Below are 72,089 nucleotides of genomic sequence, written 5' to 3'. Positions count from 1 at the left end.
ATCTATGGTCAGCAGTCCCCTAGAACTTAGAACTACTTAAACCTAACTAACCTAAGGACATCACACAACACCCAGTCATCACGAGGCAGAGAAAATCCGTGACCCCGATGGGAATCGAACCCGGGAACCCGGGCGTGGGAAGCGAGAACGCTACCCCACGACCACGAGCTGCGAACATATCATGCTTTATTTGCGAATATGTTTCACCTTGTCTTTAATCGCCAAGGTATTGGAAACTTTTTGTTTTGTTTTTCTGCTTTGCTTTGGAGCCTCTAGAAATGTGAAAACTGAAGAAGAAATCGGTCAAAGCGTTAGACTACCATCCCGCTGGTTTGTTTCCGAAAAAAAAGAAAGAAACCACCTTAATGGTGAACACACTTGGCTGCCACGCCGGTGGCCTGGGTTCGATTCTCGGTACTGGCAAAGATTTTTCCTTGACGGGATGACTGGTAAGGGGTGCACTCAACCTTGTTACTTAACTGAGAAGCAACGGTTCCAAGGTCTGTAACGGCGGTAAAACTGCCAGATCAGTGTGCTGGCCACATGGCCCTCCGTAACGCATCCGCATGTCGCCGAATGGCTGAGACTGACACAGCGGCCGGCCGGCATCCTCTGTGTCTTCAGAACCTGTGCATCGAGCTCGTATACACAGGGTGTTTGTTTTAACATGAGACAACTAAATAGCTAGAAAGCGAGGCTTCCTACGGCAGAGAATATTCTAGGTGAAAAGTTAATAGTAATACAGGGGACATCTGCCTGTGCTACAAGCGGCCATCTCCTAAGCGGCCATCTCTGCGTAGGCGGGCTCAGCTATGTATTTTCTGTTGTGGGTTGGCAGGAGAGCCAACACCGGGTTATTAGATGAAGCCGAAAGGCACGCGTTTTACCTCACGCAGGCTGGTGTGAGGTCTGGAACAGGACAAGGAAATTAGACTTTAGAAAAAACGGACGTAGGTGGTGGAATACTTAACTTTAATCCATAATTGGTGAACATTGCTTTTGACGGTACATGTTTTACAGCATCAATAGTAACTGGTAATGGCGCCTTGCTAGGTCGTAGCAAATGACGTAGCTGAAGACTATGCTAACTATCGTCTCGGCAAATGAGAGCGTATTTTGTCAGTGAACCATCGCTAGCAAAGTCGGTTGTACAACTGGGGCGAGTGCTAGGAAGTCTCTCTAGACCTGCCGTGTGGCGGCGCTCGGTCTGCAATCACTGATAGTGGCGACACGCGGGTCCGACGTATACTACCGGACCGCGGCCGATTTAAAGGCTACCACCTAGCAAGTGTGGTGTCTGGCGGTGACACTACATTTTCAACTGTGTGTTTTTTACTGCATATTCGGATTCTACGCCAGAAAATATGAATGGTTTATTCAAATCATAGTTTCCCATCCGTGATAGATGGCACTTTTAGCGACAAATATCAAGTGTGCCTATTTTCGCAATTAAGAACTGACGCATTTGATTTTGCATTTCATTCACGATATAGATGTGTTCTGACTGTTGATAATGATGAAATATTAATTGAGTTTTGCAAATGTGATTGCACAGTATAGATAATATGGCTGGAGAACTGACGTTTCTGGCAAATAAGCTACTTGCTTGGTAAGGCCGTTGTCTGTTCCCTGCGAGGTTGAATGTGATGAGTCCCCAAACTACCGAAAAGCTTGATTTCGACGGCCGCCCTCAAACTGCGCCATCAGGTTGACTGATTTCTGTGTGTGTTTTTATCCAACCGTTGTAAATCTCGCGCTGGAGGCTATCGGCAGAAAATAAACCAGAACCATTGGTCTAAGGTAAAATATCCATGAAATGAGAGTGATAGGCGCACTTGCCATGGATACTCACTGAAATAAAGCCCCACAATTGTGAGAGGCTAGGGGACTCACCAAAATCAGCCATCTCGATAGAAGAAGAAAACTATTACATCATGTCATTGTTCTTGGATCACGCTAAACGAAGATTCTAACCAGACATACATAACCATATTGTACTGTACAATCAATTTTGCAACATGAAGTAAATTTCTAACATAAATATCAATCATTAGAACAGAAAGGTTTACATTTATATCGTTAATTAAATATGGATTCGAATTCGTCGTTTCTGATTTGCTAAAACAGGCTTATTTGATATCATCGATGACAACGCCACCTACCACAAATGCAAAGCAATGGTATGAATAAACCGTACATATTTTTTGTTGTAGAATCTGAATATGCAATAAAAAAGGGGACTGGCGGGGTATCTCATTTGAAAATACAACGTTGAGTCGACCAGCATACGAAATGTGGTTAGGAAGTGGTCAGTTGTAGCACAGGCAGATGCCCCCCCACTGATATCAACGTTTCACATAGAACATTTATGGGTCCTTTTCCGAGATATTTCAGTTGGCTCGAGTTGAGACAACCACCCTTTGCATAGCCCAAACGGGTAGCATCCGTACCCTTACATGATACAAGTTTTTGTAGTTGTATGTCGTTCAGACGATCATATTTATCGAGACATCTTCGCGGGTACCGTGCGCGGTTGGGCCACCCTCTCCCCAAGGGGAGTGGCGGGATCAGCGGCGTTCGCGGCGCACGAGGCGGAGGGTAAAAGTGGAGGCTGGCCGTGTGGCATCGCCCGCTCGGCCTGTGAGTGAACATGTGGCCGCTCCTTCAGCAAGGTCTGAGCAGGCACACGGGGGGAGGGGTTTATTAGTTATTGGGAGCTCCAACGTTAGGCGGGTGATGGAGCCCCTTAGGGAAATAGCGGAAAGGTCGGAGAAGAAGGCCAGTGTTCACTCTGTCTGCTTGCCGGGGTCCGCAGCTCGTGGTCGTGCGGTAGCGTTCTCGCTTCCCACGCCCGGGTTCCCGGGTTCGATTCCCGGCGGGGTCAGGGATTTTCTCTGCCTCGTGATGACTGGGTGTTGTGTGATGTCCATAGGTTAGTTGGGTTTAAGTAGTTCTAAGCTATAGGGGACTGATGACAATAGATGTTAAGTCCCATAGTGCTCAGAGCCATTTTTTTGCTTGCCGGGGGGTCTTATCTGAGATGTGGAGGAGGCCCTGCCGGCGGCAATAGAGAGCACTGGGTGCACCCGACTGCAAATTGTTGCTCATGTCGGCACCAATGACTCCTGCCGTCTGGGTTCAGAGGTCATCCTCAGTTCGTACAGGCGGTTGGCGGAATTGGTGAAGGCGGAAAGCCTCGCTCGCGGGGTGGAATCAGAGCTAACTATTTGTAGTATCGTTCCCAGAACCGATCGCGGTCCTCTGGTTTGGAGCCGAGTGGAAGGCTTAAACCAGAGGCACAGACGATTCTTTGGAGATCTGGGGTGCAAATTTCTCGACCTCCGCCATCGGGTGGAGAAATGTAGGGTCCCCCTGAATAGGTCAGGCGTGCACTACACGCCGGAAGCGGCTACAAGGGTAGCGGAGTACGTGTGGAGTGCACATGCGAGTTTTTTGGGTTAGAGAATTCCCTCCCTAGGCCCGACAAGACGCCTCCTGGACGCGGCAAGGTAGGAGTAGGCAAAATGCAACAGGGAATAACAATATTAATGTGCTAATAGTAAACTGCAGGAGCGTCTATAGAAAGGTCCCGGAACTGCTCTCATTAATAAACGGTCACAACGCCCATATAGTACTAGGGACAGAAAGTTGGCTGAAACCAGACATAAACAGTAATGAAATCCTAAACTCAGATTGGAATGTATACCGCAGAGACAGGTTAGACAGTGAAGGGGGAGGCATGTTCATAGCGATAAGAAGTGCAATAGTATCGAAGGAAATTGACGGAGATCCTAAATGTGAAATAATTTGGGTGAAGGTCACTGTTAAAGTAGGCTCAGACATGGTAATTGGATGTCTCTATAGGCCCCCTGGCTCAGCAGCTGTTGTGGCTAAACACCTGAAGGATAATTTGGGAAATATTTCGAGTAGATTTCCCCACCATGTTATAGTTCTGGGTGGAGATTTTAATTTGCCGGATATAGACTGGGAGACTCAAACGTTCATAACGGGTGGCAGGGACAAAGAATCCAGTGATTTTCTTTTTTAAGTGCTTTATCTGAAAACTACCCTGAGCAGTTAAACAGAGCAACGACTCGTGGCGATAACGTATTAGACCTTCTGGTAAAAAACAGCCCCGAACTATTTGAAACAGTTAACGCAGAACAGGGAATCAGCGATTATAAAGCGGTTACTGCATCGATGATTTCAGCCGTAAATAGAAATATTAAAAAAGGTAGGAAGATTTTTCTGTTCAGCAAAAGTGACAAAAAGCAGATTACAAAGTACCTGACGGCTCAACACAAAAGTTTTGTCTCAAGTACAGATAGTGTTGAGGATCAGTGCACAAAGTTCAAAACCATCGTACAATATCCGTTAGATGAGTATGTTCTAAGCAAGATCGTAAGAGATGGAAAAGAGCCACCGCGGTACAACAACCGAGTTAGAAAACTGCTGCGGAAGCAAAGGGAACTTCACAGCAAACATAAACATAGCTAAAGCCTTGCAGACAAACAAAAATTACGCGAAGCGAAATGTATTGTGAGGAGGGCTATGCGAGAGGCGTTCAATTAATTCGAAAGTAAAGTTCTATGTACTGACATGGCAGAAAATACTAGGAAATTTTAGTGTTATGTCAAAGCGGTAGGTGGATCAAAACAAAATGTCCAGACACTCTGTGACCGAAATGGTACTGAAACAGAGGATGACAGACTAAAGGCCGATATACTAAATGTTTTTTTCCAAAGCTGTTTCACAGAGGAAGACTGCACTGTAGTCCCTTCTCTAGATTGTCGCACAGATGCCAAAATGGTAGATATCGAAATAGACGACAGAGGGATAGAGAAACAATTAAAATCGCTCAAAAGAGGAAAGGCCGCTGGACCTGATGGGATACCAGTTCGATTTTACACAGAGTACGCGAAGGAACTTGCCCCCCTTCTTGCAGCGGTGTACCGTAGGTCTCTAGAAGAGCGTAGCGTTCCAAAGGATTGGAAAAGGGCACAGGTCATCCCCGTTTTCAAGAAGGGACGTCGAACAGATGTGCAGAACTATAGACCTATATCTCTAACGTCGATCAGTTGTAGAATTTTGGAATACGTATTATGTTTCTGGAAGCTAGAAATCTACTCTGTAGGAATCAGCGTGGGTATCGAAAAAGACGGTCGTGTGAAACCTAGATCGCGCTATTCGTCCACGAGACTCAGAGGGCCATAGACACGGGTTCACAGGTAGCTGCCGTGTTTCTTGACTTCCGCAAGGCGTTCGATACAGTTCCCCACAGTCGTCTAATGAACAAAGTAAGAGCACATGGACTATCAGACCAAATGTGTGATTGGATTGAAGAGTTCCTAGATAACAGAACGCAGCATGTCATTCTCAATGGAGAGAAGTCTTCCGAAGTAAGAGCGATTTCAGGTGTGCCTCAGGGGAGTGTCATAGGACCGTTGCTATTCACAATATACATAAATGACCTTGTGGATGACATCGGAAGTTCACTGAGGCCTTTTTCAGACGATGCTGTGGTGTATCGAGAGGTTGTAACAATGGAAAATTGTACTGAAATGAAGCAGCATCTGCAGCGAATTGACGCATGGTGCAGGAAATAGCAATTCAATCTCAATGTAGAAAAGTGTAATGTGCTGCAAATACAAAGAAAGATAGATCCCTTATCATTTAGCTACAAAATAGCAGGTCAGCAACTGGAAGCAGTTAATTCCATAAATTACCTGAGAGTACGCATTAGGAGTGATTCAAATGGAATGATCATATAAAGTTGATCGTCGGTAAATCAGATGCCAGACTGAGATTCACTGGAAGAATCCTAAGGAAATGCAATTCGAAAACAAAGGAAGTAGGTTACAGTACACTTGTTCGCCCACTGCTTGAATACTGATCAGCAGTGTGGGATCCGTACCAGATAGGGTTGATAGAAGAGATAGAGAAGATCCAACGGAGAGCAGCGCGCTTCGTTACAGGGTCATTTAGTAATCGCGAAAGCGTTACGGAGATGATAGATAAACTCCAGTGGAAGAATCTGCAGGAGAGACGCTCAGTAGCTCGGTACGGGCTTTTGTTGAAGTTTCGAGAACATACCTTCACCGAAGAGTCAAGCAGTATATTGCTCCCTCCTACGTATATCTCGGGAAGAGACCATGAGGATAAAATCAGAGAGATTAGAGCCCACACAGAAGCATACCGACAATCCTTCTTTCCACGAACAATACGAGACTGGAATAGAAGGAAGAACCGATAGAGGTACTTAGGGTACCCTCCGCCACACACCGTCAGGTGGATTGCAGAGTATGGATGTAGATGTAGATGTAGATATTTTCATCTCAAGATAGACTTGAAGTCAATATGTGGCAACATACTGTATTTAGAATGACCTCTTGTAACCATTATCTCCATTACACTAACAAGGGGAGGCCGCCAATTGTGAAATTCAGATTCGATTCATACTGCGCATAATAAAAGCTCATGGCCAGAAGTGTAATGTGGCAAAGCGCCAAGACGCACTTCTCAGCCGTTGTCGAGAAAATCGACAGTTAAAAGAAACCGTTGCGGTGAAATATTCTCTACGATTTGTAGTTTTCTACAGCGTCGTGGCGCAGCGGTAAGCGCTCGGGTTCGTAATCCGAAAGTCGCCGGATCGAATCTCGCGTCATGCAATTTTTTATTATCAGTTTTTTCTAATTCAAATATATATATATATATATATATATATATATATATATATATATATATATATATTATTAATGAATTGCTTATGCATGTTGGTGAAGGCGGATCGCTCTCCAATTGTACCCCCTCCATTTTTCCGTTTTTTTAACAGGGTGTACCAAAACTCTCCCGTCGGCACTGATTTTCGACGATGTTATAAGTTGCGCTAGGGACCGCATCTACCTTCTTTCGAAGTTAGCAGGCAACTACGCTGTTATGCGGCGGCTCGTTTCGGCCCATTCAACATCTGTCCTTCAAGTGTAACGAGCGAGTAACGGAGTTTATATTTCATACCTGCCACAGCGAATTTGTGTTCGTGGGGTCTCATTTCTAATTCGAACGTTTGACTTACGTTATACGTATTCGTTTCGGAATATCGTTTCTACGTCTTCCGTTAACTATACGTGGTTAACATTATGAAGACAATTAATAACATTTGTGAAATACAACTTTCTTTGCGGAACACATAATGATGTTAGAAGTCGCCAGTTTTTCCACGACAAACGACTTTCAACAACTTATTATATGCACAATTGTTGCAACTGATTGCCGGGAAATATATATGAATTACAAAAAACAAATACTAAAAAAAAAAGTTGCATGGTGCGAGATTCTATCTGGCGACCTTCTGATTTCAAACCCTAGCGCTTACCGCTGCGCCACGACGCTGTGGAAAATTATTAACCGTATAGAGTATTTCACCGCAACGGTTTCTTTTAACTGTCGATTTTCTCGACAACGGCTGAGAAGTGCATCTTGGTGCTTTGCCACATTACACCTCTTGCCATGAGCTTTTATTATGCGCAGTATGAATCGAATCTGAATTTCACAATTGGCGGCCTCCCCTTGTAAGTACGATTTCACTTTGTGTCACGCCGTAATCTCCTTTAGATAAAGTAATTCAGTAGTAAAGATGTAAGTATACCTCCTCGTCTTGCACTTACAACTCCTGCCGTGACACAAATTGTTTTGGTCAATAATCGTGTTTAATGATCTCCGTTGTAACCGGAAAATGAGGAGGTCTAGTTGATGAACCGTAATTTTAGCTCAAAGACTGTTCAATAATGCAGAACACGGTTCCAGTTAACACATGCGTAAAAATACATCCTGACTGGCATTGCATGACAAAATGACATTTTGAAATTCTTAAAATAAGACACTACATTCACGTCCTAACTAGGCCGCGGCCCACACAGAAGTGTAACATTTGGCCTCTTTGTCTACTGTGCTTTCTGAAAAGCATAGTTGACGTCAGCGATAAACTTTATATTATAGAATATGTTGCATTCATGTCGTGTTCAATATCGTTATTTGTAACGGTAATGTACCCTTTCAAGACTTTCATTTATGTGGTCATAAGGTATGTTCACTTTTTGAGTATCAGTACCAAGTAACTATGTCTTCGGATCTATATACGCTGGGAACGTGACATTTTCTCAGCTCGAGTAACTTCGCAATAAATAACGAATCCTGTACCATTTGTTGATTTGGAACCACCCGGAATAATATTGAGGGGGTTGGTCACGTGGACGCTATCTGTATTCAGTTCTATATAAGTAGAGTGATTCCTTGATGTTGTTACAAACTGTCAGAGACATCAGGACGATTTTCACTAATAAATTTCGACTCGGTCATTTTCAGACCATGGTTCCTTACTTCAAATTGATACATTCGCTCTTTTCGATCATCCGTGAAATTTTTAGCTTCATCACTGAATCACCCTGTACACTTCGCAAGCTATCATTCGCTGGATAGCGAAGGGTACCTTTTGCCACTACTAGTCATTCTCTTTCTTGATCCAGTCGAAAACAAGGCGATGAGAAGTGAATCCCTGTATGCATCCGTAAGGGCTCTAATATCTCGTCCTCGTGGTCCTGACACCAGTTGCAATATAATCGATATTCAGTCAACCGGAAAATCCGCTTCTCTAAGCTTTCCCAATAGAAAATGTCGCCTTCCCTCCAGGATTTCTATTTGAGTCCACAAAGTATTTCCATAATAGTCGAGTTATGTCGAAGCTGCCGGTAACAAATATAGCAGAACGCCTCTGAATTGCATCGGTGTCTTCCTTTTTAATCCGCCCTAATGCGGATCTCAAAAACTCCAGCAGCACCGTACTCGATAAAATGCAACCTTTATATGGCTCTTTGTCGCCGCATCGACGTCAGCCACGCTAAATCCGTCGGTTCACATTTAAAATAAAACTACACCTGATATTGTCAAAGTCTAAAAATTAAAAGGCATAGATGTCAGCGAATTTAACTGTACGTTTGTGTCGTCAGAGGTATAAAAATAGCTTCAACAAAAGAAATGAACATTTGATCAAAGATTTTACTGCATATGCCTAAACTAAAAGTCATCCAAAAATCTCCTAAATTAAATTTGTCTGTATCGGATAAATGTGGAGCTTCTAACATTTTGAGGTAGGGTGGGGGGTGTAAAGGCTTTTCATTACATGTATGATGAATCAAACAGCCGACTAAAAAAGAACAATAACAAAGATTTGTCCCAGTCGCAAAACTGCTACAACACGCATATGAAACTAAGGACTGTGTTCTCAAAGTCTTCTGCTGCTCGGCGAGCGATTGCGTGCAGTACTCCGATGCACAGTGAGACGATTTCAAATAGTCGCTGCGTGTTGTCCTGCAAAATTGGATCTTTCAAAACAGTAGTACAGATAACAAACAAAATATTAAAACGGATAAAGATATGGACACAATACGACGAAACAAAACTGCAAGTAACAGGGAAACATACACCATCCGCGGCACGATGGTCCATATAACTGGCAACAATTATTTGGTAAGCCACTTATGGCAGGAATGTCAATTATAAAAAGTTATATCTTTTACAGGTAGGAAGCTCCATTCCAAGCACAAGTCAAAACAGCATAAAATTAGAACTGTTATGTAGAAAGTTGTATAGAAATTGTCTAAAACGAAGAAATTTGCAGCTGCTGTGTATCAATTTATACAGAAGCCTATTCATCTGCATTGGCTTACATTTTTCTACGTTTAGAGAAAACTGTCATTCATCATGCGAAATAGAATTTTAGTCTAAATTGTCTTTTACCTTCCTGCAGCTACGTAACGACGACACGTGCCTGTATACTACAGCGTCATTACAAATAGTCGTAGATTGTTTATGTGGATAGTGAGAAGAACGGTCCTGTCAAACTCCCTTAGGACACTATTGACGACACACTTGTAGTTGATTAACACTCGCCATCGAGGAAATCGTACTTTGTTCTCTTACTCACAAAGTCTTCGAGTAACTCAAGCATCTGAGAACCTACGCCATATGCTTAGATGTTAGTTGACAGTCTGAAGTGGGACACTGTTCCAAACGATTTCCGGAAATCTAGAAATATGGAAAATTCCTGTTGCCTCTCATCCCTGGTTCACAGGATATCGGGCGATGAAAAGGCAAACTGAGTTTCACAAGAACGATGTTTGTTAAAGTCGTACTAATTAGTGGATAGAAAACTTTCTTCCTCCAAATAGTTTATTTTATTGGATCTTAGAATATTCTCAAGAATTATGCACGAAACCAACGTTAAGCTTATTGGTCTGTAATTTTGCGGGTCCTGTTCTGAACATTCTTATGAGTCACCTGAGCATTTTAGCAGTCGCTTTGGACTTTGTTATAGGCGAGAGATTCCCGGTACGTCTAATAAGAGGCCAACGCCCAAGACCGTTCTCTGTATAACTGGGTTTCTATCCGTATCTGACGACTTATTTTATTTTACTTTTGTGTGTGTGTGTGTGTGTGTGTGTGTGTGTGTGTGTACTCTTTCAGTTGCTTCTCAACGCCAAGGCTGCCTATCTACGTGTGTTCAACGGTCAAACGATGGTATGACTATACGATCTTTCTGCGTGAATGACTTTTTAAACGCGGAATTTAAAACTTAAGCTTTCCTTTTGCTGTTTTCTGTTGGCACACCGGTGTGGTCGACGAGTTACTGGGTGGAAAGCATCGACCTGTTTAGCTCTTTTACGTAAACCCAGAATTTTCTTGGGCTTTCGACAAGATCTTTCGCTGGGATATGTAGGTAGAAGTTGTAGTATGCTTCACGCGTTGATCTTTTTACAGACTCTCAAACTGCTAAACACTTTTGTGTGTCTGGTGGCCGCGGTGGCTTCGCAGTCAGAGCGCTAGACTCTGGCCTTGGAGGTCGCGAGTCCACTTCCGGGAATGGGAGGGCACTGTTCCTCATTGTGATCCCTCCAGGATGGCCCCACGTCCACTCATACTGCTCTCAAATGAAAACCTGGGATATTTCCCTTGGTTAAAAGCGGCGCATGCCACTCACCCCTCTTAGTCTATTCTTTCATTTCTTTCTTTTTTTTTTTTTTTTTTTTAACCGAGAGTAAGAAATCTCTACTTTCTACTTTCACAGTATTTTTTGAATTCCTCATTAAACGAACTGTGAAATGAGATATGACAAAATTACTGTCTGAAAACTTTCTGAAGTATCCCGTCATCTTGGCTGATACTAATTACTCTGATATTAAGTTGAGAGCCTGATAGTTAAACGCGTAAGTTAGTAATTCGTTCACTGTGCCTCAGTCCTGTATCATAGAAGACAGACACTCCATATTATGAGGGTTAACTTTATTCCTAGGAACACTTTTTAAAGCATTACTGCCTCTCAACAAGTTCGTTGCTCTTGTGGTTGAGGAAGTGTTCTGTAACTGAAATTTGCTACGTACGCTGACCACTCACGTTTATGTGACCACATGTCAGTAGTATGAATAACCACTTTTTGCTGCGTGGACAGCTGCAAGACTTGCAGGAAGAGAGTCGGTGAGGTTCTGGCAGATGTCGACAGTGCTGTGGAGCTATGCCGACTAATGTGCCGTCGCCAGCTGCACTAGGTTTCTCAGCTAAGGAACAATGGCGCGAACAGCCCGACCGACATTGTCTCACAAAATATGTATTGGGGTTATATCCGGGGACTCTGGTGGCCAGGCGAGTACAGTGAACTCATCCTGGAGCTCTTCGAACCACTCACGTGCACTGCGAGCAGTGTGACACATTGCATTTTGCTACTAATAGATGTCATCTTGGCAAGGAAAAACAAAATCTATCTAGAGGTGGATATGGTCCATTGCTCCATCCAGAAGGACGAGATCACTGAGATAACGCCAAGAAAACTTTTCACAGACCATAACTCACCTCCTTCGACATTGACCCTAACGACAGTTGTTGCAGGGTATTTGCTTTCAGACGTTACACGCCGTAAAAATCAATGGCCATCTGTCTGATGGAACACTAAATGTGATTCATCTGAAAAGGACACTTATCGACACTCAGTGGACGTCAAGTTGCTGTGTTGGCACGTAAATTCCAGTCTTTGTGGCCGTGCAGTCAGCACAGGCACATGAACCAGGTGTCTTCTGCAGAGGCCCATACGCAGCGATGTTCGCTGAACAGTTTTTATTTTATTTTATTTTTAATTTACATGTCTAGTTCCGTAGGACCAAGTTGAGGAGCAAATCTCCAAGATCATAGAATTTGTCAGTACACGAGATTACAACATAAAAGTAATAACAGATAAGATAAAATATTTATGAACCCATAAATAGACAAGCCGTAAGTTTATGTAAACGCGATGAACAATATAATACAGGAATCAGCTTAATTTTTCAAGGAATTCCTCGACAGAATAGGAGGAGTCACCCATGACGAAACTCTTCAGACTCGATTACAAAGCACGTGGATTGTTACCAAGATTTTTGAATTCTTGTGGTAGCTTACAGAAAATTGGTGCAGCAGTATACTGTATACCTTTCTGCACAAGAGTCAAGGAAGTGCCATCCAAATGCAGACTGGATTTCAGCCTAGTATTAACTGAGTGAAAGCTGACACAAAATACTCAGTTATCCTTACATGCGTAGCCTTTTCAATGACTTAGCAAACACTGATGGCATAGAAATAGGTCTAAAATTGTTTTCATTATCCCTTTCTCCCTTTTTCCAAAGCGCTTTTACTACTGAGTATTTCAGTCGTTCAGGAAACTGACCATTCTTGAAGGAAAAACTACAAATATGTCTAAGTACAAAGCTAACATATGCAGCACGGAACTTTAATATTCGTCTAGGTACTCCATCATATCCATGAAAGTCCTTAGTGTTCATTGATTTAATTATTGACTCAATTTCCTCGTTGTCATTATCACAGAGTAGTATTTCAGACATCAGTCTGGGAAAGGCATTTTCGAAGAGAGTTATATGATCCACTGTAGAAACTAAGTTTTCATATAATTCACCAAAAATTCTCAGAAAGTGGCTGTTAAATACAATACATTTATCTGATTAATTAGTAACAGAAATACTTTTACTGCGAACTGACTTTATATCGTCGATTCTGTGCTGCTGACCAGGCACGTCCTTCACGACTGACCATATCCTGTGGATTGGGTATTCCATTTGGGTGCCACATACTGTTTGCGTTCTTAATAACATTTTTAAGCACCGTACAACACTGTTTGTAGCTGCTGTAGCTTGATCTTGACTGCTTGTAACATTTTGATATAATTCCCACTTTGTTCTACACAATATCCTTATCCCACTTGTCAGCCACCCAGACTACCTTCTACTCCTAGTACCCTGTTTAGAATGTTCTAATGGAAAGCAACTTTCAAACAGCATAAGAAACGTGTTAGGGAAAGCATTACATTCGTCATCTATATTTTTGGCACTGTAAACATCCTGCCACTCTTGTTCCTTAATGAGGTTTAAAAAACTCTCTATTGACGTTTGATTCGCATTGGTAAATAGTTTTTAATTATATATAACAGTTGTTCAAGTAAAAAAACTTTTAATATCAAAATTTTTGCATCATAGCCTGAAAGGCCATTCTCCCTTTTAATAACAAATTACCCGTCTAGTAATGAAGAATGAATAAAAATATTTTCTATGGCTGTGCTGCTCTCTCCCTGAACCCTGGTTGAAAAAGAGAGAACAAAAAATAGTATGCATCAGATTACATGAATCTAGGAGATCTTCCAACATCCTTTTTCTTGCACGATCTCATACTGTATCTCTGATACAGTTCCCCACAGTCGTTTCATGAACCACGTAAGAGCATATGGACTAACAGACTAATTGTGTGATTGGATTGAAGAGTTCCTAGGTAACACAACGCAGCATGTCATTCTCAATGGAGAGAAGTCTTCCGAAGTAAGAGTGATTTCAGGTGTGCCACAGGGGAGTGTCGTAGGACCGTTGCTATTCACAATATATACAAATGACCTTGTGGATAACACCGGAAGTTCACTCACGCTTTTTGCGGATGATACTGTAGTATATCGAGAGGTTGTAACAATGGAAAATTGTACTGAAATGCAGGAAGATCTGCAACGAATTGACAAATGGTGCAGGGAATGGCAATTGAGTTTCAATGTAGACAAGTGTAATGTGCTGCGAATGCATAGAAAGAAAGATCCTTTATCATTTAGCTACAATATAGCAGGTCAGCAACTGGAAGCAGTTAATTCCATAAATTATCTTGGAGTAGGCATTAGGAGTGATCTGAAATGGAATGACCATATAAAATTAATCGTCGGTAAAGCAGATGCCAGACTGAGGTTCATTGGAAGAATCCTAAGGATATAGAATCCGAAAACAAAGGAAGTAGGTTACAATACACTTGTTCGCCCATTGCTTGAAAACTGCTCACCGGTGTGGGATGCGTACCAGATAGGGTTGATAGAAGAGATAGAGAAGACCCAACAGAGAGCAGCACGCTTCGTTACAGGATCATTTAGTAATCGAGAAAGCGTTACGGAGATGATAGATAAACTCCAGCGCAAGACTCTGCAGTAGAGACGCTCAGTAGCTCGGTATGGGCTTTTGTTGATGTTTCGAGAACATACCTTCACCGATGAGTCAAACAGTATATTGCTCCCTTCTACGTATATCTCGCGAAGAGTCCATGAGCATAAAATCAGAGAGAGTAGAGCCCACACGGAGGCATACCAACAATCTTTCTTTCCACGAACAATACGAGACTGGAATAGAAGGGATAACCGATAGAGGTACTCAAGGTACTATCTGCGGAGTATGGATGTAGATGTAGAATATTAATATTGGAGTCGCCACATAAAAGTAGTTTTTGGTACTTACTATAAAGTGAACCAAAAAAGTGTCTCTAGCTTGAGCAGAAATCTTATGAAGTTAGCGGAAGGAGGTCTTTAAAGAACAACAATTAGAAGTTTAGTTTCACTAAATTCAAATACCCCTGCACAACATTGAAATGCCTGTTCAGTGCAATACCGAAATACGTCTACGGACTCAAATGGAATACTGTTTTTTACGCACATGGCCACTCACCCACTCCGCAAAGAACTCCTTAAAAACAGCCAATTAATCTGTATCCTGGTAAAGAAAATCTCTCAGTTGTCAAACTATTTAAGTGGTGCTCCGATATACCAATAATGCCAGAGTCAACATATACAAGAAGTTCACTAACTTCATCTTTAATACCGCTCATATTTTGATGAAATATGCTAAATCCTTCGCTACTTGGATATCTGGCCTCATTTGAAAGTAATTTCTCTCATAGAGGGTCTCCCCTTAAGCAGCGATAGCTATTAGCTGACTACAGTCCAAAAAAAGGGGCAGTTCTTAGTCGTTGAGGAGACATTGTTGGTAGCACTTTGATTCATCTGGGCGGTCAGATGCTCAACAGTTGCTCGCCTATTCGCCCGTACACATCTCCGCAGCTGTATTTCATCCCATCCCTGTCATCCTTTGGCCCTTTGAGCACCGCAGATGCCTTGGCGCCGGTTTAGGATAGCACATTTTGCCACGCACAGCAAACTGTAAGCACGACGGCACGCTAAAAGTTTAAAAATTTAGGTGTTTCAGAAATGCTTCCACCCTTGAGAAAAAAAGCCAATAATCATGTCATTTTGGATGTCAGACAAATCGTTCCGTTTCCGCATTACAACGATTGCACCGTGGCGCGCGTTCCCCCGCCTCTCCCCCACCATCCGCGTCTAAACGCCTAAACCATTATTTACCTCTTGACGAGGAGTGGCAGCCGGCCAGTGTGGCCGAGCGGTTCTAGGCGCTACAATGTCGAACCGCGCGACCGCTACGGTCGCAGGTTCGAATCCTGCATAATGCATAGATGTGTGTGATGTCCTTAGGTTAGTTAGGTTTAAGTAGTTCGAAGTTCTAGGGGACTGATGACCTCGGATGTTGGTTGCCATAGTGTTCAGAGCCATTTCAACCATTTTTGAAGAATGAGTGGTATGTCTTTTTGGCTCAAATGGTTCAGATGGCTCTGAGCACTATGGGACTTAACATCTGTGGTCATCAGTCCCCTAGAACTTAGAACGACTTAAACCTAACTAACCTAAGGACAGCACACAACACCCAGTCATCACGAGGCAAAGAAAATCCCTGACACCGCCGGGAATCGAACCAGGGAACCCGGGCGTGGGAAGAGAGAACGCCACCGCACGACCACGAGCTGCGGACGTGTCTTTTTCTCCACGAAGAGTGCACTGGAAGGATTTAATATCCAGGAGCCTAAACGATAGTCACACATGTAAATGCCGTGTGGCTAGGGCCTTCTGTCGGGTAGACCGCTCGCCTGGTGTAAGTCTTTCGAGTTGACGCCACTTCGGCAACTTGTGTTTCGATGGGGATGAAATGATGATGATAAGGTCAACACAACACCCAGTTCCTGAGCGGAGAAAATCTTCGACCCAGCCGGGAATCGAAACCGGGTCGTTAGGTATCACATTCCATCGCTCTGACCACTCAACTACTAGGGGCGGACAACGATAGTGATGGCTGTGTACTTTGTTCAATAAACTGGCGAAAAATGTTTTGCACCACCAGCATATCAGCGAATGTGTCTGGGCTCTGATTCGAGGGTAGCAGGTGCTGAAAGAGCAACCCTTACGAAAATGGAAATGGAAATGACTTCCCATGGTTCTTGACAGAGTGTAGGTGAACGATGCAGGAGACCCGCACCGCCGTACTAGGCAAGGTCCTAATGGAGGTGGTTTGCCGTTGCCTTCCTCCGACCGTAATGGGAATGAAGGATGATGATGAAGAGGACACAACACCACCCAGTCATCTCGGGGCAGGTGAAAATCCCTGTCCCCACCGAGAATCGAACCAGAGACCCCGTGCTTGAGAAGCGAGAACGCTATGGCGAGACCACAAGCGGCGGACCCTAACGAAATTAGAAAATATAAATTTAACTGTAGAATAAAAATAAAACAAGTCAAAATATAGACAATCTGTTCGAAAGTACACGTTTGTGATAAGATCTGCTAAGTAATCAACGCCTTTTTAATTCACTCGAAGCCTTTAACATGAATGTGTGCTCCATGGAATCCTGTCCACACGATGCTAGAGAGGTTACTGCTCAAGTCTGTCCCCTTCTTTCACGCTGGAACTCCCGAGTTCACCTAACGGGTGAAAAGGGTTTCGGCGATGAACATAGGTAGTTTCAATTGATCTGAAGAGTACTCAGGCAGGTTCGTGGCAGTAGATACAACTGATATTTGTATTCTGTGCTTCCTATTTTCTTGAAGAAAGTGTTCATGAGTCAAGCGTGTTGTGCATTGTCGCCTACATAGATGAACCCGTCACCGAAGTGTTGACTGTGAGACAAGATAATCTGTTAGTGGATCATGTGACGGTAGTGCACAGTTCTTAGCCGGCCGTTGTGACTGAGCGGTTCTAGGCGCGTCAGTTCGGAACCGCGCTGCTGCTACGGCCGCAGGTTCAAATCCTGCCTCGGGCATCGATGTGTGTGCTGTCCTTAGGTTAGTTAGGTTTAAGTAGTTCTAAGTCTAGGGGACTGATGACCTGAGATGTGAAGTCCCACAGTGCTCAGAGCTATTTTTTTTTTTTTTTTTTTTTGCACAGTTCTCGTCTTACCCTCGATAATGATCACAGGCGTTCGACATCCGTACATGACAACTGCCGAGAACCTGACTGTCACACCTCCAAGCTGAAACCCACGGACTGCATTCCGAGATCTTCGGTACTACCTAGCCGTCTCCGATCTCATCTACAACGAACACCGTACGTCAGTCAAATCATTATGTCGTTAGAGAAGGGAAACAAACGGCAACGATCCATGTTCTATTCCATCTGTTCACTTGGCCATCTTCGTCACATACAACGGTATGGGGGGGGGGGGATGTATTGTTGTTTAAAATGTTCAAATGTGTGTGAATTCCTAAGGGACCAAACTGCTGAGGTCATGGGTCCATAGACTTACACACTACTTAAACTAACGTATGCTAAGAACAACACACAGACACATGCCCGAGAAAGGATCGAACCTCCAGCGGGAGGGGCCGCGCAATCCGTGACAAGGCACCTCAAACCACGCGGCCACTCTGCGCGACTGTTGTTGCTCCTAATTGATATCTAGAGAAGATTTCGTAGTGTGAAGAAGGATGCGTACTGCCTGGATCGATATAGCCCTACCAGTTGCTTGCAAAAGGGCTGTGTATTCTACATCTACATCCGTACTCCGCGAGCCACCTGACGGTGTGTGGCGGAGGGTACCTTGAGTACCAGTATCGGTTCTCCCTTCTATTCCAGTCTCGAATTGTTCGTGGAAAGAAGGATTGTCGGTATGCTTCTGTGTGGGCTCTAATCTCTCTGATTTTATCCTCATGGTCTTGTTTTGTAGCATTCTCCTTGGAGTATCTGTGAGACATAACTGGAAAATAACACTCATTACCTGGTGTTTTTGACTACCATGAGAAAGCTCTTCAGTGTTTGGTTTCTCGAGATAGCAGTTAAACGTCCGGAATGCATCGCCTGATGGATGAGACACTGCTGTTACCACGAATCGCAACTCCTTCTGCCAGCAGGTGTTTCACGGGTTAGTCTACGGACCAGGCGGAGCGAGTCCGCTGGAAAATTTCCGCGGCCTACGCAGAGGCCGCTAGCAGTGCGAGAAATGTTTCACGTCATGCACGACAAGGAACAAATAGAAGTAAACTCCGTTTCACTCCTTAATCAGCAGAGTTCCTGCAGGATTCTAGTAAGATCCGCTGGAAGCTCCAGTCCGAATGGCAGTCGCATTTGCAGCTGCAGTTAATCGCAGCTCACCTGTCTGATGAAGAATCCGCCGCTCATCGACACCAAATTATACCTCCACGACCGTTTCTGCGCGAGAAAGAAGACAACGGTGTTCCCAGATTGGACTCACAGCATGACTGGCACTGGCTAGAGCTATTGTACAACTATCTCTTGAATCTGAGTATTTGTTTAATTGAATAAATTTATGTTTTGCTATTAGTTCTTGTAGTCATTTCAGTAGTTGTCTTTTATTCATGCGTACCTGATACTACTGGCTGGAAGTAGCGTCCCAGGTCACACTGACATGTCAGCAGCACCTCGTGGTCTTGTGTCGGTATACAACTGAAGTTACAATACCCACTTTTTGCTGACAAGTATTTACGGGCAAGTGCGACATCCTCGTTACTGACGACGAGGATATACGGAATATACAACGAACTTAGAGCAGTTAGAACAGTCTGTGAAAAGCATATAATGATTCAGTGGTTTAGAACGCCACAGTATGCAGAAAGTGTAGCATAGTTTAAAGTTCAAATAGTTTGTACGTAATTTACAAAATTAAGTGCCAACCCTTTTAGGAATACACTGAGGACCCCAGATACATGGGCACATCTTAACATAATCACTAAAAATATCTCAAAAACAAAAATGACCCCATAAACAGACTGGTCAACACAGGAGACGAAAATGACAACGACAGGATGAGACATACGAGGTGAAGCACATAAAACTTGCACCACAAATATTGCTAAAAAGGAAAGTGATAATGATCTGCGGCTTTCAAATGTTCAAATGTGTGTGAATTTCTAAGGGACCAAACTGCTGAGGTCATGACCCCATAAACAGACTGGTCAACACAGAAGGCGAAAGTGACAACGACAGGATGAGATATACGAGGTGAATCACGTAAAACCTGTAGCACAAATAGTGCGGAAATGGAAAGTGATAATGATGTGCGGCTTTCAAATGTTCAAATGTGTGTGAATTTCTAAGGGGCCAAACTGCTGAGGTCATCGGTCCTTAGTCTTACACACTACTTAAACTAACGTATGCTAAGAACAACAACACCCATGCCAGAGGGAGGACTCGAACCCCGGCGGGAGGGGCCGCGCAGTCCGTGACGTGGCGCCCCTGACCGCTCGGCTACTCCGCGCGGCTGTGCGGTTTTCACAGAATAGATTCGTAGTTAAGGGCTGGTATTATTAGGCAATCAACAGGCTGTAATAATACTCAGAAATTATATTTTTTGTGCAATCGTACATTTCTTAAATGGAACTATGCGTATTGACATTGAAGAACTAAAAGTAGGATAAATTATAATGTCGGTGGTGTCTGTTGCAGGATTCTAGTGCGAGTCGTTTGCGAGATATCGTATTATAAAATGCTGCCATGCCGACACGTGTACAGCAGCTGTGATAGCACACACTAAAGAACAACACAAGTGATTACACTAGTCATGTGGATTCTGACCATTGACGAGACAATTGATCATCACAGGTTATGTTTAAAATGACCACTGGCAGAGACATTACACACATCCAGCTTGGTATGGAACGACTGCTGCACAGCATTTCAGTGCAGATGTCCGAGCAGGGTGCAGTAATACGTCGTGAAGTATCCTCTGATATAGTTGGTGTATCCTCGCAGACACGGTCTTTCAGCTTTCTCCACAGAGAAAAGTCTATAGGCGTCAAATCCGGGGAAAGGGCTGTCGAATCTAACTCTCTGGAAACAATTCGTGAAGACATGCTGCAGTACTTAGTGCTCTACGACCTGGACAGACATCGTGCTGGTACCCCAGTTTCGTCCTAGTCTGCAGAGGAACGTATTCTAGCATCCGTGGAAGATGGTCTTTTAGGAGGCTGCAATACCTGTGCGCGTTCGGTGCTACGTTTGTGAGAAAGAGGCCTGTGAACTGATCATTCACTAGCTCACACCACACGTTTTAACTTCATGGACGCTGGTGTTCGACCTGATGAAGCCAACTGGGATTGTCAGGAGACCAACAGTGCATTTTTCGGCGGTTTACCAGGCGATGATTGGTAAATGTGGCTTCAACACTAAACAAGATGTATGATATGTTTGGGGTATCGTGTCTTAACTGGCACGCTCAGAAGTTGATGCGATTCTCATAAGCACTTCCATGCAGCTCTTGATGGAGAAATATGTGATAGGAATGGAACCTATGTCGATGGAGAACGCGTAGGACACTTGCCTGACTCACGCCACTTCCTCTTGCGACTGCGTGGGATATAACGTGCGTATCAACGGCAACAGTAGCGATAACATTAATTTCGTCCTCTTCTATCAGCAGTTGTTTCTTTCTGTTACGTTATCTTGGTGTTACATTACGACATCCACGTAACTGGTTGAAGAGGATGGTAAATAATTGCTGAGATGGTTGACGCCTACTGGGATATCTTGCCTCATACACCGTACGGAAACAAGCTGCATTCTTCCTACACACAACATACACCACGAGCATGTTGGCTTTTCTTCACTGGTAAATCTCATCGTCCACTCACGACCTAATCCTTGGACTGTCACACTAACCGATTAGCAAGTCGCAATGCACTCAAGGAACAAACAAGCATACTTTAAACAAACGTAACAACATCGCACCTAGCAGCTTCGCAGATTGAGTGGCACAAACACAATATCTCGTAAATGACTCGCACTAAAACCCTGCAACAAACAATAATGACATTCTAATTTCCCTACTTCTAATTTTTTAATGTCAATAGGCATTGTTCCATTTAAAAAGCGTATGTTTGCAAAAAAACTAAAGTTTCTAAGTATTATTACAATCTGTTTATTGGCTAACAATACGAGCCCCTGACTACTAATTCATTCTTTGCAAACCTCAAATCACTAGCGCTTCCCATTTCCGCAATATCTGCGCTGCAAGATTTAGTTGATCCACACTATATAGTTCGAATATCCTCAGTTCTGGTGATGAAATGAGCGACCGTGAAAACATGACACAACATAATCACACAAATCACACGAAGTACTTAAACATAAACACATAAAACGTACACAACAATTAACATGAACATTAGTCAAAGATTACAACTTATATCGCATTACACATGAATATATTTAAAAGTAGAAATCAGAGTAGTCTGTGGATAGATGATGTTCTAGACTCCACGTTAAACCTGTACACATCATTCTAAAGCAATAACAGAAATGTACACATCACTATAAACCTAAAAATATGAATGTAATATAAATGTAATATAAAACAACATACATCGCACAGCAGCCATTCAAATTGCCTTGATGTATAAGAGTGACTTGAGTTGCACTGCATCAAAACTACGACTCAGTAGTTTTCATATACTACATAAATGACGTACTAAATGATATGATTTCCGGTAGTATTTGTAGAACTGGTAGGGAAAGAGACATAAATGAATGTGTAAGCGAGAAACTGGGAACCGATGACTTCTCCAGTTTCTCTGTTTGTTTGGTTGTTTGTTTCGCACATAATTAGAACCGCACATCATTCAGTGTTCGTCTCTTGCGTATTTTATGTTCTTACAGAGTATAAATTGCCAGTTATAAGTAATAAAAATTAGACGATTACGTAACTTATGCGCTTTTATGTAATCAAAGCAATTACTTTTGATGCTAGCACATTTTACATTCACGAATGGACAGGAAGAGGGGAGAAGTTTGTTGCATCCGGTTCACGACGACAATGTACGGGAGATCGAGCAGTCAGTACTTTTACGTGGGCATCCAGAGCTGCCGTTAAATGACAGAACAGGAAATTAGGTAAAATGAACAAAATATATTTCAGTGTACGGTATACAAGGGATGAGCCTAGGGTCGGAAGTTAGCTGGTTTAGGCCAGTCTAGGAGGTCGTACAACTGATTGAAATGGGCAACTGAAGGGGAGGTGGTTCATGTTAACTTATGTAGGTGGCTCTGCCTGCAAAAAAGGATGTCTGTTCTGCTCGAAATCTGCATCACAAGAGAGAGAAGCAAATACGTTCTGTACTGCAGAACGCTCCAGCTTCCATGCACGTGATCTGTATCCCATGCATTCTGTTGGCTGAAGCCGATGGCGTGAATTCGCTATCAGTTTCAGCAGAGGGCTCAAGGTGTCTCTAGTCACCAGCTTTAACTGCACAGAACTGCCTCGGTTGTGAAATACAAGCATCTTGTGTCACGTAGGTACAGCAGAAGTTTCTCTGGGAGAAAACTTGTAATGATTTGACTGGGGCCTTTGAAATAAAATTTTTTAAACCAATTCCCTAAAATATTCCTTGACTAGCTGCCACCCTGTACATTCCTTCCCCCTTCCATAGGTGACTCATATTGTTTACGAAAGGGTGTCAGTCACTCCCTACAAAGACGGTTTGCCGTAGTAGGGGCCTTAATGCTGTGGGATGGATCTGCTGCAATTATTTTCATTTGTTGTAAGTGGGAAGGGACTTATATGTAGTCAAGTTTTTCAAATTTGATGAGTTAAGGAAACAGTAAAATATTTACTCTTGAGATTTTGTGCAAAAATACAGTAGCTCCTGTAATAACTCATACCTTCATCGTCCAGATAATCGGTTCTTAAGCTAAAAGAAGTTAAAATAATGTCAGACAGCTTCACAAAAGACGAATGAACCATTATGGTTTCTGTTGGGTTGAGGAGGGATAATGGGTTATTAATCTACTGTTGCAGTAGTAAACGCATTGTCATAGAAAGTAGATGCTGGCCGAACTGAATAAACCCCGATCTTTTAATGGTTTACGGGCGCTCCTGGAAATGTGTAGTTGTTTTTGTTGTCTGGAAAATATTAATCTCGTGGCTACATACTGGAACTAATAACAAAATATAAAATGCATCATCAACATAACAAAATAGTTAACTCTATGATAAGCAAAGTGTTTGGGTAGAAAAACATAATAAATCGATTCGTTAGAATCCTTAACGCCTGACATGAGTAAGAACTGGGTTAAGTATATTTAAAAAGAGTGACAACCTAAGTAAAATCTTGTTACGTCTTCTCACTATATTTTTGTGTGTAGCAGTTGCACATGGCAAAATATTAACACATTTCAGTAAAACGTACGATAACATTAATAAGTCCAAGATATGGGTACCATAAAACACATGTAACCCAAAACTTATCTATATTAACCCATGTTAAAATACAGGGTACAAAGCCTTTTCTTATACCGACAAAATACTGGAATTAAGGATGAAATCAGGGGATAGTAAAGGCTACACATAAAAACTCATGAATTTCTAATAATGTAGTGAGTTTAAATTACCTTAAATTGCTCCATAGAGCAATAGACTTTCGAAATATGGCATATTGGAATATTTAGGAATACACAGTAAGAGAGAAAGACGGCGAAATATTACACTTAGGTCAAAATTACTGAGTAGTTTCAGCTGGAAAAATTGTAGCATAAACTAGCAACACTACCTCAATTTTGATGCATTATTCGAAATGGTCGTTGCATCCAAATAATAATGAACATCTCAGGAAAGCATAAGAAAATACCTATTCATTTAAAAATCATTTTAAATTACCTCATGGGATAATAGTGCTTACGTATATTACTTAGTTTTACATGTAAATTAATTAGTTAAAACTGAGGCAACTTAAAATTAACAAGGCTGAAATGTGACCAACTTGTGGTCTGAAGGGTAACTGATTTGTCCTATAAATAATATAGGTCTCCAAATGGGTAGCTATAACCAATATTTCTCATAAGCTAGTGCTCAATATTCAACACAATATTGTCGAGTTCCAAAATGAGGATCCGGTATGACTTTACATATTTTTAGAGTGAATTCACCTAGTGTAAGTGCTTACAGTCATAATACAGTTTCGATTTATACTCATTAATTGTAGAAACCAGCTACTCCTTTAAATGCTCATCTAATTCCCAGAAACAAAAAATAAAATCATCATCCTGTGTCACATCATCACATCACAATTATGAAAACAACATAAAACAAAAGTATTTGAGGGAACAGATCTGTGCCAAATCGTTAATATCCATTATCTTACTTAAAAATTCTGCTCATTAACTCATCGAAAACTTGATACCACTCTAACTCGCTTTAGCGGGAGACACATGAAAAATTCTTTATTTCCATTATCTAAGAAGGTAAAATATGGAAACACCCCGAGAAAGTACAAGATCTAGTTCTCAGTATAACACTCAGATTTAATGTTTTCCCCAAAAGCGTCACTGAGCCACAATGTTCGGCAAACATGGTACACTAATTATTAACAAATTGTCGTTTATAACTAAAATTACAACTAGAAATTCAGGACACGGCCAGAAACAGCTGTTGTTGGATTGCCAATTGAAAATGAGGATCGGTTACAACCTTATTTTTTCCTATATAACGGCAAAGTTTAAGGAAAATATGTCTTGTCTTAACTTTTCTTAGAGTTTACAGTTTTCAGATTATCAGGGGACCTTCACTGGCATAACATAAGGTTGTAAAACAAAGTTATAGGCATGGAGAAACACGAGGCCAAACTCTACTAAAGATAACTGAAATATGTGTCCATAGTGACAAAACGGCTAACAGTATCCTCGTTCTATTCATAAAACTTTTCACATACCGAAAGGGAAAAAAATGTAGTGAGTTTACAATCAGTTCGTAAAATACGAAAAGATTCACAGCGAGAATATGGTCCTGCGTGACAGAAGCGCACGCACTGTTTGTAGACAAACTTCCGACTGACAGGAGAAGAGCACGTGGCTTGTTCGACGGGGAAGAATAGATATGCGTGTGTGACGTTGAACAACTTTAATGACGTTTCTCTCTAGTAGGGTGATGGAGGGGGCTATTATCTTAGGCGCAACGCAGGAGGGGAAAGAGCGCAGAGGTAGGCGAAAGGTAGGATGAAGGGCGAGAGGTATGACGGATAGCTGGCACATTACAGGACACGTCTGCTTGCTACAGCAATCTTGAAGCAAACGTTTACTGAAGAACAGCTGATGGCATGTACTGGCGATACGACACTAAGTACGTGCAAAAAGACAGGAAGACAATGCTATCTGACAGCAGGTTAAACACCAAGCACAGAGCGACACCAAATTTGTACATGAAAGTATCTTAACTTTTGTATGACAAAAAACAACGCTTAACAGGGGTTAGTTCGGACTGTCAGTATAGCGCTTGTTTTAAACTTAAAATAGAAATAAAGTGACAGAGTGCATCTCCATGTTGAACTTTAGCAAACACAAAATTCAGAAAACCCTGACGAGTCGTTTTAGGAGTTAGTTGTCTGCATGAAAACTACAATAGGGTTGCCTCAAGACGACGAGAATTCCGATACGTAACGGTCGGAGCCTCTGATAGAGTACTGCAGCACTTAATACACCGCATAATACGCGCAGGCAAGAAAAAATTAAATCTACAGGTCACTGGACACAGGTCAGGAAAGTTTTGTAGAGAGAGACTGACAGGAAACAGTCAATTCGGCGGACATGAGAATAAAACTCGGGCAATTATTTTTAGCTCTTGGTGACAGTTTGCAAGAACACAGGGAAATAAATGCTTTTAAACCGACAGTTGACTTAGCTCGTCTACAAAGCTACGGAACAGTGGAATATTAATTACAAAAGTTCGACAGAAATTTAAAGTTACGAAAGTTGGACAAAAATTCGAAGTATCACAATCTATTGAACAATAAAAGAGAAACAGAATATACACCGCAAAGAGGGACTCCAAATTCAAGGTTTGACAAGAGAACGAAACATTCAACGAAGCAGACTTGTAATAAGTATCATCGTAGAAAAACTTCAGTAAGGAAAACTGCATACATTCTTTCGAAAGACAAAACAAAAGCCTTGTTAATAAAAGAGATCCACAAATGAAATATAGTACAACACCAAAATTCTATAAGAAGCTGAACAACGCAAGTAGCTAAATGTTTCACACGACAAAGACCTATACAGCAGATGAGAGACGGTACCTTCAGATATCTAAAAATTTTCAGAAATACATAAACTTCTCTCATAATACAAATAGGAGTCCACCTGCGCCATTCTACTCACAAAAGATATTAAAGGTTGCTTACAATCACTTAATATTCATACTCTATATAATTCTTTTAGTATACTGTCGTCCGCCCCCGGTCGCTGAGTGGTCAGCGCGACAGAATGTCAAGGGCCCGGGTTCGATTCCCGGCTTGGTCAGAAATTTTCTCCGCTCAGGCACTGGGTGTTGTGTTGTGTTGTCCTAGCCATCATCATTTCATCCCCATCGACGCGCAAGTCACCGAAGTGGCGTCAAATCGAAAGACTTGCATCCGGCGAACGGTCTACCCGACGGGAGGCCCTAGTCACACGACATTTACATTTCAGTACATTGTCACTCAAAACCCATGCAGTAAATTACTCATAAATCTCACGCAGATATGAAAATTAGACTCAATTTCGTCAGACGAGACGAAGAAGGGGAAGAAAAGTGGAAGTGTGTTGGGGTGTGGCTGGCTTATCGCAAGGTGACAGCTGTGCCAGTCCAAGTGTTCGCACCATGCGGTCTCACTGGTAACATAACCTGCAATTTAAACGACTCCAAAAACATTGATTCAACTGGAAACTCGCTGCACGGTAAAATAATTATGGTTAGCGGTTCTGCTCTGGCCTCTGGGGGCGACAGCATAAAATAGAACATTTTAAATCACTCAATCATCTTCTCTCATACAGTCAGCAACATAATTAGCATTCATTGTATCATCCTCAGTTTCCACAACAAAACAATATCTGTACAACAGAAATAACATCATTTAAAACAACTGAGAGAAGAGCTCTTTCCTGCACATAATTGCCTTCAACCCCATGAACGACAGGACTTCTTGTCTGCTCACAAATAACCTCAACAAAATAACGTCTTACGTCACATCATATGAACAAAACTTCGCTGCCCTCTGGGGGATAGCAGCCAGAAGTCATCATGTCTTCTCTTATCAACTTACAGGGATACAATAGGTCAATTCTCTTTCATCATTCGTTATAACACTTATTACGGTATATAACTTAATACATCTTAGCTTCGTGCATTGATTTAACCAGCCAAGCAGTTTGCACTTACGAAAAACGGAAAGCATGGACAGAAAAAGTATAAAGTATAAAATATCGGGAAAGAGAATACAGAGAGACGCAGAAGCAAGAGAAAGAGAGAGCAGAAAAAGTTCATTCCTATCCGTCCGCAATCCGACATGTTACACAGCGTCCTATCGGTTTCGGCAACACAAGTGCTAATCGTATAATTACGACAATGTCTGCACTTTGGGCCGCAAATAGTCTAGTACCAATAGTAAACTGATAGACGATACCAGGATCTTCAGACTCTATGGTTTGTCGCTTTTCTTACAAGGTCTAGACGCTAATTTCGCGTCTGCGCCTGGTCTTGCAATAAAAAGAAACTCTCATTAAGGTAAAAAGATTTCGTGCGCCAACGATTTCGGAAATCCTGCAGACGCGGTTTGGAGTCATAGGGGGTTGCAGAGCCCTTAAAGCGCTCACGTCTATGGAACAAGGAATAGGAACCTACTTTCATCAGAGGTCACAGAAATGATGCTTAGAGGAAAGCTGAAAGAAAATAGAATGGATCATGAAACGAAACCGAAATGGAAGAAAATGTCATGAACGGCTGGGAAATTAAGTGGTTGCTAAACACTTTATGCAAGCTACACATTCCTTGAGATTAATCGACAACTATCAAACATATGCCTTAAGAAACTTCTCATCACAACTTCGAGGACAAAAGAGGTTAAAACAGGTATAAGAAATTGAATGCAGTACACTAGTCCTACGGAAGAAAACAGAGTGAGTCACTAACTATTGCAAACTAGAATAACTCCGAAAGTATGATATGAGCTGAAAAGTTTGTGGGACAAAGGGTGCCATAATATGACGCTGGTTTTTTATTGCTAGGTGGGGTTGCGTCAGAGATATGAAGGTCAACTTTTTTTTTTAATGGGATGCTATAGTTTGGTACTTTTCTGATAGTAGCTATCGAGACGAATCAAATGATGTGTAACAGTGTGGTCTTTGAAGGTCAACGAAGGTCACAAAGGAGGCATGACCGTCCATTTACAGAAGGTGTTCGAAGTGATGACCTTTGGTATTAATGCAGTGCTGCAATCTTCTTATCATGGACTGAGTGGTATTCCTTATCACATCAGCGCTTATCGAGGCACATGCTCTGACAATTCTCGCTCGTATATCGTGCAAATAGTAAATGTTCGCCGAACATGGCGTATCCATCTAACACGACATTCATATGCAAACACCATTCGACTGTTTCCCAATACAACACTAATAGGAATGGTAAGACAAGTGTCGTCGAATCAAACGAATGTGAATGATGTATTCCTTCGAAGAACAAGTCGATATGCTTCTCATTTACGGAGAATGCCAACGAAATTCAGTGAGAGCTAGAGATTTATACGATGATAGATATCCTCAACGTACTCACCCTACACGTCGTACATTTAAATATGTGTATGATACATTGAGAACAACTGGATCTTTAACGCATCGGAAACATAACCGGAAAAGGAAAGTTACTTACGAGGAAACGGAAATTGGTACTCTTGCCACTGTGGTTCGAGATCCTTGTGTTAGCCATGAACCAGGGCAGTGTGGTTCGTGTTCCGCATCGCCATAAATATCATCCTTACCATATCAGTCCCCATGAACAATTAACTGGTACGGATTGTATGCATCGCACTGAATTCTGCCGATGGGCTCAACTTCATATTCAGAAGGACGACACATTTATTATTTTGATTTTATTTACTAATGAAACTATATGCAATTACCATGTAAATGTTAATTTGCATAACATGCATTATAGGGCAATTGAAAATCCATGTTGGCTGCGGCAAGTTGCAAACCAAAAACCGGGGACAGTCAATGTATGGTGTGGGATTCTGGAGGACAGAATTATAGGCCCCTATTTCATCGAATGGAATCTTAATGCTAGGAAGTACACCACATTCATGCAAGAAACATTAGGTCTGTTATTGGAAGAAATACCTTTAGGAATAAGGAGCAGAATGTGATATCAACACGATGGGCGTCCGGCATATTTTTCGATGATGGCTACAACTGAGCTGCAGAGACAATTCCCAAATCGTTGGATTAGACGCGGAGGAGATGTGTCGTGGTCGGCTCATTCACCAGACTTGACGCATCTGGATTTTTTCTTGTGGGGATTCGTAAAAGACATCGTTTATAAAGACGTTTCAACTAAACCTGAAGATATGGAAGAGAGAATTGTCAGAACATGTGCTTCAATAAGTGCCAATGAGGTAAGAAATACGACTCAATCCATGATAAAAGATTGCAGTACTGCATTGATACCAATGGTCATCTCTTAGAACACGTGCTGTAAATGGACGTTCATACCACCTTTGTGACCTTCGTTGACCTTCAAGGATCTTACTGTTACACATCATTGGATTCGTCTCGATAGCCGCTATCAGAAAATAAGTACCACACTATAGCATCACATTTAAAAAACAAAGTTGACCTTCATATCTCTGAAGCGACCCCACATAACAACAGAAAAACCAACCTAATATTATGGCCCCTGTAGTCCGATGCAACTTTTGTCCCACAAACTTTTCAACTCCTATCTTACTTTCGGAGTTATTCTTGGTGGCAATATTTAGTGACTCACCCTGGGTATCTAAATTACACAGACATTAATTATTCAATCAACATACATGTTAAATGCTTATCTAGGACCAACTGCACATTCAGCGTACCTCATAGTAATTAGAATACCTCATAGTAATTAGACTCACAAAAATGTGAAGTTCAAATCGTGCTACGTAAAGACACCTCCAAAAAATAGGCAATAGCCGCATAAGATGCACAATTTAACTGTGTACTTTAATACCTATCTCTAAGTTCTTCACTGAAGAAATGGCTGCAAGCGTCTCACTTCATATCAACACTCTCAGTACAGTCGACGCTTCGCGACGTGCAGAAGCGGCAGCAACAGTGGGGCTCCGGCTGAGGGCCGTAAGCTCGCGGTGTCCACATAGCAGTGGCATGGACGGTGGGGCAGTTGGCTGCACGGCGTTGAAGTACGCGCTCCCAAGAGTTGAGGCCAGGAACCTAATGGAGACGGCAGTACGGAGGTAACCGCCGGCTCATGTGAAGCGGCGTCTCTGGACGGAGCGGCGGCAAGTGGGTCTCTCGACTGGGCAACAACAGAGGAGCTTGCGACGCGGACTTCTCGGCCGGTGCGTGGCGACAAGGCTTCCTGACCTGCCACACAGCACTCAGCAGACGGGCAGCGTCAGGGACGACGGAGGTGGGCGGTTGCAGCGGCTGGGAACCCGACAGTGAATAGCGCGCCTGTGCGCTCCGTGAGCCACAGCAGCGGCATGGACGTGTCGCGCGTTTTGTTCATGTCTCGGCGCCCGGCTCAGAGTTAAGGTCGGGACACACACGTCCGGGCCGTGTCAGGCCGAGCGTCGGACGAGTGACGGCCGTGCTCCGGTCCGTTCCTGCAGGGGCCACACAAGACCGGGGCAGGTCCGTGTCTATGTAGTTCCTTGTAGTGACTCGGACGCGGTGATCTGTGTTTCTGTTTGTGAAAGCTGTAAAACATGTTCACTAATTTTCGTAATAGTGAATTAGGACGTATAGCACTTACTTTAGACGAAGAGGTAAAAGAACGAAGGCAAACAAGAAGAAGAAAATTATGGAATCACAGGGCCTGGAAAACAAGACCAGTACAAGGAGAGTTTCGAACATTATTTTCTCATCTCATAGATGATGAGACTAAGTTTTATGAATATTTTAGGATGACGCAGTACACCTTCTGTGAACTTTTAAAGAAACTAGAACCAAGACTGAGAAAAAACGACACTTTCTGGAGGGTATCAGTTTCACCCAAAGAACGACTGGCTGTTTTTTTAAGGTAGGTTAAATAAAAGTACACAGAACACAAATAAATAAGAAGTTTTAAGGACAGCATTTTTATTTTATTACTTTAGTAATTGAAAGATAAATACATAAGTTAGTAAATAACAGTTAAATTTCTACTACCCTAAGAAAAACAAATGAGGACTTTTCAGTGAATAAGTTTCTGAAGCTGATGAGGATGCAGGGGAACTTGGAGGATGATGGCTTTGGTTAATTATATACTAATTGTGGGAATCCCTTTGCAGATCCAAAAGCTGCTGTGTAGGTTGTGTTGACTCGTTTTCCACAGGTGAAGGATATGGTGTTGAAACAGATTTTGCTGAGGAATTGGATGATGATGGAGTGAATTGATGGACTGATACATCATTAATGAGTTGCTTCAGTTCAAAGTCTTGAACAATTGAAAAAATCCTACTTTTAGCTTGATGAAAAAGTGGTGGATGCAACGATTTTTTGGCTGGTGCTATACCAGCCAAAAAAGCATCAACTGGGTTTTGTATTTCTCTCTGTTTTTCAGCTTTTTTTCCTGCCAAAATGTAAGCCATGAGCTGGCTTGATGCAGATTCTTGTGGTTTAACCTCACGCTAAAATTTCCGTTTCAGTGGTGGTTTCATAAACGTGTTCTTATTTGAAGTGACGGACGAATGAGCTGAGGACGTCTGGGAATGCCGAGTGCGCTCTATCAAATTCTCTGTTTCACTACCCTGGGTTTTAATGATCCATTCTTCATCTGCAATGTCTTCTTGTGTAGACTTTTTTTCGTTTTCAACAATAGACTGCTCCTCTTGGAAATCTGTATTTGATTCTTGTTTATGCTCTTGCGTGTAAGGAACATTGGAAACTGTTTCTCGTTCTACCATGTAAGGTAGCAGGAACTTTAAGAGATCTTCATACTTATATTTATGGTGATGGACAGCAGCTTGCCCTGAAACAGTTTTCCTTTTCTGCAGGGTCTTCCTTAGTTGGTCACGAACAGATGCCCATTTTTTTATTGCATTCCTCTGTTCCACCTGTAGCAAAAATATTTTAAATCGCGTATTTATATTACAAGATTTAAAATGCTGCAAATATTTTATAGATTATACAGTATTTCTCATTTTATACAGTTCAATTTTTTTTCAGGTTCCTTGCTAAAGGAGATTCCTTTAAAACAATTTCCTTCAGCTACAGGTTGGGAAAATCCACAGTTGGAGCTATCGTCCATGACACCTCTACAGCAGTTATCGATTTATTGTTAGAAGAGGTGATGCCTGTGCCGAATGAAGAAAAATGGAATGCTATAGCTGAGGAGTTTTGGACAAAATGGAAGTTTCCAAACTGCAATGGATCTTTAGATGGAAAGCACGTAACAATACAGGCTCCAAACAACTCAGGAAGTCTCTATTGGAATTAAAAAACAGATTCCACTGTGCTTCTTGCTCTGGTTGACCCATGTTATAATTTCATTGCACCAGACGTGGGAGCGTACGAAAAAAAAATCTGATGGAGGCGTTCTAGTAAATTCAAACCTTGGAAAGTCATTGGAAAGCAATACACTTAGCGTTCCAAAGAGTAAAACTTTACCCGGAACTGATGTTGAACTTCCAATGGTAATTGTAGGCGATGAAGCTTTTCCTCTCAAAACATACTTGATGGCAAGGCTATATTTAATTATCGTTTGAGTCGGGCAAGAAGAATATCCGAAAATGCATTCGGTATATTGCAAGTGATTTTTCGAATATTTAGAAGAATACTTCATGGAGATCCTAATAACCTTACAATGATTGTGACGGCTGCGTGTGTACTGCACAACTTTATTCGAAAAATGGAAAGTTATAGGGTGCCCGAACAGAGGATGGATGAAAAGGAAACTGCTAAGGGGTCCGGAAGATCATCAAATCTTCGAAACCTACCTCGAATTCGTGGGAGATCAACAGCTGCTGCATTTTCTGTACGAGAACTACTCAAAAAATTCCTGAATTCTCCACAAGGGACTGTGGAATGACAAAAACATGTCATCTTGGCGGTATAACGATGACATAAACGAAACATCTGTTTGTAGAATAAAAAGTAAATAAATATCTTTCGGGTATTAAAACTTTTATAGTTTTTAACTTACCTTTGGCTTGCAGATCTGTTGCAGTTGTCTCCCAAACTCTGTCTTTGTACTCGATATTCCTGTAGTTTTCACTTCCCTGATCGTAAAGAACAGGTAACTTACGAACTTTTCTATTAGTCGTTCCACATCCATGTTTTGTACACAGAACAGTCTTGCGCTGTTGCACAGCTCACAAGACAATTCTACCGTCAGGCCGTGTCCGTCACGTGAAAAATTAAACACAGCGAATCCCGCCCGGCCCGGCCCTGGCCCGCTACATTTGTTTTAATGGTTTATTCCGTTGTCCGGGTGACGGCAGATACTCGGACGTGTCTCGACACGGACACGTTCCGGACATGTGTGTCCCGACCTTTAGCCGGTGGCGACTAAGAGGCTTGGTCCGCAGCGATCGTCAAATGGGGCCGGAGCGCACGCTTCACGCAAGTGTGCTGTGAGGCATTTCTAGGTGTATTCAGCGAGCACGTTCTGGTGCGGCGCGCTGCATCAGGCAGGAATTGGATATCAACCCGGGCGTCGGTATGTGTGGACGCAGCTTCTGGTGCGGCATCGTAGTCGACGCTCTGCAGCACACAGGCTCGGCTCGCAGCGGATAACAGCGACGAATACTGACCGACCACACATCAAACATAAACTAAAAGTAACCGGCCGCCCTATGGACTGAACGGTGGGAACGAATCGCGTTTCTGACGCCAGTGTACACTTCCAGGGAATGGGGAAGGGTTTTTTGCATCCGGCTCATTAAGAAAATGTACAGGAAGTCGATTGGTCAGGACTTGTAAGTGGGCATCCATGGCTGCCGTTAAATGACAGAACTGGTAAAGTAAAGAGAATATATTTCAGTGTACGGTATACAAGGGACGCGACTAGGGTCGGAAGTTACCAGGTTTAGGCCAGGAGGTCGAGCAATTAATTGAAATGGGCAAGAGAAGGGAGCCTGTTCATGTTAACTCATGTTGGTGGGTGGTCATCGAACGAGAGACAGAGGCTCTACCCCCCATAAAGGATGTCTGTTCTGCTCGAGGTCTGGATCACAAGTGAGAGAAGCAACTGCGTTCTGCATTGCAGAACGCTCCAGCGTCCAAACACGTGACCTGTATCCCACGCACTCTGTTGACTAAAGCCGATGGCGTGAAGTCGCTAGCAATTTCAGCAGAGGGCTCAAGGCGTCTCTAGTCAGCAACTTTAACTGGACAGAACTGCCTCGGTAAAATGTTCCTTGACTGGCTGCCGCGCTGTAGTTGTCCGACCCAAACGTTTCACCGCCAATATCTCGTATGAATGTACGACAGTGGCTCAAGGAAGTAAATGCCATGGGACATTCTAAATTGTCTGCTAAAATTTCTTCCGACAAAAACTTGTATAGTTTTATTTTTAATGGATACGCCATATTATTTCCATACGCAATCAGCAACATCAGAAATCGCAATAATATTGGCGTTGGTTGCACTGCAATTCATCAATTACGTCACTAGAAATAGGAAAGCCTAGTTGACGCATAAAATGAAAGAAATGTGCCGCCATTTCACTTCCCGCGATGCAAGCGTGACTCACAAGTTTTTCGTAATCGCGATGTGATTTATGTACGTATTCTTACTTTCACTGCTATCACGAGGGCCGAAAGTAATAAGAGGGATTACTGCCACAAACATTGATCTGTATATAACGGTGTCCCTCGTGCCTGTTCCATTTATCTACGTACAGACTGCGGAACAGTACCGGCCGTTATATGCCGCCCCTTTACACCGCCCAGATCAACCTTCGCCGCCTCAATTATGTTCAGGAATGGGCCGCAATCGGCGCTGTGTGTGTGGGAATGGCTCACCACGAAGCAGGTTGTTCTGTGTGGAAGTGCGTACAGGTACATGTCACCAGTGTACTGTACACTATAATTGGTGTCACTGTTGCAATCGTGATATTATATTTACCTGTCCATTCGTTCTAGATATTCGACGTGGTATTCTCAAATGAGGAAATCGTTGATATGATATCACTTTAACGGAGAGCGTCACCAAAATGGTACACATACGCCACAGGGGTATACCCAGCCAATATGAAAGCCCGCATTACCGCTGCATACGCTGCAATAACACCACAAACATTGACAGCGTGAATGGATCCATGATGGAGCACGCACGGTGGTGTTTCCAAGCAAATAGCTATCTCTTCGAGCATACGTTGCAGCGTTTCGGCGGTGAGACATGTGACTGCACACTTGTGTATATTTTGTGTATTACGGAGAAGATGTATGTTTTTTTGTACGTTTATGTATGCGTTGCACCATCTGCAACGGTTCATTTGTGTCGCAGTCATTAAAGATGTTCAGTAACAGGTTTTGTACATGGCATGTACCATTGTGTAATTGATGAGCAACTGCGAACAAATAGCATGTTACCCTCCGTGCGACCCTTTGACAGCAATTAATTTTGTTTACTCTGGCCGGGGCTTTTCGATAATTCGTATCGCTGAGCAGTGCCGAAAAGTTCAATAAAGCACATACGAGGAAGCCGTGTATTTGTTTTCATTGAGGCTGACCGGAGATACGTATGTTTTCCAGGCCACGTCCTAACAGTGCAATATGTAAGTACAGCGTTTGTCGCATCGTAGTACATCAGTCACATTGCCATTACGAGAAATGTGCGGATCGCGCTTGGGTCACGAAAAGGGCTACAGTAGCGCGTTTCGTTCATTTCACGCGTCAACTTATCGTTCCGATTTCTGGGGACGTAATTGACATGTTGCTATGCAACAAACACCATTATTATTGTGATTGCGTATGGAATAATACTGCGTATGGCGTATGCAATGATATAGCGTGTCCATTTATAAATAATTAAGTTTTTGTTGAAACCAATATTTGCACACGATTTAGAATGTCTCATATTATTTACATTTGTGAGCTCCTGCCGTACATTCATACCCTTGAAAGCTGTTTGTCAATATCGACTGTGGTTCCAGAGATATTGTCGGTGAAGAGTTTAGTGCGACATCTTTACATATTGTTATTTTGCTCTCAGTAGAACAGTCTTCTCATGATCAATAGCAAAATTTACTTGTTATTATTTACAAATGTAAAATTTGATTGTGAATAACAGAAACATGTTTTAAGTAAAGTCGACGGAGTATTGAAGCGGTGTTTGATATGTTTTTATTTTGCGGAATTTTTATTTTATCTTTCTGTTGAGGAAATTGCGTTTTCTAGCGCTATGTGATAAATATGTATAGTTTCCTTCATTTTTACTATAACATCCCTCTGTTCCACGTTACAGGCAAATAATTTTTGAATAAAACCTGAATTAAACATTCACAATTACAGTTTTTCTATAAATACTCATTATTCATAAGTAAAAGACAGAAGGATGACTATGTAGAATAAATATGTTCCGTAGGTTACTCGGCCCTTAATATATCCTCACTCACTTTCCAATCGTTTCACCACTTCAGATTCTTAGGTGAATCTCGTAAGACACTGATCGCATGCATGAAGAAAGCGATCGTTATGAGGTAACGCCCGATAGGTATTCAACACACCCACTGTACAGGTAGCATAGCTACGACTGAACTGAACAAATCTACTAGGAAAATTACCATAGTCTACACTTACTTATTATAGTATACTGTAGCCTATGGTAATTTTAAAACTCTGATGGCGACACATCATGGATATTACTCAATATATACAAAATTAAAAAGTACATGTCTCAAACAAACCAGTCTTTTTACACAAATATGTCTTTAGAAGAGTAATAATTAGGTTGTTCGTGGCTTCTTATTTTTTCTCAAACCACATACGATCTGCACATAATTTAATTTGATTAGTACGTGGCAGGATGTTGTTCCAAAGCGAACCAAAATTTGTTTGCTTAGTAACCTAATGGTAGTACTTGTTCTGTAGTTTAACAAACATGAACACGCACATTAACAAACAACACCAATATATTTCAGATTAGATCCGCCTGGGCTTAACAGATCGAGTTTTCCTAAGAAGTGATGTTGATGCTGATAATACTAACACTGTAGTACCATGCAGGGACGCCGGGCTAGAAGTTCACTACCATGTGCTCTTCCCAGGTGGCATTGGGCAGGGATATCTATCTTCTCTTTCTCGTCTTCTTTTTGTTCTCTTGGGAAAATGTACTATACATTTATATTTTCCTACTTCCTGATTCACGTACGTATCTTTAAAATTATGTACAATTGCTGAAAGTAAATGAAGGACAATATCACAGAGCAGACCAAAGAACTCCACGCAGGCCTACTCCATGTGGTGTAGCTTTGGCAACAGTGTCCTTTGCCGCAAATGCTACGCGGTGGGGGACGTGGGTACTGGCTAACAAGTCTGTGTGGAGCACTACAGCTGCATACACTGGTGTAACAAAAGTCATGGGATACCTCCTAATTATGTGCCGGACTTCCATTGGGCCGGCGTATTGCTTCAGCTTGACGTGGCATAGACTCATCAAGTCGTTGGAAGTCCCATCCAGATGTAGTGAGGCAGCCTTCCAAAACTGCGAAAGTGTTGCCAGTGCAGGATACTGTGCACGAACTGCTCTCTCGATTATGGTTCAAATGGCTCTGAGCACTATGGGAGTCAACTTCTGAGGTCATTAGTCCCCTAGAACTTAGAACTAGTTAAACCTAACTAACCTAAGGACATCACAAACATCCATGCCCGAGGCAGGATTCGAACCTGCGACCGTAGCGGTCTTGCGGTTCCAGACTGACGCGCCTTTAACCGCACGGCCACTTCGGCCGGCTCTCTCGATTATGTACCATAAATATTCGATGGGATTCATGTCAGGCGACCTGGGCGGTCAGTCATTTGCTATTTATTTGTCCACAATGTTCTGCAAACCAATCGTGAACAATTGTGGCCCAGTAATATGGCACATTGACATCCATAAAAATTCCATCGTTGTTTGGGAACATAAATTCCATGAATGACTGCAAATGGTCCAAGTGGATGACCATAATCATTTGGAATCAACGATCGGTTAAATTTGACCATGCGATCCAGTACATTGCATATAAACACTATATACACCATTATGAAGCCACCATCATTGCCTTGTTTACAACTTTAGTATATGGGTACATGTGTCCTATGTCACACACGAACCCTACCGTCGGCTCTTTCCAACTATAATCGGAATTCATCTAAAGGCACCACCGTTTTCCGGCATCTAAGGTCAAACCAATATGATCACGAGCCCCGGAGAGGTGCTGGAAGCGATGTAGTGCTGTTAACAAACGAACTTGCGTCAGTAGTCTGTTACCACATAACATTAACGCCAAATTTCGACGCACTGTCCTAACGTATACGTTCCTCATAGGCCCCAAATTGATTTCTATGGCTATTTCACGCAGTGCTGCTTGTCTGTTAGCACTGAAAACTCTATATAGACGCCGCTGTCTTGGGTCGTTAAGTGAAGTCCATCGGCTATTGCGTTGTTCGTGGTGAGAGGTAATGCCTGAAATTTGGTGCTGTCGGCACTCTATTGACACTGTTGATCTCGGAATATTGAATTTCCTAACGATTTCCGAAATGAAATGTCATATGTGTCTAGCTCCAACTACCATTCCACTTTCAAAGTTCCTTCATTTCAGCCGTGCGGCCACAATCACGTCGGGATCCGTTTCACATTGATCACCTTAGTATAAACAACAGCACCACCAGTGCACTGCCCTTTTATTCTTTGTGTATGCGATAATACCGCCATCTGTATATGTGTATATCCCTATCGCATGACTTTGGTCACCTTAGTATATTTGTTCACATGGTCCTGTTAACTAACTAAGCCTTCCCTGGTGAAACAAGCTTCATACGAAACAAGTCTATGGAAGGATGAAGCAGCTGTTTATGTGTTACTTGCGAAACCGCAAAATCTGTGACTCCCATGTCTCGTACAACCGATCGAGTGCGTTTTGAAAACTCTTCGTTCTCGAGGGCAAACATTGCTTCATACCATTCACCTTTTGCTCGCGCATTCTATTTTGTTACTACTTGTACTGTTTCCAGCCATTCATCAGTGGCCATTGGCCACTGGGTTGTTCGGGGTGGGATGTAAAATTTGGTATTCTCAGCACACTCTTGACACTGCGGATCTCGAAATATTGACTGTCCTAATGATTTCCGAAATAGAAGGTCACATGCGTCTAGCTCCAACTACCAGTCCGCGTTCCGAATCTGTTATTTGCCGTCGTGTGGCCAGTACCACGTCGGAAACGATTTCACATGAATCAGCTGAGTACAGATGACAGCTCCGCTAATGCCCTGCCCTTATATACCTTGAGTGCATGCTACTACCACATAAGTGCATATCGCTATCCTATGACATGTCACCTCAGTCTATCGTAATAAGACTACGATTCCTTGTTCTTGTAATGTGTCGTTGGATTCGTTAATTTTGAATGCGGCAAAGGATAACGTTCTGACTGTCTTATCAACCCCAGGGTGGTAAACAGACAGTCCACGTAGCTATTAATTCTGACCCTATCTCAAAGTAATGAAAAATGCTGCTGTAACATTCCAAGAATACATAAATTGATGTTAATGACAAGTTTGGGATTTAACCTAAAATGATAACACAGTCTCTCCCTTTTCCATATTACATTTAATCAACCAAAGCTCTCCAGAATCAAGTTATAATCAATACGCAAGTTTAATTACTTCTTCTCTCAATAAATCAACTAATACTTAAACACTGAATATGTAATTAATCACGCTATATCTCTATATGTGAAAATGTTATCAGCTGAAACCAGTAAATCTTTAGCAGTGAAAATTACACCTACTTAGTAGCTGTACAATGATCTAAGTCGGGGGAGTATGACTTTATCTAATCTCTTCTCATGTACTCATTGGATGGTAGGTTCGTAATTAGCTCTTCAAGGCATACGGATGTTGGAATATGCAACTCTCGCTAAATTGGACTCAACATTTAATTTCGTCAAAAGCGCTTCGTACATTACCAAACGGCAACTGCGGTGGCGTTGTCTCCGTGCTGTATCTGAAATCGCTAATTCCTTACTCTGGCCTTGGCTGAAAGTAATCAGTCACATCGCTATGCGTTCCGTGGAACGTTCAAATTTCCACATACGATCTGCACATAATTTAATTTGATTAGTACGTGGCAGGATGTTGTTCCAAAGCGAACCAAAATTTGTTTGCTTAGTAACCTAATGGTAGTACTTGTTCTGTAGTTTAACAAACATGAACACGCACATTAACAAACAACACCAATATATTTCAGATTAGATCCGCCTGGGCTTAACAGATCGAGTTTTCCTAAGAAGTGATGTTGATGCTGATAATACTAACACTGTAGTACCATGCAGGGACGCCGGGCTAGAAGTTCACTACCATGTGCTCTTCCCAGGTGGCATTGGGCAGGGATATCTATCTTCTCTTTCTCGTCTTCTTTTTGTTCTCTTGGGAAAATGTACTATACATTTATATTTTCCTACTTCCTGATTCACGTACGTATCTTTAAAATTATGTACAATTGCTGAAAGTAAATGAAGGACAATATCACAGAGCAGACCAAAGAACTCCACGCAGGCCTACTCCATGTGGTGTAGCTTTGGCAACAGTGTCCTTTGCCGCAAATGCTACGCGGTGGGGGACGTGGGTACTGGCTAACAAGTCTGTGTGGAGCACTACAGCTGCATACACTGGTGTAACAAAAGTCATGGGATACCTCCTAATTATGTGCCGGACTTCCATTGGGCCGGCGTATTGCTTCAGCTTGACGTGGCATAGACTCATCAAGTCGTTGGAAGTCCCATCCAGATGTAGTGAGGCAGCCTTCCAAAACTGCGAAAGTGTTGCCAGTGCAGGATACTGTGCACGAACTGCTCTCTCGATTATGGTTCAAATGGCTCTGAGCACTATGGGAGTCAACTTCTGAGGTCATTAGTCCCCTAGAACTTAGAACTAGTTAAACCTAACTAACCTAAGGACATCACAAACATCCATGCCCGAGGCAGGATTCGAACCTGCGACCGTAGCGGTCTTGCGGTTCCAGACTGACGCGCCTTTAACCGCACGGCCACTTCGGCCGGCTCTCTCGATTATGTACCATAAATATTCGATGGGATTCATGTCAGGCGACCTGGGCGGTCAGTCATTTGCTATTTATTTGTCCACAATGTTCTGCAAACCAATCGTGAACAATTGTGGCCCAGTAATATGGCACATTGACATCCATAAAAATTCCATCGTTGTTTGGGAACATAAATTCCATGAATGACTGCAAATGGTCCAAGTGGATGACCATAATCATTTGGAATCAACGATCGGTTAAATTTGACCATGCGATCCAGTACATTGCATATAAACACTATATACACCATTATGAAGCCACCATCATTGCCTTGTTTACAACTTTAGTATATGGGTACATGTGTCCTATGTCACACACGAACCCTACCGTCGGCTCTTTCCAACTATAATCGGAATTCATCTAAAGGCACCACCGTTTTCCGGCATCTAAGGTCAAACCAATATGATCACGAGCCCCGGAGAGGTGCTGGAAGCGATGTAGTGCTGTTAACAAACGAACTTGCGTCAGTAGTCTGTTACCACATAACATTAACGCCAAATTTCGACGCACTGTCCTAACGTATACGTTCCTCATAGGCCCCAAATTGATTTCTATGGCTATTTCACGCAGTGCTGCTTGTCTGTTAGCACTGAAAACTCTATATAGACGCCGCTGTCTTGGGTCGTTAAGTGAAGTCCATCGGCTATTGCGTTGTTCGTGGTGAGAGGTAATGCCTGAAATTTGGTGCTGTCGGCACTCTATTGACACTGTTGATCTCGGAATATTGAATTTCCTAACGATTTCCGAAATGAAATGTCATATGTGTCTAGCTCCAACTACCATTCCACTTTCAAAGTTCCTTCATTTCAGCCGTGCGGCCACAATCACGTCGGGATCCGTTTCACATTGATCACCTTAGTATAAACAACAGCACCACCAGTGCACTGCCCTTTTATTCTTTGTGTATGCGATAATACCGCCATCTGTATATGTGTATATCCCTATCGCATGACTTTGGTCACCTTAGTATATTTGTTCACATGGTCCTGTTAACTAACTAAGCCTTCCCTGGTGAAACAAGCTTCATACGAAACAAGTCTATGGAAGGATGAAGCAGCTGTTTATGTGTTACTTGCGAAACCGCAAAATCTGTGACTCCCATGTCTCGTACAACCGATCGAGTGCGTTTTGAAAACTCTTCGTTCTCGAGGGCAAACATTGCTTCATACCATTCACCTTTTGCTCGCGCATTCTATTTTGTTACTACTTGTACTGTTTCCAGCCATTCATCAGTGGCCATTGGCCACTGGGTTGTTCGGGGTGGGATGTAAAATTTGGTATTCTCAGCACACTCTTGACACTGCGGATCTCGAAATATTGACTGTCCTAATGATTTCCGAAATAGAAGGTCACATGCGTCTAGCTCCAACTACCAGTCCGCGTTCCGAATCTGTTATTTGCCGTCGTGTGGCCAGTACCACGTCGGAAACGATTTCACATGAATCAGCTGAGTACAGATGACAGCTCCGCTAATGCCCTGCCCTTATATACCTTGAGTGCATGCTACTACCACATAAGTGCATATCGCTATCCTATGACATGTCACCTCAGTCTATCGTAATAAGACTACGATTCCTTGTTCTTGTAATGTGTCGTTGGATTCGTTAATTTTGAATGCGGCAAAGGATAACGTTCTGACTGTCTTATCAACCCCAGGGTGGTAAACAGACAGTCCACGTAGCTATTAATTCTGACCCTATCTCAAAGTAATGAAAAATGCTGCTGTAACATTCCAAGAATACATAAATTGATGTTAATGACAAGTTTGGGATTTAACCTAAAATGATAACACAGTCTCTCCCTTTTCCATATTACATTTAATCAACCAAAGCTCTCCAGAATCAAGTTATAATCAATACGCAAGTTTAATTACTTCTTCTCTCAATAAATCAACTAATACTTAAACACTGAATATGTAATTAATCACGCTATATCTCTATATGTGAAAATGTTATCAGCTGAAACCAGTAAATCTTTAGCAGTGAAAATTACACCTACTTAGTAGCTGTACAATGATCTAAGTCGGGGGAGTATGACTTTATCTAATCTCTTCTCATGTACTCATTGGATGGTAGGTTCGTAATTAGCTCTTCAAGGCATACGGATGTTGGAATATGCAACTCTCGCTAAATTGGACTCAACATTTAATTTCGTCAAAAGCGCTTCGTACATTACCAAACGGCAACTGCGGTGGCGTTGTCTCCGTGCTGTATCTGAAATCGCTAATTCCTTACTCTGGCCTTGGCTGAAAGTAATCAGTCACATCGCTATGCGTTCCGTGGAACGTTCAAATTTCCCTAGTCGAAATTAATGGCAGTTGCACCCTCGGTCTAGGTTGAAGCGACGTGAGCGAAATTCAGCCAGAAAAGATTCCCGCAGGAATATTTAACTGTCGCTTTACGTTTGTCGACACGATACGTGAAGTCTATCGCCATCGCCCTCACTTCGGAAACGTAGAGTCAGAGTCGCGCCTTCACCACACGCAGGTGTGTGGCCCGCCGCTAGACGTGAGCGCCCGCTCTCTCTGTCTCTGTGTCTTAATTGAGTTCTCAAAGTGCTTTTATATGACGTTATCATCCCCACCTTGATTCTACTACGTTACACGTCTCGCTTCAACCGATCGCTCCCACGTTAAAGGTATATTCTAATTTTTCTTGCCCGGGTCTCCACTCGTTAATGTACTCTGGCCACTTATTTGCGCCTCGGCCGTGTTTATTCTGACAGGTATTATATCGATTTTCCTTTATTTCCTTCTGCAGTGCACCCGGGATTTCTTCTGTTAAAACTAATTGAGTCGTTCCAATGTCATTAGTCACCTGCCCTGCCCGTCTCCAAGCTGCGTTCACTTTGTTAAATTACTCATGCCCCTGTCATTAAAAGAGTAAATCGTTTGTTATTCCGTCCATGACATGGCTCTAATTATTTCCTGTTCTCAATAATATCGTTATTTGCTGGGGATTTTATTCGGTCATCGTTATGCAGCTTATATAAGGCCCGAAAACATGGACACCTAACATTGTCATAACAAAAATTTCGGCTTTGAGAAAATACACTTTCTAACCAATTTTCTCAATAAAATAAGAACATTAGCGAACAATAACTTGTGTTGAATGTATTTTCAGATGTCGTAAGAAACTGACATTACGATGTAAATACTGCAACTGCTGCAGTCTATCACTAAGGCGCAGAAAAAGGCTCCTAATCAAGCTGGGCAAGTGGAACGTGGATGGAAGGAAGACAGCAGAAGGTCACAATCTTTTCATCCGTTTGTCCAGAGTTGAGTTGTTGAGTTGTTTGAGGGAAGAGACCAAACTTCGAGGTTATCGGTCTCATCGGATTAGGGAAGGACGGGGAAGGAAGTCGGCCGTTCCCTTTCAAAGGAACCATCCCCCCATTTGCCTGGAGCGATTTAGGGAAATCACGGAAAACCTAAATCAGGATGGCCGGACGCGGGATTGAACCGTCGTCCTCCCGAATGCGAGTCCAGTGTGCTAGCCACTGCGTTTGTCCAGAAGAAATAAAATGGGCAAATTACGTTACCCAGATGGAATAGCATTTTACAGCGCAAAAGAATAACATGCGAAGTAGCGCAATTAGCCGTATTACTGTGTAATGCTGGAGATAAAATTTATTATCTGTTAAAAAATTGGTTCTGAACGAGAAACAGAGTACAGAGGCTGTACAGAGATTAAAGAGAACCTGTCTCAATACATGGAAAGTAAAACTCTTGTAACAACAGCAAACCACAAATTTTTCGCTAAATTTAAGTTTGAAAATCATGCATGTAATCTGTGATATGTGGATACGGCAGTATAAGACTTGTTGTTATTACATGCTATTCATGCCAGTTTGGGAAACCAGCAAATTACGTTAAATAACCCAGCACTAGAAGACTATTTAAGAGCAATTCAGGCCCTTGAGCAGACAAAGCCAACAGAGAGGGCTTAAATAATGGGGAAAACGAAAATTTCTTGACAGAATTTCATGGCCCCAAAAATTTTAATTAGAAGAAAAGTAAAAAAGGAGTACAAAATACACGTAAAATCTGGAGACACAATATCAATTAGACATGCAAATCATAATAAGCGAAATAAAGTAAATTAGTAAGCAAAGTGTTTTATTACACGTGACAAGAAAGTGTGCAACTATAAAGATGTGGCCGGCCGCGGTGGTCTAGCGGTTCAGGCGCTCAGTCCGGAACCGCGCGACTGCTACGGTCGCAGGTTCGAATCCTGCCTCGGGCATGGATGTGTGTAATGTCCTTAGGTTAGTTAGGTTTAAGTAGTTCTAAGTTCTAGGGGACTGATGACCACAGATGTTAAGTCCCATAGTGCTGAGAGCCATTTGAACCATTATAAAGATGTGAAATGTTTACACTGTAGTAAAAATAGGTCACAAGGTAGAAGTACGTCTGAAAAACAAAGTAGGAAAACCAAATATAATACACATGAGGAAAAACATGGAAGTCCAAAGGAAGACTTCGAAAATAGGATGTACAAACTAATATCGAGCGCTGCTAAAGCAGTGCTAGCAGACTATGGAATAAATGTGAATTATGCACAATTGCAAGCAAGTACGGGTTCCTTCAAAACTGTGCTCAGTCGTACAACTCATGAAATTATTGGATCGCCTCTGTTAAGCAAATTTAAGGATACAACGACGTGTTATAGTGGTCAGCCTTTTAAAATAAATGGACAGAGTACAGTAAATGGTCTGCATAAGCATGAAGTGGTATAAGCAACACTACTCGTGACGCAGTCTCAATCGGCTACAAGTATCATGACACTAGAACTGTTTAAGAAACTCGGGTTAACAGTCAATGATCTGCACATCAGATACACGTCCATGTAATGGATGTGAAAATCTTTGTACAAAGTACTAAAGAATTTATAATTAAACGCCGAGAAGCGTCAGATATTGCCAGGTGCCCATAATATTGAAGCGTAATACAATATTAGAATTTTACAGTGCTAGACCAATTCCGTAAGCTAGTTGCGAGAAGGAAACGCAGGAGTTAGAAAGGTTAGAAGGATATGGCGTAACTGAACCCGTCACGAACAGCCCACACTCTTAGTAATAGTAGAAAAATGTAACGGTACCTACAGCTGTGTGGTGTCTTAAAGTCAACAGTGAATTCACTCCCTGTAACTGATACGTAACCAATTCCGTAAGTAGAAGATATAATGGAAAAATTATGTACGGGAAGGTGCTATCCGCGCACAAATTTGAATGACACTTCTCCACAACTGCCATTCGACGAAGAAAACCAGAAACTGGTGGTCATTCACACACAATTTGGCATACAAAAATATAAAAGATTACCTTTCGAACAAATTCTTCTCCAGTGTTATATCGGAGATACCTGGAGTACTTTATCAGGGAGGCCGATGGAAGATGACTTATACAACTTAGAGAAGTTGTTTAAAGCACTATTAAAAGCAGAACTCTGTGTTTATTTGGAAATGTTTTCTTCTTTTTCGCTGGCCGGGGTGACTGAGTGGTTCTAGGTGCTTCAGTCTGGAACCACGCGACCGCTACGGTCGCAGGTTCGACTCGTGCCTCGGGCATGGATGTGCGTGATGTCCTTAGGTTAGTTAGGTTTAAGTAGTTCTAAGTTCTAGGGGACTGATGACCTCAGATGATGAGTCCTATAGTGCTCAGAGCCATTTGAACCAATCTTCTTTTTCGAAGAAATAGAATATGTCGGATATATATTATCAGGTGAAGGTATAACTCCTACCACTAAACACTATCAAGTCATAGTAAAGCTTGTAGTATCCAGAGATGTGTAAGAGTTGCAGCCGATCACAGGTCAAATTGGATATAACTAAAAATTAATTCATATCGTATCCACAATACTCGAACGACTACACACGCTACTCCGAAAAGATAGAGAATTTAATTGCTCGAAGGATTGTCCAACGGCTTTTGATATGCTGGAAAGTACTCTGTTGGATTCTAAATGCATGGTATTTCCCTAACAAGTAAGTAATGGTTGCAACAAATGCTTCAGATTAGGAACTGGGGCCTGTTTATTTCACAGAGCGAGAAAAGCGTATAAAACAATTGCTTTAGTCTGAAAGACTTTTGAGTTCAGCACTATGGGCTTACTCTCAGGTAGAGAAAGAAGCTCTCACCCTCGTATTTGCAATACAAAAAAACACATTATTATTAGTAAGGGTGCAAGTTTTTGCAAGGAATTGGCCACAGTCATGCAGTGCAGATTCCAGGCAAAAGTCAACAAAGGACGAAAGGACGGTAATTCTTACTGTTGATTTACAATTACGAAATAGAACATCGTTCTTTATGAAAATGGAAATGGAATGAAGTCCCATGCATCTTTACAGAGCGTAGGGGAACGATGCGGAAGACCCGCACTTGCCTTCCTCCGACCGTGATGAGGATGAATGATGATGATGAAGACGACACAACAACACCCAGTCATCTCGAGGCAGGAAAAATCCCATACCCCGACGGGAATCAAACCCGGGACCCCGTGCTCGGGAAGTGAGAACGCTACCGCAAGACCACGAGCAGCGGACCTTTATGAAAATACAGCAACGCTAATATACTATCACGTTTGCCAGCTAATAGTGCCCAGAATTCTGACACTTCGACAGAAGTATGTTTCCAAGTCGATGTCCTATGTGAATTGTGGTAACAGCACTAAAAACAGACCCAAAATTCAAAGTAAAGTTTGTAGTAAAAGATGAAATCCTATTGCTAGTGAACTGTTGTATAGAAACTAAGTAACCATTGTCTAAGGACCTACTAATGCGCTTGGTTTAAAGCACTTCTGGAATCTACAACATGCTCTGTCTCTGTTCACAGTAGTCATAGGCCGACACTCAGTGGAAATGGAAAGCGCGCAGAGTCATTGTGGAAGCACCACAACCAGAAGCGTTAAAACTGTTGCATAGATTCATTTGGGATATCTTCACTACCAAGAAACAGGCAGGGCAATACGTGGGCTGAATAGGTTTAGAAACGGCCATAGAAAATATGTGGCACAAATGCATGCTCTTCCAGAAAAATGAAACAGCCCTGACCAGTCTTATTTTCGAATGCGCAGTCGTTATAACCTTGCAATAGAACCCGCTTGTACTGCGCCAGACTATCTATAGCAGAAAATTCGCTCATACTAGTGGATGGATGTACTTGTTTCTCATAGGTCGTAAGAATGAGAAGAATAGGTGCAACGTAAACAGTTCATGCAATTTAGTGGATTTTTGCTGTAGAAAGCCGGCCGCTGTGGGCAAGCGCTTCCAGGCGCTTCAGTCCGGAACCATGCTGCTGCTGCGGTCACAGGTTCGAATCCTGCCTCGGGCACGGATGTGTGTGATGTCCTTAGGTTAGTTAGGTTTACGTAGTTCTACGTCTATGGGATTGATGACCTCAGATGTTAAGTCCCATAGTGCTCAGAGCCATTTGAACCTTTTTTTTTATTTTGCTGCAGAATATTTGCCAATAGTGATTGTAAGTTTCAACGGCTCATAGCTCACCATTAGAGAATTTACATGGTTTTGTACGGTAAATCGGATCCAGCACCTTCGTAGAGCATCATTTCACGCTGACTCTAGTAGTGTAACCAAACGTTTTTGTCAGGACTTTTAAAGCACAGATGAGGAGCCTCACCTAGGAATACAATATGGACGCCATGACAATGCTTTCAGTTTCGTACAGAGCCAGCCCTCATGAAGAAATGTGTCGAGTCGAAGAGTTCCAAGAAAGGACGATAAGAAATCTTCTTTCACTGTCAGTGCCTCGTAGGCACAAAGTAACTTCCGCAAGAGGGCTCCATAGAAGGGAAAAGAAATTCAACATTGACGATAATATGTTGAGAGGTACCTCGAGGGAATAAAGTACGGTACTCGGGGACTTTGATATCTAAAGAAGGTACCACAGTAAGCAAGCGGACCAACTGCGTCAGCTACATGATAAACCTTTCCTTTGCAGAAGCTACAAACCATTTTCAGTTTCAGATAGGGACAGCGAATCAAATATGGAGGGAAAAGAAGGAATCACAGAATCGCAGTCATCAACCAGTGCTGACGCCACACAGCAGCAGAAAGCCATGGAGTTTGAGCACAGAGGTCAGCAGTAGGAGCAGAAGATGCGCGTCATCACTCCCTTTGAAAGGACGGGTTTTGTGATCAAGAGTCACAACACCTGCAAGACAGAGTTCCCTCCTGCAATGAAGGCGACACGAGAGAGTCTGCTCGACACGCTGTGTGAGTTCGCCGGGAAATTCTTGCGTCCTACAACAGAAGGTCGCTATCATGGCAGAAACAATGTTTCACGCCACACATAATATGGAACAAATAGTGCCAAGATTCGTATCAGACGCACCAGGACATAAGCCTTGCGCCGCGGCTTAGGCGGCAGAGACAGAGTCCTGTCCCATTCGAGCACCAAATGTCGAGCGCCACTGAAGCTTCTATTGCGATCACGGTCTCGGCCTCGGCCTCGGCCTCGGCTCGGAAACCGGTCGTTCAGCAACGTTCGATGCCTTGCCCGTCGGAAATCACAGTCAGTCACCTTACTACTATATCCAAAGTTATGAATTAGGATTTTGAGAAGATTGGCGATAAGGATACACTATCGTCACCCGCGGTTGATAATGATTTGGATCCCACCCATCAGGAAATTACTTCTCTGCTGGTCCTCATCAGTCTGACCAGCAATAGTGAAGGTAGGAATGCTAGTGCCGCGCATGTATCCTTGTGTAAGCGAGCTGAGTCACCATCAAGACACTCTACCTCCAGTAATGAGGCGCCCACCGATGCACAAGGCTTACTAAAAGCAAAAAGATTCTGTAAAGCACGTCACCTCCAGGCTGTTGAGTCGCCACAGACGAAGAATTCTTTCGAAATGGTGGCTAAAGAGGATGCAACAGCAACTCCGGAAGTGACAGCAGAACAGCAAGACGCCGTCGCCGAATTGGAAACGCCGAAACCACCAGCGTTTCTGATTGGGTACTCCTGGAAGTACCAGTTCCCACTACCCCCTGTACCATCACATGGAAGACGTCGTCTGTGGCCATGTCTTGGTGATCAAGGCTACTGGGAAGATCTTTACGAGATTCGCCCACGAATAACTGAAGCTCGACACAAGGTCGCGGATGTTTGTTCGCAGAACAACTGTCTATTCTACATCTCTGTTACTCTACCAACAAAGCAATTGAAACTCGTTTTTCTGGACCTGTCTTTCAACATTTATCGAAAGAAAATCGAGAAAATCATTCTTGCGGCCGACTTTACGATCCATACTGTGGCTCGCCTCATATATCCGAAACTCACCTGTGATCCCACTGTTCATGATGTTTAGCCCGGACACCGTGTGGAATAGGAAGATGTACACCATCACTTACGTTGCTGCCTGCAAGGTTACGGTAGGAAATCTTAAATCCATATATATGACGCCCCAGTGCTGCAAATATCGGGGGACTGGCCATGTAGCACGACGCTGCAGTTTCCCTCCTCGTTGCCTCACCCGAGCATGGATTGCCAGCTGAAGAAACGAGTCGAGATGCTTCAACTTCTAAGTCCCACGAGTCGCCAGCTACAGAGGCTGTGACGCCTTCAGGTGCACCACTCTTCGGCAAAAATAAAGCACCTCCATTTCTCGCATAAAGGGTTCAACTAGACGAATACGTTGAGGGGTGTTCTTTTCGACAGACCTCTCTGGCCTAGCTCCCATGTCGCAGTACCAGCCGACGGCTACTCCCGTGCAGCAACCAACCAAATTTTTCAATTTCAGGAGCTCCTCCAGACCAGGGTACTCCCTCATCCAAATGCCTTCCGGACAGAGAGCTAGAACCTCCATGACACTAATGCCGTGGGACAAGCAATGGAACTGCATCCATCGCAGGCGTTCTTCGCAGTGGAAGCAATGAAACTTCAGATGCTTCTGCACTGCCCCGCCGGCGCCTCTTCAGTCAATGACCTTATCAGCGTACTGATAGGGGTTAACGCAATGATGACCATCCTTCTGGACCTCGTCCGGCAACTGAAACAACTTACTCAGAAGTTTACAGCACCAGAACAGCTAGCAGTCGAGGAAGGCATCAGGATTCCAAATAAACCGACCCATCGCTTATAATCACCAAGGGCTTGTCCCCTTTGTGTGGAATACCAGTTGCCTAAGCACAAATTTGGATAAATTTCGTCTATCTCCCCTTGAGGAAGCAGTTGACACGGAAACGGTAACAAAAACACACCCCAAGAAAGACATCAACGTCTACGTCGGCAATTTCTGTTGTTATGCCACCGATAGACCGACAGAATTCGGTATTGCGGCCATTTACGTGCGATCGACCCTTCGCCACTACATGCTGCGACTCCCACATCTTAAGAAACTGGATGCTACTGCGGTAGCCGTTGACATGGTCGATGGTTGGATTACCTTAATAGCTGCTTACTAGCGTCCACTTGGGAAATTGGAACCAGCTGACCTCTCCACCCAGTATTCTCTCTCCATAGCAAGATTTTCCTCGAGAGAGATTTTGATGCAAACGTAAGGATTGGCACTTTCGAGCCTCAAATGTAAGCGAAGGGGCTTTTTAGGGGAGAGACTGAGTGACACCGAGCAATAGTCATTGGACCACATGCACACATACACCAACCATCTTCCCTCCAAGATCAGGAAGACAACTACGTAGCACATACCTCGTTCACTGTCAGGAACTCCCATACGTGGTGTCTGTTACCACACGGGAAGTGCCGCCTTCGGAACGTGCTCTCATTGTGTTTGAAGTCGGGATCAATGACACCCCTTCCGTGAACGAGATTTTACCACCAGAGGCATGAAGTGTGATGACTTTTGGATACGTCTGGATGCCACACTGCAGCAGACACCAGATCCTACAGTCCTGTGGTGCAGATGCAACGCCATGTCTCATATTCTCCAAGTGGTTATGGATTGTAAACTGGTGGAGGTGATGAATAGCACAGGAACAAATCGTGGGCGTTACCGCAACACCTCCTACAAGCTATCGCCGCGGAGAACCGCGTCTTGCACGACTGGCAGCACACGTGGAACCCACAGATGAAACATAGCTGTCTCCGGCTGGAAATCATAGCTGCGATAGAGCATCATCGGAACCAAACTCCCATTGATGGAGTTGCTGTACGTCATGTCGAAATGGCACTGTGTGGAGGAAAACGTACAGCCTTCTGTGCAAGAGGCATCACACTTAACCACTACAGATCGGCGACGTCGCCTTCAGCGAGCCTAACGCAAAGGCCGACGTTCTAGCACCATTTCTACCTCACTTGAGTCTTCAACTGATCCTGCCTACATTACTATGTTTGCCAAGTGGCTCAAGCTGTACCTAGCGATGCATCACATCGGTGACCACTTAACACCCTTTACAACGCGATTATTAGAGGATGCTGAAAGCGAAGAACCCTGGAGAGACGATCTCACCACCAGTCAGATCCTTCGATAGCTGTCAGAACTCACACGTAATGGCACTGCTATCTTCAACACAGTCCAGCAGACGGAAGTATCTCGTATTTGAAGAGGCTGCAAGTACATACCCAAGACGAACAACTGCTCCACGATGAGCAGTTTGGTTTTCGGTGGGGCATTCAACCACCTACCAACTGATGCTGCTGATAGAGAAAGTCATCGAAGCAGTTGAACGTCAGGAATACTTCGAGGTTGTTCTCCAGGATGTTTCCCGTGCCTTCGATTAAACATGGCACGAGGACTTCCTCTTCAAGAGTCTAGTGCTTCGGGTCTCCGACTCACACGTCAGGCTACTTCGTTCCTACCTGCGGGTCGGACTTTCCACGTCCATACCGGTTCGGGAGAATCGTTTGTCACCAAATCCGTGCTGGTGTCTCAGTAGGATCCGTCCCGAGGCTTGTCTTGTACATCCTTTCCACAAGCCGGCCTTTGTGGCCTAGCGGTTCTAGGCGCTTCAGTCCGGAACCGCGCTGCTGCTACGGGCGCAAGTTCGAATTCTGCCTTGGGCAAGGATGTGTAAGATGTCCTTAGGTTAGTTAGGTTCAAGTAGTTCTAAGTCTAGGGGACTGATGACCTCAGATGTTAAGTCTCATAGTGCTCAGAGCAATTTGAACCTTTTCACAAGCACAAGCAACAACAAACTGCCATTATATGAGTATGACACCGCGCTCCTTAGCAGAAAGAGAATCCCTGGAATACTGCAACTTGGCCTTGTTGACCTCGTCGCCTGGGCCACCACATTTCGCCCCTCCTTCAACCAGTTGACCATAAAAGTTACCGCCCTCATTCGACGACCTGTTCCTACCGTCCTTCTTTTCTCGATGTCCTAGGATAATTAATCCCATCGGCGAAACATATGAAGTATTTGCGCATGACGTTTGTACGACACTCACACGGCACCTCAACAAGGAAGTACGCTACTGAGCGATGGGGCACTTATGCTAGCTTCATCTGGCCCTCAGTCCACAGCTGATCCTGCCCCGAGACGTCGGTCTGACTGTCTAGAGTTCTGTTGAACGGTTGCTCATCTAGCATGGGTTGGTTGTTTGGGGAAATGTGGCTGAAAAGCACATAGGACGTGTTCAACGAGTTCAGAACCAGGCTCTCTCACTTCCTCCTGACTACCTGACGGAATTACTCCATCAGTTGGTAGGTGTTCTGTACCGCAGCGAACCATATCGGGAAACGTCGCGGACTTTCTGTGACTAGGCGGAAGGTTTGCCGAGAAGGCACTTTCAGACGCTGAGGCACTAGGAGCACCGGCACGCCAGTACCCGCTGGCCCGACTTGCCTAGAGTTATTGCAGATCAGCACTGTCCTCAAGACATTACTCAAAGAGAAGAGCTCTGATAGTCGTAACTGAAGGACAAACCTGCTTGTTTAGCCTCCGACAATCTCTGGGTATCACTATCCCATTATGTTCCCTCTCAGCAGTTAGCTGGCAGAGTTACTGCAGGGTTCTAGCAACAGCCATTCGCAGTCGCAATCGCTGTCACAGCCTCTGTCGCAGTTTCAGCTCATGGTAGCTCTCATACCGAAGCAGAATTTTCCGCTTATCGAGTACATGCGACACCGCCATGGGAGTGTCTATACCAGGGAGGAGACAACATACTTACCGACTGGGCTTTGCCTCACGTCTCAGCAGAACTGGCACTGGTTAACACTATTGCGCAACCATTTAACGAAGTTGAGTATTTGTGTTCTTAAACAAATATTTTAAAATTAAAGTTTCTAGTCATTTCAGTAATTGTGCATGATATTACTGGTTGCGAGTAACGCCTCTGTCGCATTGACATATCAGCGGCTCCTCGGCGTCTGTTCTCAACATAAATGCGAGGTTACAATAGCATCTTCCTAATCTGACAACCCTTCTTACCATATAGTGACAACGTGTCAAAGTACGAACTTAAATGACATACACAAGCTGCTGACTTTGGTGTTTCTTATTATTTTTATTAGCACTCCCATATTTTTTTACAATTTACCTTAATTATGCCATAATTATATAGGATCTTAAACAGAATCTTGTGCAAGGCCCGTAAATACGAAATGCAGCGCTACACGCAGACTATCTATGGTACTCCTTCCGTTGCGGAAACCGTACTGAGAGCTTTGACAGCCTAATTCACCAGCCGCCTGTACAGTCTTCCTTAAGGCTTGAACACTTGTGATGAGTGGAAGACAGTGATGTGAGATCTGGCCAAATCTAGGAATGTACCGCGATTCGTGGTTCAGAAGATTATATGTAGGCTCCTGTCAGCAATGAAGTTTTCTTCTTCGTATAGCTGATTTACTACTTCTGACTAAATAACTAACATTTTTAATGAATGTCACTATGTCTAGGTGCTGCCTAACGAGACCTCTTTGGAGCCTTTTCCATTTCTTGTAAGGAAAATGGTTGCATCATAACGTGAGTGGTGTTCATAGAATATGAACTGATTTCAGGGATTGAAATGAGCCAAAGAAGACAGTGGATGAAGCGATGATTTGCGAAAATTCTTTCAGCTAGTTTTTTAAAAGTTATCGCCATAACTGTTAGTACATTTCTACAACAGTGAGACAATACGACCATTGTCCTCACGGAAATATATTTGCGGTAGCCTACGGAAACATGAGTGTACCCAGGTGTACATCTCTCCGCGCGAACCAAATCAACAGCCACGAATATCTTTCTGCAGAGCTCCATAAATATTTTAACCGCATGGGGAGAGATCGGGACAGTAAGGACGATGTATAAAGGCTTCCCAGCGAAATTTACAGAGCGCAGTAGAAATAATCTGCTAACAGAATGCCCGCTCACATGTTGCGAATATTATTTCGAGTAATTTGTAGAAGTTTTGCTGTGAAGCCCTTACACAGCCTTCATACTTTCTCGATTCCTCCCGATGCGATTTATATATATTTGGAGCTCTGAACGCAGACATTCGTGGCCGTCAATTTTCTTTGGAGGAAGGGCTGCATGCCTGGATACAATCGTGTTTCCCCAAGCAATCTAACATCTTTCTCTATGAAGGCATTAATAGTCTTCTCTTACAGTGGAAAAAATTTATTTACATTTATTGCTGTTACTTTTTAAATAATAAACAATGTACTTAGTGCTTTTCTGTCTGTCTAATTCTTATTTGACTGCCCTTTGTATGTCGTATAGTTATATAGTTGGGTACTGTACTGATTGCAAGCGATCTGCGTAGCAGCAGCGACCACGCTGTTAACGAGTGAACTAACATGCTTCCGCCGGTCACATGGTCATCAGGAGTTAGCGGATATTCTTCCAACCTCTTTGTAATAAGTCGTGACAACCCCTGCAAGCTAATACAGCCGCAGCTCAACATATCGCTTCGCTCCAGGATAAGACCTGGCCGAGTTTCGTTGCTCATCAGTCGGTCTTCCTGCGAGTCTACACCGCTCCACACCAGCGCCGTCGCTTCACCCGGCACCAGGGATCATACTGCACTACGAGACTGGTATTTCTACAGTGAAACTTTGCCTGTGTACTTGTGCTAGTGTGATAATTATGACCAACATTGGACTTTGATACCGTTAAGCATGTTTGATAGAGGATGATCATCTCAGTAGTTACGATGTCCTATATTGAACTCAGCTGTGTTGTGATGCTGAAGTAAAATTGTGCTTAAAAAGGCTGCCTGGAGCTATCACTCAGTCGTCAACAATTCGTATACATACAAAATAACTGACTAGGTAAATGCGCGTACTGTTCCGTATAGCCGGCCGAAGTGGCCGTGCGGTTAAAGGCGCTGCAGTCTGGAACCGCAAGACCGCTACGGTCGCAGGTTCGAATCCTGCCTCGGGCATGGATTTTTGTGATGTCCTTAGGTTAGTTAGGTTTAACTAGTTCTAAGTTCTAGGGGACTAATGACCTAAGCAGTTGAGTTCCATAGTGCTCAGAACCATTTGAACCATTTTTTTTTTGTTTTGTAGACATCTGGCACAGTTAAACTTCTGCAGGCCGCTGTCACTTGGTGTTAAAAGCATCTCAGCTTCTCATAAGAAGTTTAACCCAATACGTATTAGAATAAGAGACCTTAAAAATTCAATATAATTTTCAACAAAGTTGCTCTTTAGTGGCAGTAATTTAGAAGGTTCTTGTAAAAGAGTTAAATAGTCAAAGTGGAAAACAAAGACAGTCAATAGTGACACACTAATTCAGTTCTGAACATTGTATTGCGGTTCACAGTTCCATGATAGTATTAAATGTCACTGACTTCGCGATGTTTTTTTAACGCTGTGCTGCATAGATCGACTCCAGCCGGTGACCTACCCACTCTGTCGTTTTCCCAACTAACTTTTCAGAAAAATTGTGAAGGAGAACGGAGCCAGTGAATCAAATGTTTGCACTAACTATATTAAATGTAAGCTAAAGTGTCACCTATTTACAACATCAAAAAAAGTTTTCCATCACCCCACTTCTCAGGACTCCTGAAGATAGACGTTGACTATGGATATTGCATGCAGACACAGTCCCTTTGACCGTTGAGAGATGTCACTAAACCCCTCCCAAAGATGTAAACAACCATGCAAGAGCAGCGCTTATTAGACGGAGGAGGTCCGACAGCCGATCAATTCCAGTCATTCCACCAGGTTGGAGGTACCGTACACGGTTATTGTTGTCTGTAGTTCAACCATGCCTAGACGGTCAATACCGCGGTTCGATCGCATCCACATAGTTACTTTGTGCCAGGAAGGGCTCTCAACAAGGGAAGTGTCCAGGCGTCTCGGAGTGAAACAAAGCGATGTTTATCGGACATGGAGGAGATACAGTGAGACAGGAACTGTCGATGACATGCCTCCTTCAGGCCGCCCAAGGGCTACTACAGCAGTGGATGACCGCTACCTCGGAGGAACACTGCGGCAATGCCACCAGGTTCTATAATGCTTTTCGTGCAGCCACATGACTCAAACTGCGCAACTGCACTCCCGACGTCCATCGCAAGGTCCATCTTTGTAACCACAACACCATGCAGCGCGGTACAGATGGGCCCAACAACGTGCCGAATGGACTGCTCATGATTGGAATCACGTTCTCTTCACCAATGGGTGTCACGTATGCCTTCAATCAGACACTCGTTGGAGACATCTTTGGAGGCAACCCGGTCAGACTGAACGCCTTTGACATACTGTCCAGCGAGTGCAGAAAGGTGGAGGTTTTATGATGTTTTAGGGTTGCATTATGTGGGGCCTATGTACGCCACTCGTGGTGATGGAAGGCGCTGTAACGGCTGTACGATACGTGAATGCCATCCTCCGACCGACATTGCAACCATATTGGCGGCATACAGGCGAGGCATTCGTCTTCATGGACGACAATTCGCGCTCCCATCGTGCACATATTGTGAATGACTTCCTTCACGTAAACGACAGCGCTCGACAACAGTGGCCAGCATGTTGTCCAGACAGGAACCCTATTGAACATGCCAGGGATAGATTGAAAAGGGCTGTTTATGGACGATGTGACCCACCAACTACTCTGATGGAGCCGGCCGGAGTGGCCGAGCGGTTCTAGGCGCTACAGTCCGGAACCGCGCGACCGCTACGGTCGCAGGTTCGAATCCTGCCTCGGGCATGGATGTGTGTGATGCCCTTAGGTTAGTTAGATTTAACTAGTTCTAAGTTCTAGGGGACTGATGACCTCAGAAGTTAAGTCCCATAGTGCTCAGAGCCATTTGAACCATTTTTTACTCTGATGGATCTACGCCGAATTGCCGTTGGGGAGTGGGACAATCTGCACCAACAGTGCAATGATGATCTTGTGGATAGTGTACCACGACGAATACAGGCATGCGCAAATGAAAGAGTATGTGGTACTGGGTATTAGGAGGAAATACACAAAATTAAATGAAAATTTGAACGAGTGTGTTTGGAAGTTAGCTCCCAGGCATTTGCATTCTGGTGTGAAGACTGTGGAGATTGCGACTTTCCTGGCGGTGAGCAGCTTCAAGGAAGGTTATTCAGCAATTCTGAAGACCATGAGACCAATGGACGTCACCCTGGCACTCTATTCGACGCAGTTCGCCAAGCATTTGGACGACCACCGGATTCAAGCGGCCGAAAACCCCTTGTCACCGGCCGTACCAGCGGCTCTGGAGCAGCGCAGGATGGCCCAGATCGAGCAGAACGCCCTCTATGAGGAAGAGGAAGGACTAGTTTATGGACCCGGAATAGCAGATTGAAGGTAAGTTGCATAATATTGCATTTATATGTAGTAAAAGCCTCAAACGCGTTTTTCTCAAAATGACTTTTTTTTTATCGCGCGGTATTGAAACTTCAAGTCTGCTGAACCGATTGGCATGATTCTTTGTTTCCGACGAAGCTAACAAAATTGTCTTGGAGTCGTACCACTTTTATTCCGATCCATCAACTACAAATATTTTTACTTGGCCGAAGAAGTCGAAAAATCGATGAAAAAACCCTATTTTGTTTCAAATGGGCGCCATTTTGTTTCCTATTGTCCAAATAACTTAAGCGAGGTACAACTCCTAAAGAACCTTATATACTTCGCTAATGTCAACTCAATTTTGATTTCAGACGAGCCGGCTGACCTGTGACATACGGCGCGTGGAGTTCTACTTCGAAATTTTGTTTCGTTCCGACGGCACTTCCGCCTTTGCTCTTCCATATTTACGGTCGCAAAAATTCCCGTTTGTAGAGGATATATCAGTAAACATTTTGAACAAATTTGACGTTGATTTCTATAACGCATCCCGAGAAAAAAATTCTAAAAGAACATACTTTTTTCGGTCGAAGGGTAGTAAACCCCCCTTAAATTACTCTCATCACGAGCTCTGCCTCTGCCTCTGCCTCCTGCTCTGCGCATCCCATAGCAGGAAGTCACTGGTTGCCCATCTGGTGGAATATGGAATATTTCAATACAGTGCTACAAATTGTGGCGACACCTGAGAGTCAAAGTACTGCAGTGCAACGAGCCACAGTTACAGACATATGCTTTGCATGATCGTGACCGCCAAGTACCGAAACTAGAACGTTCGGAAATGCCATCACCAGCCGCAGATGTTGACCAGCCAAAGCAGAAAGAGCACGGCTCTTCCGTGCTGCCAGATAGAGAAACGCAGCTCCTTCCTCATAATAAGTTGCAGAAAGCTGCATTTAAGCCCCTCGGAAAACCGTTCATCGTCGAACAGCTGGGCAGTAGTATGTCGTTCAGTCTGTGCCGGTCACCACCATACCGATCTGTTGTCGTCATCTGTCCTCGAACCTGACCGTCAGCGCACTTGGTAGGATCACTACTCTGCTGCCTTCATATGGCTATGACGCTGTAGTCCAGCAATCTTCAAATCTCCCGAGATTCTAACACAGTACTCCCTCGCTCTGTGCCACTGGGGCTACAAGACTTCCTTTGGCACAGCAGCTAGGCTGGGAGTCTACATACTGGGAGACACCATGTTGGTGTATTCATAATTCTCGCCAGAGATTAACACAGGTGGCATCTAAGACTGGCTATTATGAATAAACAGCAATAAAGAGTTCCTTGCATCCATGAGCTGCCTTCTTTTGCTGCACCCGCGTCCGTCTCCTGCAGAAAATCACCGCCTGAGTCCAAGCCATCCTAGACTCCCTGTTATAATTCCATACTCACATGTGGAAGGCTGAGCTCTATTAACTCTATCCCTGGGCAACATCGTGTACAATTCGTATCACTTGCAAAACAAGACGATGAGTCGTAAGCACTGTTAATTTTTCACTTTTATTGGTGAACGTTCAACACTGGGTGAAGAAATTTGAAAATAGTAGCCCACAGTTACACAACAATGATGGCTCTCAGTAATTACGTGCACAGCCTAAACGCGTAAAGTGGTGGAATTTTACTTAGATAGCTTAATGAATGGGTGTAGGTATATGATTTTATTGGACAAGGTTTTGCACATATTCTTGGCAATTTGGAACCTCATGGGGAAATACAAGTGGGATCCACCAGGATGAAAGTTAAGTAGAGTGAGAGTGCATAGCTTTGATTCGATGGATGAAAATTTCCGGGTTTGTATGAAAGTTTTTTCTAGGCCATGATAACTCTTAAATCTTAATAATAGAGTTCTTAGTTGAACATCACAGTACAACTGACTTTCATGGGCGCAGAGTACAGGGTCTCCCATTTATCTTGACCACCCTAAACAACTGTTTGTCCAGATGCAAATTACAAAATGTTTCAGGCAAATGTTGTTTAGCCGTCAGGGGGATATCAATCAGCATGATTGCCTTAGTTGTAGCTTGATTTTTTGCAAAAATATGAACAGCGGTATGACTTTTTTAAATGGCACCCTGTACTTTTTATTCGGTAATTCTTTTCATCGCCTAAAGACCTATTCAAAAATATATCACAATGTACCATTCACTGAAACACCGTTATTAATTACATAACACAACATTGACTTTGAGCCGGGGATCACAATCACGTCCACTAGCTGGAGTTGTCAGAAAACCAAGTAAAACTATAAAACAAAATTGACTTCGACTCTCCTGTACAATTTCCCAGGAGTAGGACATTCAAAGGCGCTCATGGTAGTGACCCTGGACACCGATATGCTGGTGCAGTCGTTGAATGAAAGAATCATTTACTGCCTCCAGTGTTGCCTGTTGAAGAGAATTACAAGCAAGCACGATACGTTCCTGCATGTCCTCTGGAGATGTTGAAATATCGTGATAGACATCGTCTTTAATACATCTCCAAAGAAAAAAGTCCTGAGCATTTAAATGAGCCCAGCAGGCCAAGTTACTGTTCCTCCTCGACCAATCCATCTGGAAAGATACCTTCGGTTCCGACCGCGATGTGCACGCAAGGCATTATGTGGTGGATATCCATCGTGTTGATACCACATAAGCGTTCTGAATCTTAGCGGCACTTCATCCAGTAGAGGAGGAAGAATTCGTCTGAGAAAGTTGGCATACGCTGTGCCGTTTAGACTACCATTGATGGCATAAGGGCCAATAATTGTAGTACCAAGCATCACACACCAGACGTTAACTCTCCACTGGCGCTGATGTTCCACCTGTCTAAGCCATCGTGGGTTGTCGCTGGACCAATAATGCATGTTCGTTGTATTTACCTATCCTTTGTTTGAGAAGAAGCATTCATTGGTAAATAGAACATTGGAGAAGAACTACGGGTTGGTGAGGATTTGCTGCTGTGCCCACTGACAGAAATTTACACGTTTCTGGAAATAATTTCCACGCTATTCTTGATGTAGGAGTACATGGTAAGGATGGAATCGGTGACGTGTAAGAATACGATGTACACTGGTTTAAGGAATGCGACTCTCGTTTTCAAGCTGTCGTGTGCTCACATGTGGATTCATAGCAATGGAAGCCAGAACAGTAACTTCGGCAGCTTCGTCTGTGCGAGTGCTACGACGATTGCGTTGTCGTGAGTTGAAACTTCCCGTTTCCTGAAGCGTCGCAACAAGAGGAGAAAACATCCGTAGGGAAGATGGGTTCTTGTCAGGATATCGCGCTCTGAACAGTTCCGCTGCCTGCGTAGCATTTCGCCTACCTTCAACAATAATAAAAGAAACGTTATGTCGATGCAGTTTGTAGGAAGCACACCCTTCACTGTATGCCTACTCTACACAATAGTATTTAAAAGGACTAAACTACTGTACTAAATGTTCCCGTACATAAGAAAACAGTATTGCAATTACTGTTCTGCTAACTTACAAAAAAAATGTTTCTAATTGCTCTGAGTACTATGGGACTTAACAGCTGTGGTCATCAGTCCCCTAGAATGTAGAACTACTTAAACCTAAATAACCTAAGGACATCACACACATCCATGCCCGAGGCAGGATTCGAACCTGCGACCGTAGCAGTCGCGCGGCTAACTTACATTCCCCATAGATGAGTAGCATTTCTACCTTCTCTTCATTGGTGTATATTCTACTCACACAACTCTTCAACTGATGTCTTCCATTACACCGAGTACCTGCACTAAGCGCTGGGAGCGTCACCGTCAATGTTGTGTCATGTAATTAACATCGTTGTGTTTCAGTGAATGGTACACTGTGATACATTTTTGTACAGGTCTTTAGGATAGGAAATAAAGTACGGAATAAAATATACAGGGTTCCATTTAAAAAAGTCATTTCGTTGTTCATATCTTTGTAAAAACAAAGCTACAACGAAGGCAATCACGCTGATTGATGTCCCGCTGACGGCTAAAAAACATTTACTTGAAACATTTTGTAATTTGCATCTGGACAATTAGTTATTTAGGGTGGTCAAGATAAATGGGACATCCTGTATATCTCAATGGGACTCCGTTCCATTTGAGACAAAGTGCTGACAGTGCCACACTGACACACATTTCATCTCTGACTCAAGTGTATCCACCTAAACTGAGTACACTGTCACTAAGTACTCTATCCTGTGCAAGACTCTTCATGTCCGAGTAACTACCGCTGTGCAAAACTCTTCATCTCCGAGTAACTACATTCCTCTGTATATGCTTACTGTATCCATCTCTTGGTCTCCCTCTACGATTCTTACCCCTCACGCTTCCCTCCAGTATTAAATTGGCGATCCCTTGATACCTCAGAACGTGTCCTACCAACCGATCCCTTCTTCTAGTTGAACTGTGCCACAAATTCCTCTTCACCCCAATACTATTCAGTACTTCCTAATTAGTTACGTTATCTACCAATCTAATCTTCAGCATTCTTCTGCAGCACTACGTTTCGAAAATTTCTCTTCTCTTCTTGTCTAAACTATTTATCGACCATTTTTCACTTCCATACAGACCTACAATCCATACAAATACTTTCAGAAAGGACTGCCTGACACTTAAATCTATACTCGATGTTAACAAATTTCTCTTCTTCTGAAACGCTTTCCTTGCCATAGCCATCTACATTTTGTATCCTCTCTACTTCAGCGGTCATCATTTATTTCTCTTCCCAGATAGGGAAGCTCATCTAAGTGTCGCAGTTTCTCATCTAATTCCCTCAGCATCACCTGATTTAATTCGACTACATTCCATTATCCTCGTTTTCCATTTCTTCATGTTCACCTTATACCCCTTTCAAGACACTGTTCATTCAGTTCAACTGCTCTCCGAAGTCCTTTGCGGCCTCTGACAGAATTACGTCACCGGCACTCCTCAAAGCTTTTATTTCTTCTCCCTGGACTTTAATTTCTACTCCTAAATTTTCTTTTGCTTCCATTACTGGTTGCTCAGTATACTGATTGAATAACATCTGAAATAGGCTATAATCCTGTCTCACTCCCTTCTCAGCCACTGCTTCCTTCTCATACCCCTCGACTTTTATAACTACCGTCTGGTTTCTGTATAATCTGCAAACAAGCTTACACTCCATGTATTTTACCCCTGCTACCTCCGGAATTTTTAAAAGACTGTTCCAGTCAACACTGTCAAAAGCTTTCTCTAAGTCTGCAAATGCTATAAAAGCCAGTTTGCCTTTCCTTTACCTATCTCCTAAGATATATCATATAAAACTAATTGTTGGTAAGGCGGGTACCAGGTTGAGATTCATTGGGAGAGTGCTTAGAAAATGTAGTCCATCAACAAAGGAGGTGGCTTACAAAACACTCGTTCGACCTATACTTGAGTATTGCTCATCAGTGTGGGATCCGTACCAGGTCGGGTTGACGGAGGAGATAGAGAAGATCCAAAGAAGAGCGGCGCGTTTCGTCACTGGGTTATTTGGTAACCGTGATAGCGTTACGGAGATGTTTAATAAACTCAAGTGGCAGACTCTGCAAGAGAGGCGCTCTGCATCGCGGTGTAGCTTGCTCGCCAGGTTTCGAGAGGGTGCGTTTCTGGATGAGGTATCGAATATATTGCTTCCCCCTACTTACACTTCCCGAGGAGATCACGAATGTAAAATTAGAGAGATTAGAGCGCGCACGGAGGCTTTCAGACAGTCGTTCTTCCCGCGAACCATACGCGACTGGAACAGGAAAGGGAGGTAATGACAGTGGCACGTAAAGTGCCCTCCGCCACACACCGTTGGGTGGCTTGCGGAGTATCAATGTAGATGTAGATGTAGATAGCTCGTAGGGTTAGTATTGCCACTCGTGTTCCTACAGTTCTCCGTAATCCAAGCTGATTTCCGCAGAGGTCGAGAGTTTTGTCATGGCTGGCTCTCCCAAGGCTGTCAGTAGTTCTAACGCAATGTTATCTGCACTGGAGTTCTTGTTTTGACTTAGGTCTTTCAGCGTTCTGTCAAATACTTCACGCAGTACCATACCTGCCATCTTATCTTCATCTGTGTCCTTTTCCATTTCTCTAATATTGCCCTCAAGTTCATCTCCCTACTATAGACCCTCTATATACGCCTTCCACCTTTCAGCCTTCCCTTCTTTACTTCGGACTCATCTGAGCCCTTGATATTCATACAGGTGATTCTCTTTTCTCCAAGGGTACCTCTAATTTTACTTTTGGAGGCATCTATCTTTCCCCTGGTGGCATATGGTTCTAAATCCTTACATTTGTCCTGTAGCCGTTCCTCATTACCCATTTTGCACTTCCTGTTTATCTCATTTAAGACGTTTATATTCCCTTCCGACTGCTTGATTTACTGCATTTTTATATTTCCTGCTTTTAAATGGTTCAATTGGCTCTGAGCACTATGGGACTTAACATCTGAGGTCATCAGTCCCCTAGCACTTATAACTACTTAAACCTAACTAATCTAAGGTCAACACACACATCCATGCCTGAGGCAAGTTTCGAACCCGCGACCGTAGCAGTCGCGCGGTTCCGGACTGAAGGGTCTAGAACCGCTCGGCCACCGCGGCCGGCTTCCTGCTTTCATCAGTTGAATTCAATATGTCTTGTGTTACCCAATGATTACTACTAGTCCTCGTCTTTGTACCTACTTGATCCACTGCTCCTTCATTATTTCATCTCTGTAAGCTACCCATTCTTCTTCTTCTGTATTCCTTTCCCTTGTTCATGTCAACTGTTTCCTACTGCTCCTTCTGAAACTCTCTGCAACCTCTGGTTTTTTCAGTTTATCCAGGTCCCATCTCCTTGAATTCCTATCTTTCTGCAGTTTCTTCAGTTTTAATCTACAGTTCATAACCACTAAATTGTAGTCAGAGTCCACATCTTCCCCTGGAAGTGTCTTACAGTTTAAAATCTAGTTCCGAAATCTCTGTCTTTCCATTATTTCATCAGTCTGAAACAGTCCGGTGTCTTCATATCTCTTCCACGTATACAACTTTCATAAGTCTTCACCCAATGTTAGGTATGATTAAATTTTGCTGTGTGCAAAATTCTAGCAGGCGGCTTCCTCTTTCATTCCTTTCCCCAATTCACACACACCTGCTATTTTTCCTTGTCTTTCTTTTCCTACTACGAATTCCAGTCCTCATGACTATTAAATTTTTGTCTCCCTAAACTATCTTCATTATTTATTTAATCTCATCATATATTTCTTCAGGCTCTTCTTCATATGCGGAGGTACTTGGCGTTTAAACTTGTACTACTGTCACGGTTGTGGGCTTCGTGTGTTTCTTGGCTATAATAACGCGTTCACTATGCTGTTAATAATGGCTTATCCGTGTTCCTATATTTTATTCATTATTAAACCTAGTCCTGAATTACGCCTATTTGATATTGTATTCGTAGCCCTATATTCACCTGACCAGAAGTCCTATTCCTCCTGCCACCGAACTTCACTTCCTCTCAAAATATCTAACTTAACCTTTCCATTTCCCTTTTTAAATTTTATAGCCTACCTGCCCGATTAAGGGATCTGGTCTTCCATGCTCCGATTCGTAGAACGCCACTTTTGTTTCTCCTGATAATGAAATCCCCCTGAGTAGTCGCACCCTGAAGATCCGAATGGGGCACGATTTTACCTTCAGAATATTTTACCAAGACAATGCCATGATCATTTAACTCTAGAGTAAGGCTGCATGCCATAGGGAAAAATTATGCCTGTAGTTTTCCTCGCGTTCAGCCATTCGAAGTACCAGCACAGTAAGGCCGTTTTAGTTGATGTTACAAGGCCATATGAGTCGCCGGCCAGAGTGGCCGAGCGGTTCTAGGCGCTTCAGTCTGGAAACTAACGACCGCTACGGTCGTAGGTTCGAATCCTGCCTCGGGCATGGATGTGTGTGATGTTCTTAGGTTAGGTAGGTTTAAGTAGTTCTAAGTTCTAGGGGACTGATGACCTCAGATGTTAAGTCCCATAGTGCTCAGAGCCATTTGAGCCAGATCAGTCAATAATCCAGACTTTTGTCCCTGCAACTACTGAAAAGGCTTCTGCTGCTCTTCAGGAACCACACGTATACTGGCCTCTCAACAGATACCCTTCCTTTGTGGTTGCACAAAATCTCCTAGTCATTTACCTGCCAACTCAATGGACTGATTGGATTGGTGGAATATTCTACATCTGCCAGACATCAAATATCATGCAATTGAGTGTGCGGGAAAGAAGCACCGACAAAGTGTAAAGTGTAAATAGTGATGTTGGAAAGAATGCACCACTGGAGCAGGGGGAAAACTGTAGGCACAACAGTAACATGTTGTTCACAGGTTCAGAGGCAGCCTGTAATCTGGAGGTCAGAATTCTCCCAAAGAGATAGGAAATGTTGCGACAGGGATCAGTCAAGGGAATGCGGGCCAGCCATCAATATCATTCTGCAGTTGGTTGTTGCAGTTTTTCTGGTGCTACATTCTGCAAAGTGGAATGCTGCCGTCAGTGGATTCTGTTGCTACATGGTATTGCACAACACGGCGTTCCAAAGATAACTCTTGGATGGGAGCCTGCCCCCTGTCATGGCGCATCCTGCTAGAGGCAGTATAAATGGTCACAACTCACCCACTAGTAGCATTCTGGCAGGATGATTTCCAACAGTGCAGTCTCTGCGCCACTCACTGGTCGAATGTACGGAAAAGCTGCACTGACCACATCGAGCAGCATCAATGACTAGGCGAATCCACTGAGCTATAAGCCGTCAACTGCCCCTGACGATTCCATGTTTCGAGTTTGATCCACCAGGACTGGGCTGCCTAGTGGGTGTCACCACATGTCACTCCTCCCAGTCTCTGCAGGCCCTGGTTTCAGTGTGAGGCCTATCTACTTCCCGCCAGCGTTACAGAGCGCAGCTGATACACCGCAACCCGGCTCGGTCTTAACGGCACCAAACCGACAACAAGACTTGGGTCGGCAGGGTTGCTACCCGCCACCAGTCCCTGCTGTCTCAGCATATGGCCGGTGACATGACTGGCTGCCTTCTAGTCATCGAAATACTGTACGTAAGGCATCAAATAATAAAGAGAGTTCCTGTTGGATTAGTATTCTTAGCCCCGCACTCACTGTGGTACTGGAAAACCCATATCATAGCTTCCCCAAAACGCAACTTTCCAACCAGAACAGTCCAAAGTGTAACATCAGATAAGGCTATACTGCCACAACATGTAGTGGTTCGTGGAGACTTCAGTTCAGATTTCACATTGCTTGCAGTATAGCGTTGGCAAAGTTATATAGAAGTTAAATGAGTTGTTTGATATCTTAAAGAAGAGAATATTTCTGGATCAAAACATATATTTTAGATATTCTGAATATGTTTGTTTCCGCCGGAAAAAATAAGCATACTATAGCAGAAGATCCGTAAAATGTTTCTTCTGTTGCTTATTTAAGTAATTCAGTTTTCAAATTCAGACTCAATGTAAGGAAGATAACATAATTTTTAGTGGATGGTTAATGGTGCGTTATGAAAAAGATATTGTTAATTTTAGTGACTAAGCTGTTCTAATGGACTCGCTGGTCAAATTTGTACTTTCCGTTCTGGCACTGCAGTCCATAGCAGGACGGTCGGGAGGTGGTCAGCACGACGTTACATATTTCCAGCCAAGAAGACACACTACACCGCCACCAGAACCAATCTGCACATCAGCGTCACCGTCGCCAGCCACAGCCATCGCTATCGCACCTGCCGCCCCCGGCCATAGCTCTGCCTACGCCGTCATCACCCGCGTCACCACCACAGCCGCACCCTAGAAGCTCAAAAACGCCCGACACCACAGGGCATGCTGCGTCAGTCATGTGCGGCTTAACAGCAACCGATCACCTCACGAGACGCCCGGCGCACCTGAATTTCCTAGTCACAGAAGCTGCGTCCACTGTCCATCGAAAGCATGAAAAATCGGTGTGATGATCGCTGTTGGAAAAGATATACTCGGCTAAATCACCCCAGATATAAGCTAAAATGGAGTTACTGCACTCAACAACAAGAAAAATGTAGAGAAACGTATTCAAGATTCACCCTTACAAAGTTAGATGAGCTGTTTGGTGTCCTCTGCAGTCTTTTGGGCTGAATTTTCTGTATAGAACAAGAATGAGGTATACTTCAAATATACGATTCCTTACTGTTTTGTCTCTGAGCCGTAAAAGTAAATAGTAGTGGCCTTCATACTACAGTTGTTAATTATTCGGAGAACTACTAGTGTCATCTATACATCTAAAACAGTGTAAGTCAATCATGCCTGTTGGTGAGGCTGCAGTCAGTGACGACGCACTTTCCGTTTCTTTCAATTAAACGTTAGTGCTCTACTCAATATTCAGCGGCTGTACGAACATTCTGACCTACGTAACCAGCTTATACATTACTAGCCATTAAAACCTTTACAGTATGCTAAACTAGGAATCAATACATGTTATAAAACTTTCTGTATGTATGTTCAACATCTCCTCCTAAGCTACTGGATTGATTTCATCCAAACTTGGCACACATATTACTTACTACCTGGAGCCAAACACTGTGGGGTTAGAACGTCCAACCTCTGTTAGAGGCCAGGATCTGGGTGGAAAGGGAGCGTAGCTCACGACGCGCAAGTAGCCAGATTATATTCACCCAGTATTTGGCAATGAGAGCACTTAGTGACTTGCAACCAATTTATACATCATTTCGAACTTATACGAGACTTTTCTACCTGACACAAAATGATGAACGAAAATATGCATCACTTAATAATTTTTCACTGCTCATGCGGTAAAACTATCGCATCAGCCATGACTTTTAATTTATGCCTTCTCTACTAATACCTCTAATCGCAACACATTTTGCAGACAATATTCACATATACCGCTGGATGTACCTGAAAAAATATGTCCTTGTAGGACCCATACTTTAGGAGATATGACGTGATCAACACAGAGATGTGTGAAAGACCGCCTCATCATGCATGATGTTTTAATTCATTACTTCTCTACTACAAAATCTATTCGAAAGATATTTCAAAAATAGTAATCACATGTACCAGTCGAAATAAGTGCAAAATTACAGCATTATACGACATGCAGTTAAGCAGATATGACGCCACAAACATTGATCTGCGTGAAAACGAAATTGCAAGACGAAATTCGCTGTCGATACAGGTGATATATGTGTACAAATTTCCGTCAAATATGTTCAGTATATGTAATATTCATGTCAAATGTGCGTGCATGGGCAAACCCATGGCTAAAATGGTCCTCATAAACCCCTGGAGTGATCTCAACCAAACTTCGTACAAATGTTGCTTGCTATCTTGAAAGAAATACTGTGGTTACAGAACAATCAACTTTCTGTTGAGGGAGAGAGGGGGCTAGCGTGATGTGAGAAGAAGGCAGGAGGAACTGGACAAACAAACAGGGAGGAAGGAGGAGATGGACACACTTATGGGGAGGAGAAGGTGGACAGCGGGACTGGGGGAGATGGGTTGAAAGGGAAGAGGAATATAGGATAGAGAAGAAGGTAGATAGATAAAGGAAAGAAACAGAGGTGGATATGGAGGGGAGGAGGAAGAGAGGGACAGAGATAGGGGAAAGATGATATAGATAGAGATAGGGGGGGAGGAAAAGGACAGAGCAAGGGAACAGTAGGAGATGGACAGAGAAAGAGGGGAGAGCAGGTAATGGACAGAGAGTAAGGAGAGAGGAAGAAATTGACATAGCAAAGAAAGAAGAGGAGATAGACAGAAAGAAGGTGGGAGAACAACTTGATGGAAAGAGAAGATGGAGGAAATGGAGAGAGAAAGCAAAGAGGAGGATTTAGACAGAGAGTGGGGTGGGGAGGAGACTGACAGAGAGAGGTGGGAGCAGGTGGACTTACAAGGGGTAAGGTGGATATAGTGAATGAGGAGGATATGGATGTAGAGTTTGGAGGAGGATATAGACAGAGGGAGCATAGTGACAGAGGGGGAGGAGCAGATGAACAGAGAACAGGAAGAGGACAGACAGAGGGGGGAAGAGCAGACAAATAGTTCTCAAACATCAAAAAATAACGTACGACCTTAACTATTCTCCCCATATCCAGCGTGTTTAAGATATAATTGGGCATCGATATACTCGATATCCTTTTTCATTAGAAAAGAGACAAAAATGAGACTTGTCAAGCCACTCTAAATGCGTGCAAATAACTCCTGTTCAGTTTCTGTGTTGTTTGGCCCACTGATAAAGTGCCACTTTACGTGGCGCTTTGAACAATGGGCTCATGAGATGTTCTAGCAACAAAATGTAGATTACAGGAGGTTCCCTTTGCAATGTACGCTCACAAACTAGATAAAGTGTACGTGCACTCATTGACAGGAGGAACTGCTGTAGGACTTGAACCAGATTGTCGTTAACAAAGCGTGACACTAGGCACTGTCGGTTAGGATCTTCGCACGACTACTGTTCTTGTCTTGTGTTACATGTCTACAGCAGGTTTTCCACT

The sequence above is a fragment of the Schistocerca piceifrons genome, chromosome X, assembly GCF_021461385.2.
Source record: "Schistocerca piceifrons isolate TAMUIC-IGC-003096 chromosome X, iqSchPice1.1, whole genome shotgun sequence".
Classification (NCBI taxonomy): Eukaryota; Metazoa; Arthropoda; class Insecta; order Orthoptera; family Acrididae; genus Schistocerca; species Schistocerca piceifrons.
The sequence above is the reverse complement of the archived record's forward strand: the minus strand, read 5'-3'. Positions refer to the sequence as shown.